Below are 72089 nucleotides of genomic sequence, written 5' to 3' on the forward strand. Positions count from 1 at the left end.
TGAAATCTTCATTTCAGATAGTAACTCGGTAATAACAGATGGTTTAGTTATTTCCATTGCATTTTGATACATCTCTCTTGACATTACAATTAACTAAATGGTCAATCACTCCAGTGTTAACTTCAAAATCATTGTTACAGTAATAACACGTGTATGCCTTCATCTCTGGTTCTGAAATTGAATACAAAATAAATTGTTTAGAACATTTCTGTAAACGATTAATGAATAACAGCTTTAGTAGGAACCGATCACTCAACTTATGCCACTGACAACAAATATATTTAAATTTTCTAGCCTAACGGATCTTTTATGTAGAACTATGTTACTATCAGTAGCCTCTTAGTGCGAAAGCTTGATAATGCAAAACAATTTGATATTTGATATTAACCTATATTCAACACTGAATCCAGCAAGAACGCAAGTACCAGGACTTAGGATTTCATTGCTGGCAGCAAATGTCTGTATATTATGATAAAAAAGAAACAAAAATGATTTTACAAAATGAAGACTTTCAGTGGCAAAACAACTCTATACATGTACAGTATCAGATTGTATGCAAGATATATATATTATATATAATAATAAATATATATCTAGACTGATTGCAAAACGATTTATCATTTTATAAACCGTAAAGTCAATACTGAATCCAGCAAGAACGCAAGTACCGATACCATCAGGACTTACGATATCATTATTTCTGTATATTTCATGATAAAAGAAATTGAAACAAAACTGAGTTTACAAAACGAAGACTTATAGTGGCAAAACAACGTCGGAGATAGATAGAAGTTCAATCTAGACTGATTACCACCGTGTTACAGCGGTGTTCGCCATTGAAAATCGCCCATTATTAAACACAAGTATAAACAATGCATACTGCAAATAATTCCATGACCTCCCAGGTCTCAAAAGCAAAACAAACAGCCAAAATAGACATTTTTACACAAAATTCCCCTCTGTCGTAAACGATATCCTATATTTTGACTCCTCGGTGGGATGGGCATCATTTAAAAATGCCCTCTGCGGTAAAGTGTATCATACGTAACTGTACCCGGGTCCCTTTGGAGGGTCATAACGTCGGTGTAGACGTACGGACAGACTTGAAACTTGCCAGGATAATCCCCAGATGATTGATCGTTTAACGTGTGAGGTAAACCCGATCAAATTATTTTGTAAACACTTCGAATTGGGCCGTTGAATATGATTTTCGCATCAATTTTAATAAAAGTCCAATTTAAACAGCTGAATACTTCTTTATTTCGCGAAGTTGGCGGCCAGGCCCCGTGTTCACAAAACATTTTCAGTCTCAGCTGAGTTTGATAATGAAACTTTATTTGTCATTTATATCTTAATGGCCTGATGAAAACTAAATTTTAAGTTAATAACTATTTTCAAGTGACTATCCAGTAATGATGGTCAGTCTCAGTTGGAATTTAACCATTAAGTTTTAGTAAAATTGATATTAAAATTTCAAACTCAAACTCAGCTGAGACCGAAAAATGTTTTGTGAACACGGGGCCAGGATTAATCATATAATATGTTTAGGCATTTACACATAATGCCTGCACCAGAATATCTTCATGGAAAGTCGAAATGAAAAAATACAGCTCAAAAAACTAACACCACTATTCACCGTTATTGATTTCCTACCTCTGTGGCAACCGCATCCCTCGGCGTGGTGGACATCAGGTAATAGGGTGTGAAAAAGGGTTAGAAAAGTGATATATTACATATGATTTTTAAAAAATGCCTATTTTCACATGTAGTTCCATTTGTTACAGATGTATGACCGTATACTACTATTAGAAAACATAAAGTAGCTCTGGGTTTTTTCTTCTTTCAGAATGTTTGTGACTCCCATCGTGATGTCAGATGAACTTGAGGCCAAACTAGTTTGACATGTGTCTATTGTATATGTTGTCACAAAGAAAGAAATCAAATATGCTTAGATTAAATAAGATTGTCTGTTTTAGAAATTGTTCAGTCATATATTACCAATCTTGTTCCTGCTAGATTGACCAGGCATGTAAATCACTTTGTAGATCTATGCTTGACATGATTCTTTTATTTTCACCTTGACGCACTAGCACTCTGTCACAAAAGACCACAACACATTTTCTTTCTTTATTTGCTTTCCTAGAAGACGTAGATTTAAAATGGTTCTGATGTGAACTGTGTCTTTGCACACGAAGGACCTCTTACAGTTTTGCACGAAATCAAGCACATTTTAGAAATCAGCGAGTCATAATCTACCTGGTATCATTTAAAACATCAAAACATGATGCTGATAGTTATAGTAGTAACAGCGGTATAACTGCTGGAAGTTATAGTAGTAACAGCAGTATTTCTGCTGGAAGTTATAGTAGTAACAGCAGTATTTCTGCTGAAAGTTATAGCAGTAACAGCTGTATTTCTGCTGGAAGTTATAGCAGTAACAGCAGTATTTCTGCTGGAAGTTATAGTAGAAACAGCAGTATTTCTGCTGGAAATTATAGCAGTAACAGCAGCATTTCCGTTGGAAGCTATAGCAGTTACAACGGTATTTCTGCTGGAAGTTATAGCAGTAACAACAGTATTTCTGCTGGAAGTTATAGCCGTAACAGCGGTATAACTGCTGGAAGTTATAGCAGTAACAACAATTTTTCTGCTGGAAGTTATAGCAGTAACTGCGGTATAACTGCTGGATGTTAAAGCAGTAACAATAGTATTTCTGCTGGATGTTATAGCAGTAACAGCGGTATAACTGCTGGATGTTATAGCAGTAACAACAGTATTTCAGCTGGAAGTTATAGCAGTAACAGCGGTATAACTGCTGGATGTTATAGCAGTAACAACAATTTTTCTGCTGGAAGTTATAGCAGTAACTGCGGTATAACTGCTGGATGTTATAGCAGTAACAACAGTATTTCCGCTAAATGTTATAGCAGTAACAGCAGTATTTCTGCTGGAAGTTATAGCAGTAACAGCACTCTTTCTGCTGGAAGTTACAGCAGTAACATCAGTATTTCTGCTGGAAGTTATAGCAGTAACATCAGTATTTCTGCTAGAAATTATAGCAGAAACAGCAGTATTTCTGCTTGAAGTCATAGTAGAAACAGCAGTACTTCTGCTGGAAATTATAGCAGTAACAATGGTATAACTGCTGGAAGTTATAGCAGTAACAGCAGCATTTCTGTTGGAAGTTATAGCAGTAACAGCAGTATTTCTACTGGAAGTTATAGCAGTAACTGTGGTATAACTGCTGGATGTTATAGCAGTTACAACTGTCTTTCTGCTGGAAGTTATAGCAGTAACTGCGGTATAAATGCTGCATGTTATAGCAGTAACAACAGTATTTCTGCTGGATGTTATAGCAGTAACATCAGTATTTCTGCTGGAAGTTATAGCAGTAACTGCGGTATAACTGCTGGAGGTTATAGCAGTAACAGCATTATTTCTGCTGGAAGTTATAGCAGTAACTGCGGTATAACTGCTGGAAGTTATAGCAGTAACAGCAGCATTTCTGTTGGAAGTTATAGCCGTAACAGCGGTAGAACTGCTGGATGTTATAGCAGTAACAGCAGTATTTCTGCTGGAAGTTATAGCAGTAATAGCGGTATAACTGCTGGAAGTTATAGTAGTAACAGCAGTATTTCTGCTGGAAATTATAGTAGTAACAATAGTATACCTGCTTGAAGTTATAGCAGTAACAGCGGTATAACTGCTGGAAGTTATAGCAGTAACAGCGGTATAACTGCTGGATGTTATAGCAGTAACAAGAGTATTTCTGCTTTAAGTTATAGCAGTAACTGCGGTTTAACTGCTGGATGTTATAGCAGTAACAGCAGTATTTCTGCTGGATGTTATAGCAGTAACAGCAGTATTTCTGCTGGATGTTATAGCAGTAACAGCAGTATTTCTGCTGAAAGTTGTAGCAGTAACAGCAGCATTTCTGCTGGAAGTTATAGCAGTAACAGCAGTAGTTAAAGCAGTAACAACAGTATTTCTGTTGGAAATTATAGCAGTAACAGCAGTAGTTATGTCAGTAACAAACAGTATTTCTGCCGGAAGTTATAGCAGTAACAGCACTATTTCTGCTGGATGCTGGAAGTTATAGCAGTAACAGCAGTATTTCTGGTGAAAGTTATAGCTGTAACAGCAGCATTGCTGCTGGAAGTTATAGCAGTAACAGCAGTATTTCTACTGGAAGTTTTAGCTGTAACAGCAGTATTTCTACTGGAAGTTATAGCAGTAACAGCAGTATTTCTACTGGAAGTTATAGCAGTAACAGCAGCATTTCTACTGGAAGTTATAGCAGTATCAGCAGTATTTCTGGTGAAAGTTATAGCAGTAACAGCAGCATTGCTGCTGGAAGTTATAGCAGTAACAGCAGTATTTCTACTGGAAGTTTTAGCTGTAACAGCAGTATTTCTGGTGAAAGTTATAGCAGTAACAGCAGTATTTAAAGCAGTAACAACAGTATTTCTGCTGGAAATTATACAAGTAACAGCAGTAGTTATGGCAGTAACAACAATAATTCTGCTGGAAATTATACAAGTAACAGTAGTAGTTATGGCAGTAACAACAGTATTTCTGCTGGAAGTTATAGCAGTAACAGCAGTATTTCTGTTGGAAGTTGTAGCAGTAACAGAAATATTTCTGATAGAAGTTATAGCAGTAACAGCAGTATTTCTGCTGGAAGTTATAGCAGTAACAACAGTATTTCTGCTGGAAGTTATAGCAGTAACAGCAGTAGTTATAGCAGTAACAACAGTATTTCTGCTTCAAGTAATAGCAGTGACAGCAGTATTTCTGCTGGATGCTGGAAGTTATAGCAGTAACAGCAGTATTTCTGGTAAAAGTTATAGCAGTGACAGCAATATTTCTGCTGGAAGTTACAGCTGTAACATCAGTATTTCTGGTGACAGTTGTAGCAGTAACGGCATCTTGCTGCTGAAAGTTATAGCAGTAACAACAGGAAGTTATGGCAGTAACAGCAGTATATCTGCTGGAAGATATAGCAGTAACAGCAGCATTGCTGCTGCAAGTTAAAGCAGTAACAGCAGTATTTCTGCTGGAAGTTTTAGCTGTAACAGCAGTATTTCTGGTGAAAGTTATAGCAGTAACAGCAGTTGTTAAAGCAGTAACAACAGTATTTCTGCTGGAAGTTATAGCAGTAACAGAACTATTTCTGCTAGATGCTGCAAGTTATAGCAGTAACAGCAGTATATCTGCTGGAAGTTGTAGCAATATCAGCAGTAGTTAAAGCAGTAATAACAATATTTCCGCCTGAAATTATAGCAGTAACAGCAGTAGTTAAAGCAGTAACAACAATATTTCTGCTGGAAGTTATAGCAATAACAGCAGTAGTTAAAGCAGTAACAACAGTATTTCTGCTGGAAATTATAGCAGTAACAGCAGTAGTTATGGCAGTAACAACAGTATTTCTGCTGGAAGTTATAGCAGTAACAGCTCTATTTCTGCTGGAAGTTATAGCATTAACAGCAGTAGTTAAAGCAGTAACAACAGTATTTCTGCTGGAAATTATAGCAGTAACAGCAGTAGTTATTGCAGTAACAACAGTATTTCTACTGGAAGTTATAGCAGTTACAGCAGTATTTCTGGTGAAAGTTATAGCAGTAACAGCAGCATTGCTGCTGGAAGTTATAGCAGAAACAGCTGTATTTCTGCTGTTAGTTATAGCAGTAACAGCAGTATATCTGCTGGAAGTTGTAGCAATATCAGCAGTAGTTAAAGCAGTAATAACAATATTTCCGCCTGAAATTATAGCAGTAACAGCAGTAGTTAAAGCAGTAACAACAATATTTCTGCTGGAAGTTATAGCAATAACAGCAGTAGTTAAAGCAGTAACAACAGTATTTCTGCTGGAAATTATAGCAGTAACAGCAGTAGTTATGGCAGTAACAACAGTATTTCTGCTGGAAGTTATAGCAGTAACGGCTCTATTTCTGCTGGAAGTTATAGCATTAACAGCAGTAGTTAAAGCAGTAACAACAGTATTTCTGCTGGAAATTATAGCAGTAACAGCAGTAGTTATTGCAGTAACAACAGTATTTCTACTGGAAGTTATAGCAGTTACAGCAGTATTTCTGGTGAAAGTTATAGCAGTAACAGCAGCATTGCTGCTGGAAGTTATAGCAGTAACAGCTGTATTTCTGCTGTTAGTTATAGCAGTAACAGCAGTATTTCTGGTGAAAGTTATAGCAGTAACAGCAGTATTTCTGCTGTAAGTTATAGAAGTAACAGCAGTATTTCTGGTGAAAGTTATAACAGTAACAGCAGCATTGCTGCTGGAAGTTATAGCAGTAACAGCAGTATTTCTGCTGGAAGTTATAGCAGTAACAGCAGTATTTCTGCTGGAAGTTATAGGTGTAACAGCAGCATTTCTACTGGAAGTTATAGCAGTAACAGCAGTATTTCTGGTGAAAGTTATAGCAGTAACAGTAGCAATGCTGCTGGAAGTTATAGCAGTGACAGCAGTATTTTGGTGAAAATTATAGCTGTAACAGCAGCATTTCTGCTGGAAGTTATAGTAGTAACAGCAGCATTTCTACTGAAGTTATAGAAGTAACAGCAGTATTTCTGGTGAAAGTTATAACTGAGTAGCATTTCTACTGAAGTTATAGAAGTAACAGCAGTATTTCTGCTGTAATTTATAGAATTAACAGCAGGCAGTTATAGCAGTAACAGCAGTATCTCTGCTGGAAGTTATACCAGTAGCAGCAGTATTTCCGGTGAAAGTTATAGCAGTAACAGCAGTATTTCTGGTGAAAGATATAGCAGTAACAGTAGTATTTCTGCTGTTACTTATAGCAGTAACAGCAGTATTTCTGGTGAAGGTTATAGCAGTAACAACAGTATTTCTGCCGAAGTTATAGAAGTAACAGCTGTATTTCTGGTGAAAGTTATAGCAGTAGCAGCAGCATTGCTGCTGGAAGTTATAGCAGTAGTAGCAGTATTTCTGGTGAAAGTTATAGCAGTAACAGCAGCATTTTTGCTGTTAGTTATAGCAGTAACAGCAGTATTTCTGGTGAAAGTTATAGCTGTAACAGCAGCATTGCTGCTGGAAGTTATAGAAGTAACAGCAGTATTTCTGGTGAAAGTTATAGCAGTAACAGCAGCATTTCTGCTGTAAGTTATAGAAGTAACAGCAGTATTTCTGGTGAGAGTTATAGCAGTAACAGCAGTATTGATGCGTGAGGTTATAGCAGTAACAGCAGCATTTCTGGTGAAAGTTATAGCAGTAACAGCAGCACTGCTGCTGGAAGTTATAGCAGTTAGAGCAGGAAGTTATAGGAGTAACAGCAGCATTGCAGCTGGAAGTTATAGCAGTAAGAGCAGGAAGTTTTAACAGTAACAGTAGTATTTCTGGTGAAATTTGTAGCAGTAACAACAGTATTACTGTTGCTGAGTAAAGTTATAGCAGTAACGACATCATATAACTGATACTGCTTTAAGGTCACATCAGTAACAACAGTATAACTGCAGTTACTGCTGGCAGTTATAGAAGTAAAAATAGTAGTTGGAAATTGTACGAGATATAGAAAATTTAATGCATGAACTGCTAAATCTGATTTCATCGTGTATCTCATAAAGACTCCAAAGATGACCTAAGGTGTCCAAATCTTAGCCCGAGCATATAGTTTCTGAAAATTATGAAGTGTTGTTTTTTGTTTATTTATTTATTTTTTTTTTATTTTGTTCATGTAGTACTAAAACTGTTTTACATTCTTGCCAGCATGTTGTCGAGCCCGCTTGCTGAAGCAAAGATGGCTGTTCGGTGTATCTGCGTTAGTTAGTGCGTGCATGCCTCCGTCCGGATTTTTTTGTCCGGACGATAACTTTGAAATGCATGGAGTAATCATGTTCATATTTGAATGTTTACCTCTATGAGACGGAATGTCATGCGTAATCCTTAGGTTTCTATCTCAAAGGTCAATGTCACGCTTTGAGGTCAAATATCATTTTAGAGCTTGTCCGGGCCATAACTTTGACAAGTATGGAGCAGTTTTTATTTGGCATAAATGTTCACCTCCATGAGACGGAGTGTCATGCGAAAGACACAAGTCTCTACCTCAAAGGTCAAGGTCACACTTTGTTAATAATAAAAGACATTTTCAGAAATGTCTACTAAAGATAAAGTTTTTTATCTGCTGTTAACTACTGTATAAGACTGCATATCATGTGTTGTTGGATACAAAAAAGTATAAGGTAAATAGGCATTAAGTAACAGTTTTTTTTCAGTTTTCTTAGAAATACTGTTCTTCATTTATGATTGTCGTCATTTGAACAGATTTTTTTTCGCTAACATAATAATTTTTCCTTGTAAGAAACAAATGAGTATGTATGTATATGAGACTGAATGGGTCTTTTTCACATGATTGTGTCTTTATTTTATTCGCCTTAATTTCAACTTAGTATCTTGTCTTTTTTTATTTGTGTGATGTCATTAATGTTTGCTGGCTACTTCTACTGTGACCTAGATATTGAAATTAGGTCGGTCGGTCGGTCGGTCGGTATGTAGACCAATCCGTTTCCGGATGATAACTCAAGAACGCTTAGGCCTAGGATCATGAAAGTTGATAGGGAGGTTGGTCATCACCAGCAGATGACCCCTATTGATTTTGAGATTAGTATGTTCAAAGATCAAGGTCACAGTGATCCGGAACAGTTAAACGGTTTCCGGATGATTACTCAAGAATGCTTGGGCCTAGGATCGTGAAAGTTGAAAGGAAAATTGGTCATCACCAGCAAATGACCCCTATCGATTTTAAGATCAGTAGGTCAAAGGTCAAGGTCACAGTGACCAGGAACAATAAAATGGTTTCCGGACGATAACTCAAGAATGCTTGGGCATAGGATCAGGAAAATTCATTAGGAGGTTGGTCATGACCAGCAGATGACTTCTATTGATTATGAGGTCATTATATCAAAGTTCAAGGTCACATTGGCCAGGAACAGTTAAACGGTTTCCGGACGATAACTCAAGAACGCTTGGACCAAGGATCATGAAAGTTGATAGAGAGGTTACTCATGACCAGCAGATGAATCCTATTGATGTTGAGATCAGTAGGTCAAAGGTCAAGGTTACAGTGACCAGGAACATTTAAACCGTTTTCAGACGATTACTTGAGCATGCTTAGGCGTAGGATCACGACACTTGATAGGGAGATTGGTCATGACCAGCAAATGACCCCTGTAAATTTTGAGGTCATTAGGGCAAAGGTCAAGGTCACACTGATCCTGAACAATTAAACCCTTTCCGGACGATACCTTGAGAACGCTTGGGCCTAGGATCACGAAACTTAATAGGAAGGTTGATCATGACAGCAAACGACCCCAGTTGATTTTGAGGTCAATAGGTCAAAGGTCAAGGTCATATTGAACCAGAACAGTAGAACTTTTTTACAGTGAGCAAATAATTTCTGTTCCTTGTGCAATTACTGAATGCATCAAGGGGGGCATTTCGTGTTCTACGAGCTCTTGTTCTATATCTAGTTTATCTATCCAACCGTGAACGTTCATTTGCAACTCGTGACCGTACAATATATTACCTTATTGGACGCACGTGCGTACAAAAATACCTGTATTTATCCGTATTTGGACGGTTCAAAAAGTCCCATGTTAAACATACGTTACACAACTGCTTCTTTGTTTGGCCCAGGTTAATAACTCACTTGAAATACCCGAGTTTGCATGTGCAGAGGTATTTCATATTTGGTTACTAACCTGTGCACGTGCATTCGTACCTTAGCTAGAGTTATGATACAGGAAAACACCATTAAATGCGAAATTAAGTTTTATTCATGTTCAGTCAACCAAAATTAAACTGTTAACATTTTACAAACTATACGACAACACTGGCCTGTGAGATTTAACCTTATCAAAAAAAAAAAAAAAAAAAAAAACATTTATTTATAAGATAAATTATTTTGATGCCGGTCAAATAAAAAGGCAATAAGTTGACGCTTCTACTTGGTTTAAAAACCTTATAATATATTATTTTTAAACACTCTTCCAAAAATGCAGGACCGTAGGAAGCATTTTCAGATTTGGGTGGGGGCACACGTTATGAAAATCAGCTAAAATTGACTCGCTGTCAAAAAATTGCTAAGATAATTACCGTAAACTGTCATATTATTGGAGGGCGTCTCCCCCTGTTCCTACGGCCCTGAAATGTCAAATGTCACAGGTCACTGTGAATCTTTATAGATAAATTCAAGCAGTGATCGTGAATTTATATTTTATAGTTTCATAAGATGCCAATCCGCTTAAATTATTTATATTCACACCATTTAATTATTGTAAATCTGTGACCCTTCTTTAAATGGGCATAAAACAGCCAAATAAAATCCGCAAATGTTGTTACTATGCTGTGAGAGGAAAAACAAAAGTTCTGCTTTACGTGACTTACGTGACATATTTCACAATGCTTGCAGTTTTTAAATGGATTTCTGAATTTGTAATGTTAAATACCTTTGACATCGCCAAAGATGTAGATGTACCCTAAGCAGAGACTGAGAAATCGATGCGCTCAGATTGTAGACATTTTGAAACCTCCTGTTTCCGTTTTGTAACCATTAACGGCAGTACTACGGTGTCCTGTTTGGGCCAGAATTAATTGTTCTGGGACATTATCTTGAAACAGTCTAGTGGCCGTTGTAGCTCTTAAGGAGTTTATAAAAAATTTAAATTAAATTTTATGGTAAAGTTATATGTATATTTATTTAGGCAGCAAAATCCGTGTTAATGTGCTCCACGTAAGCGCTCAAGGCTCTTCTCGCACACCCTATAGTCCGGACTTCGTTAATGTATAAAAAGCATGTGCACAAAAAATGACATATTTTGCCAACATGTGCTTAATTGTAGATGTGATTTTAGAAAATTAATATATGGAAATAAAGAATTAGCGCTTAGCTCAGTTACAGAGGTTTTCAGCTTTATTATGTATGTTATAGCTTTTTGCATTTATGCTTGATGACATGGAATTCTTGTACCGAAAATTGTGATGTAAACATACTACCAACTTTTCCAACTTTAATCTTTTTATTGAAGTAAGAGTTTTTAACGCATTGTTACATTGGAATAAAATCTGTTTTTACAGTAACTTTGAAATTCCTCAGAAATAGTATCATATTCCCCACCCACCTGATTCATACATTTCAAAATAGCATAGTCCTAAAAGTATGCAATAATTAGGTATATCAATTTACCTGTACGTATTCTGTGTCAGAAATATTTTGTTGGCTTCATCGTTCATGCTCATCGAAAATGTCAAGAGCCTGTGATCCGAATCGTATTCTTTGTCAGACACGATGACATGTGCGTTGTTGTCCGCAGTTGTGTAAGTCGGTTACTGACCTCGTAGTTCAGTATTCCTGAGTATGAAAAACCTGCGCACGTGAAAAACTGTAAACACCTCGAGCGCTACGCGCTCTCGGTTTTCACGTTTTTCACGTGCGCAGGTTTTTCATATTCAGGAATACCGTAATCAATACCTCCTACTCGGTCAGTAACCATTACATAAAGCCCAAAACGCGTGAAAATGTTCCGAATGTAAATCGGGTGAAGTAGGCGCTCTAGAGTAGAGTTAGATTCTGCGTCTTGAAATGAGGAAGGCAGAAATACAAGGGATGTTCAAATATGAATGCAACTACAGCTCGTTTAAATGGGTCAGCCGTGTTGTTGCACTTATAAAATAGACTGGCCCGGTTTATAGGCTGGTCAGGGCTACGATATGTATTGTATTTGGCCATCAAAATATTTCTATCAAATGTTTGGATCCGTCCATGTTTACAAACACGTTTGTTTATTTTATGGACTGTAGGCCAGTATCTTGCTTTTAACCACGATTTGCACGAAATAGGTACATGTATCGCATAGAGGGTGGTGTAAGCTCTCCATTGATATCTTTGTTTGATTTGGGTTTAACGCCGTTTTTCAGCAGTATTTCAGTCATGTAACGGCGGGCAGTTAACCTAACCAGTGTTTCTGGATTCTGTACCAGTACAAACCTGTTCTCTTAAAGTAACTGCCAACTTCCCCACATGAATCAGAGGTGGAGGACTAATGATATCAGACACAATGTCGTTTATCAAATAGTCACGGAGAACATACGCCCGCCCGAGGATCGAACTCGCGACTCCGAGATCCGTAGACCAACGCTCTAATATATACCTACTGAGCTAAGCGGACGGGCTTCCATTGATAACAATCCATGTTTAAATCTGTTCAGTCTAGCTTTGACAATAGCTCAATTAACACTATCTACTCGTGTACACTGAAGCTTAAATGGTTGGGAAAAGGTCTCCTTTCACTGACCAAATACGGTCCTATATCAAGAACCGCTGTATTCTTGGTATACAGGCGAAAGACATTTTTAATGAAATATGTCGTGTTTATGGGAACAATGAACTTTCTTTTTCATCTGTCACACGGCGGTGTAAGAAATTTAAAAGTGGTGTAGATTCAGTAAAAGATGCGCCTCATGCACGCCGTCCGAAAACTGCAACTTCGCCAAAAATAGTTGAAAAAGTAAAGGATTTGATTGCTTCCGATGCAAGATTTACAACTAGGCATATAGCTAAATGCGTTGGTATCTCAGTTAGGAGCTGCTCATACAATTCTCTGACGTAATTTAAAAATGAGATGGATAATTGCCAGATGGATACCCCATCTCCTTACAAAAGAGCTAAAACTTGCACGGGTAAGAATCGCCAAACAATTGTTGAAACAGTTCCCTAAATACAACAATCGATCTTTCGCAAATATCATCACTGGCGATGAGACGTGGGTTCACTTTTATGAGCCCAAGCGAAAGAACAATATATGGGCAACCAAAGGAAGCCAAAGACCTTTCATAGCAAAACGCACCATGAGCGTCAAAAATGTAATGTAAGTAATTTTCTTTACAAATCAAGGTTCTGCTATTCAAATTGCCATACGAAAGGGTAAATCTATAAATGCCAAGTTTTACAAAGGAAAGTCCTTCATAAATTAAAGAAATATTTCACAAATCGTCGACCAGCAACTGGTCTTCGTGGTGTGAGCTTGTTGCATGACAATGCTTCGTCACACAAAGCGGCAATTGTTCGAGAATATCTGAAACAGGAAAAGGTTGTCGAGCTTCCTCACCCTCCCTATTCGCCAGATCTTGCCCCTTGTGACTTCTTCCTATTTCCGAGGCTCAAAAAAAAAACCTTGCTGGAAGAAAATATCAAACGCGCAAAAATCTCGGTTCGGCTATTTTCCAGTGTCTGAACAGTATACCTCGAAAAGATTATGAAAACGCCTTTCATTGGCATATTCTGGTTCAGTGATTTTCAGCAAAACTAAAGCCCTTGATTCGTCAAATTTAATGATACTTTGATCACTTTTAAGCTTACCTGAGCTGGTCTGTTGTGATCAACCTGTGTCCGTTGTCTGTCGTCATGTAAATTCTGTCGTCAACATTGTGACTTTGTTAGCACACTAGAGGTCACAGTTTTGACTCAGTCTTCATAAAACTTAGTAAGAACGTTACTCTCAATGAAATATTGGACTAGTTTGTTACTGGGTCACATCATTGAAAATCTTGGATAATGATCTACCTGATTTAGATAAAACATGGTCAAAATGTTTGTATCTATGAAATCTAGGCCAAATTAGATACTGTACTGTTATCTGGGGTAAGAACTAGGTCCGGTGGGCGATGCAGGATTTCCAGGGCCTTCTTGTCTTATCTAATTTGGTTGATTTTCACTGAACCTTACATTATTGATCACATGTCTAATGATGTATTTTATAGGAATGTTCTGATTCATTGATTTTCAGGGAAGTTAAAGCCCTTTGACAACTTCTCTTGCACAAATTGGGCAGATTTTCACCAAACCTTACAGGAGCTGTCAGTACAAAGCCTACTTATCATTGGCATGTTCTGGTTTAGTGATTTTTCGGAAGAGTTATGGTCCTTAATTTGTCATATTTTACAGTGTTTACACTACTTACTGTATACCATTAAGCTGAATTTTACCAAACGAAATGAGTGATTAGTGTGAAGTGTTGATGTGCATATGAGGCGCGCCATGAGAAAACCAACATAGTGGCTTTGCGACCAGCATTGATCCAGACCAGCCTGCGCATCCGCGCAGTCTGGTCAGGATCCATGCTGTTCGCTTTCAAAGTCTATTGTAATTAGAGAAACTGTTAGCGAACAGCATGGATCCTAACCAGACTGCGCGGATGCGCAGGCTGGTCTTGATCCATGCTGGTCGCAAAGCCACTATGTTGGTTTTCTCATGGCGCGGCTCATATCATCTTCATGTCATAATTTAATGATTTTCAGCGGAGTCTTGACCCTTTTAGCAAATTCTTTGATATCTGTGCTTCTTCTCCTATATCATTTTTTTTCCCAGCAAACTTCACCGAAGTTACCACTGCTAAGCCTTTTGGAATGTTATGGTTCAGTGATCCTCTCTGCTGTTCAACTATGGCCCTTAATTTGTTACATTTTACAATTTCTGCACAATCTCTGGTCCTAAGTTATTTCAGTCAATACCTCTAGTTATCTCTCCTGAAAGTGTGTACACTGAAGCTCTGTTAACCTAAATTTGAAGATTTTGTGTACATGTATCGAATGTTTTTAAACAATTCATACAGCAAAAATATGAATGTAAGGGGGTACCTTATAATTTTATATGTTGAAATTAACATTTTCGCATTTTGCAGAATAAATTCCTTTTTAATCTTGGAGGTAAATAACCTACTATGAATAATTTCTTTTAGAAAACCGCATAAAAGCATAAAAAGAACTTGGTGCACGGCTTTTGTTTGTCGCAAATGATTTTCTGGACAAAAAAGAATACATGTAGAGTGTTGGACATAAACCTATCGTAACTTTACGTTTTGACCTCGATATATTTACATATATGCGTAACAGACCTTTCTGACCTGCAGTTAATATTTCAGTGTAAGATTGAAATATCTTTTACTAGCGAATACTAGATGCAGTATCGTGAAAATGTAAGGATTGGTGTTAATGAGTGAAAGATATTTTTATCTTACATGTAAAACAAACAAAGTTTTTTTTTATTTCATGTTTTGACTAAATTTACCGATTTTATAGTCTGTTGCCAGTGAAAAAGTATATTTAATACTTTTCATTGTGAAAATACCAGATATATTTAATACTTTTCATTGTGAAAATACCAGTATATTTAATACTTTTCATTGTGAAAATTTACTGAAAACATATAATAAAAATAAAATCATTCGAAATAATACATACTAGGACTCAGTGATGGTCCTTTTAGGATCACGGAGTTTATTCAATATTATGTGCAATAGAATTCCGCTTAAGCCAGAACAAGAGGGCGTGAGGGTTGTTTCACATTTCATTACCTTTCGTGAACAGAGTCAAATTGAGTGTGCTATAATTGAAACTATTGCATATTTTGTTCACTAGGTAAAATACATTTTGATCTTACACAAAAACAAGCAAATATCCTGTATTTTTTTCACTCTAGCGTTTCAGCATTTGACTGAGAAACACATTACTTATGATTAGGTAGTGTTTTACATTTTGGTCAAAAGTAAACTATTTCCTGATCTCGTTTTTTTTTTACAGAATGTCTCGTTAGAGATTTTTCGTCTCTGGTGGCAGACATACATTACCATGCATGCCCCTGCTCAGGTGGCTACACGTGCAAGGGCAATGGGCAGCTTTCTCAACCACTTGGAGAGCTAGGTATATACAAGGGAACATTAACACGTAGCATTTGTTCATGCATGCTAAACACGTCAACCTTCGAAAAATAATAACACCTTCTGCTAGTGCCTCGTGTGATATTACTGTTCTCAGGTTGACAATATTCCATATCACCCTAGCTGGCCTGTATTATTTATATACTATCAGCCTTAATCGTCGTGTTTTCGCAAAAGACAAACATAAAATGAAATGACGACTTTTTTACGAGCGAAAAGACGATAGAACGAAAAGACGAATTAACGAATTAATTGCTATGTTATATTTCGAGCTGAATGTTACGGAAGAGCATTAGTGCCAGGTGCGTTTTTTATTAATTCGAAATTTCGACTTTCGTAACTCGAAATTTCAACTTATGTAACTCGAAATTTCGGGTTACGTAACTCGAAATTTCGAGTTAGTAAGTCAAAATTTCGAATTAGTAAGTCAAAATTTTGAGTAAGTCGAAATTTCGAGTTACAAAAGTAACTTGCTCTTTTATCCGCAAAATTTGAACGTCTGTCCGTCTGTCAAAGGCCAAAAATGCAATGGACGACTTTTGACTCTTCAAAGTGGAATTATCTATCTACACATCCATATATTGTACCGAACATGTAGGGACTTGAACATATACAACCATACATCAATATATGATCTACCATAGCCTCTAGAGCTACTCCAGATTTCATATTGTATCCAGGATATATATCCTCGTTTACATCTATAGTATGTTCAGGTGGTAGGAGCTCGAACTAGGTCGAAAACCTTCCAGATATGGTCAAAGTAGTGAAATATTCTGAGTTTGAATACTTCCCTGTCACCTTCTATGACCTCTCTTCAAAATTTAGATCTGTCCAGTTACCCGATCTTGGTCAGACTCATAACTACACGTACTTTAGGGTATGTCTATATTTCATTGCCATATGGGTTCAAAGTAGGTCGAAAACCTCCAGACTTAAACATGGTTTAGGCACCTGGGGTCTTCCTCCACCATAAAAGCTGGGAAGTCGTCATATGACCTATAATTGTGTTGGAAGGACGTTAAACCCAACAAAATAAATAAATTAATAAACATGGTTTAAATAGTGATATTTTATATGAGCAAACGCTGTCCGGTCATCTTAATTATATGACCCTGTAGGGCTACCCAATGGATACACCAGCTAGGTACCTAAACTATTGTAGTTAGTAACTCGAAATTTCGTGTTAGTAACTCGAAATTTCGACTTAGTAACTCGAAATTTCGAGACACGTATCTCGACATTTCGAGTTAATAAATAACATACACTTGGCACTAATGCTCTTCCGTAGTACGGACCTTAGTGTATATCATCACACGAGTAATTTCTTGAGATGACCAGACAGGACAGCAATTTTCATCATTTTAAGTACCACTTTATTAAATTCTACGTGTGCATTATCGTCAGTTGTCTATATACATATTAATTATTATGTATAATTATATGCATGTACATATAATTTGTACTGATATAAATACACTTGCAATACAGAAACAATATTTTCAGATTTCAAGTATCTACTAAAATTCTATTCTAACAGGTACGTGTGTTAAGCAATGCTCTTCGAGTGCCGATTGCGGGCGTTTTGAATGCTGTGTAAGTAATTCTGTACTGAGAGGTAAAAGATCCGCTGACCGTGTCACTAGACAAGTGCAGGGCCAATGTAAGCCGATGGGTAAACGGGGCTCAGGTAATAGAACACTAAATATTAAAGGTAACAGAAAACTTATTATTCCACATCAGGCGGACGCAGGAGTGGAACGTTTTAATAAGTTAAGCGGATTAACTCTGGTATCAGCATGTTATTCATAAAGCGGAAATAACATGAATTATTGAAGAAAAGGCTTATGCACGGCTGTTGTTAAACATAATCGGTATTTTAACATCTGTGCTGTGTGATTTTTTTCGCCGATCTGTTCACAGGAAAAGTTGTAAAAATGTGTTTATTTCAATGATAGTAGTTCGGAAACAGAATGACTATTTACATAAGTAAAATACTCTTCTTTGAAGAATTAAAAACAGGTTTTGGCTAAAATTCTTGATAAACCATCATTTGTGAATAAATATCTAAGTTTGTCACCACTAGACATGTTAAAAAAATTTGGAGCAGAAACTTCAGCTTGTTCAAAAAGAGTATTTCTCAGATCATTATACAAGCTACATTCTAGTAATGCATGACTTTCTTTTTCAATTGTGTTGACTCTACAAAGTGGACATTAGCGTCTGTCAACAGGCAGACCTTCGTATCTTCCTGTCTCAATGCGTAGTGGGGCAACTCCCTACCTAAATTTACAAAATGAAGATCTATGACTCCTAGACATAATAGATGTGCAGTAATTCTCTACACAGTATTCGTGCTTAAAAGTACAGTAGTTTCTAAGTTTATTTCCGCCTCTTCCAGAGGTATCAGTATTAGAGTTTATTTTGTCTAAACACTCAACTTTGTACTCATTAAACATAAACCTTTCAACACGTTTAACAATATCATGCTTAGAGATCGGTCTAGTTAATTTGGTATAATGAGCAAGGTCACAATGAAATAGCTGTTTACGTACAAAGAAAAACCAATTTTTACAACTTGCAGGCTTGGTGCTGGCCCATAGTGCTATCCGTTTATTTACTCTTGAAGAATTAGCCGTAGATAATCGGGCCTAGTAATTAGCCACAACTTCCCATTTGCGAACCAAAACCGGAGTCCAACCCATTTCTCCTGAGACACCCAAGTTAGGAGTATATTTGCCAACTCCAAGATAAAACTTCATTGCTCTGTTTTGGACAGCCATTATACAGGAGAAAGTTTTGTGTCCCCAAATAGCTGCCCCATAAGCTATTACTGGCCAAACCAACGATTCATAGAGTTTAGTAAAAACATTGTACGATACGCCACCAATCACTTTCACTTTGGCGATAAGCAAACCTAATGCCCGCCTAGCACTCTGGGCCGCCATCTCTGCAGTAACATTAAAATCTAAAAATTCAGTTAATACCAAACCTAGATATTTATAGAAGCTAGTTTATTCTACAACATGATTACCACATGTAAATACAAAATTAGATCTAGGTACAGATTTTGTGCGAAAGTGAACAATATTGCTTTTGTTTAAATTGATATCCATACAATTTGAACTACACCATTCACTCAGTGCATTTAACAGAATTTGAAGATTTTGCTCATTATCAGCTAATAACACAATATCATCAGCATACAGTAAAACACATACAATATCATCACCAATTTTAACACCAATATCTAAAGACTTCAAATATGTAGCAAGATCATTGATGAAAATATTAAATAGTATTGGTGATAATAAACACCCCTGTCTTAATCCACACTTTACCTCAAACCAGTCAGTTTTGTGTGTATTTACTCTTATACATGAAGACACAGAATTGTAAATAGACTTAATAGCTTGCAACATTTTACCAGACACACCACTATTCTTTAATCTGTTCCAAAGTTTTAGACGATTTATAGAGTCATACGCCTTTCTAAAATCAATAAAGGCTGTGAATGTTGGTAACTTATATTTTTACGAGTTTTTCTATAATACTAGTTAATGAAGTTAAATGATCTATAGTTCCACGATTCTTTCTGAAACCATTTTGCCAGATGCGAGGTCAATTCCTCGATAAGACAGCGGGTCTCTAGGATCCAGTGTAGGAGATTTAGGGATAGGATTGATAATACATTTACTCCATAATGTAGGTACAGTGCCATTATTAAAACACAAATTGAACAAAACATGTAAAAAGTAGACAGCAGTTTCATTTAAAAGCACTTCTACTGGGATTCCATCCATACCATGTGCCTTACCGTGTTTAGCTTTCCATGTAGCTTTCCTTACTTCTACTACATAAATGTAATTATTAAAGTATGTATAAAGATTTCATTTGAAGTAGTCGCTTTTTTTTTCTTTTCTTTTTTTTATTTGTTTGTTTGTTTGTTAACTTTGTTTGTTTGTTGTTGTTTTTTGTTGGTCTTTTTTAAAGCACATATATTTACTTTGCTCGATTTGTGATTTTGGGGGTGGGTTGGGGAGAGAAAAAGTATTATACATACATAAGCAATTAGCACCATATCCGCCTTCTGGAGATTCCACTCGACCTGTGATTTCGAGGAGAATATATTTTACAATAGCACCATATCCGCTTTCTAGAGATTCTACTCGACCTGTAATTTCGGGGAGAATGTATTGAACAATACCACCATATCCGCTCTTTGCCGATTCTACTCGACCTGTAATTTTGGGGAGAATATATTGAATAATGGCGCCATGTCAGCTTTCTGGAGATTCTACTCGACCTGTAATTTCGGGGAGAATATATATTGTCATTGAACAATTTGAACAATACCACCATATCCGTTCTCTGCCGATTCTACTGGACCTGTAATTTTTGGGGAGATATATTGTACATTAGCACCATATCCGCTCTCCGGCGATTTTACTCGATCTGTAATATTGGGGAAGAATATATCCTCCCTCTTGAGACTGTAATTTTGGGGAAGAATGCATTGTACATTTAATAGCACCATATCCACTCTCCGGCGAATTTAGGGAAGAATATATTGTACATTAGATCATATCCACTTTCTGGAGATTCTGCTTGACCTGCGATTTTGTCCTGATTTGTTTGAATTATAACAGTTTTTCCTTATTTTTATCGGCAATTTTTTAAAAATTCTTTTATACAAGGTTCTAATACTGTAGATTTGCAAATATTTCAAAGGTTTCGTGATATGTCCCAGATCTAATTCGTCCACGGGCGACGTCGAATAAAAACGAAAATATCCATTTTATAGAGGGATTTACACTTGGCGCGATCAATACAAACGGAAGTAAAATTTCGCGCATGCGCACTTTACGTAAGGCGAAAAGGCATGACCGCACAGTATAATCTACGTTAAAATTATATCACATTTCAATCTATTCAATCAACATTAGTATGTATCATAATAAATTACTGCTGCAGGACAAAGGAAAATATATGTTAATATTTGCACATTCTCAACTGCCTTGCTCAAAATGAGATGCATCATAACTCATGACTTGGGAGTCATAATGAATAGGCAATACACTATTTTTCAGCAATATTGATCTTTCTGGACAAATTTAGGTTAAAGAAAAATGAGAAATTGATATTTTCAATCAATTTAAAATGCTTATGTTTGTATGGACATTTCTTAAAATGATCTGATATCGCAATTTCATGATAATACCCGGTATATAATCAAAAGTCGAACTTAAAAATTAAAAGTTTAATAAAGAGTAGTTGAAGTATGGATTTTAAAGATATAAAAACTAAAAAATTTCGACGGGGTTACAGATTTATTCCTTCTGATGTAACGCACATCTATAAAATCCCATAGTCCTCAATGCTAAATAAATCAAAGACGGACACAACCCCTCCTAGCTTTGATTTTGTATCCAATTATACCAAAATGGGGATAAATTCATTTCGTTAAAATTGTTAATCTTTTTATTTATAAGCCGGCTTCTAAGGCAAGATATGATTAATAACATATCTATCTTAAATCAATGCATTCCGCTATAAAAAAGATTGTGTGTCAAAATCTTCTTTATTATGGCAAAGCAATTCGTAATATAATGATGATTTTATGTAGGTTTACTTATTGTTGAGCGGTCTTTTTGCCACACGTAAAGAGCGCTTGCAAGATTAAAATCAAAACATCCGGTAAAACATCAGAGCAACGAATATCACTTTTAAATCCGTCTTTATTGCAGAATGTCTAGTTCGCAATGGTTCCGGGAAACCAGATGGTATTGTTTTCCATTCCTGCCCTTGTGGAAAGTCTAAGACCTGCGTCGGAACAGGGATGAATACTGTTCCGCTTGGAGAACTTGGGAAGTACGCATTTTCTAAAAAGCCCTAACCTGTAGTTAAGCATTTTATATACTAGCTTCATGTGTATGCTAAAACTATTTTTTCTTGAAACACGTATATGTTAGACGTTTGGCTAAGAGTCGCTTATAACCATCGATATCAGTGTAATGTATGTACAGGTTTTCCCTGCATATTAGTTTGCCTTTTCCATGAGATTGATATAATGAAATCTAAATAGCACCTCCCGGTGCTATCCTCTTAGCAGAAGCTACTAGTATCATTTTTGCTTCTTTGGTATGATGCGACCAAGGAGCCAACCCACGACCTTCCGCAGCCGATGCGGCCGGTGTAATGAAGTATTTCGACCCCCATAGAATAATGACCCCCCGGTCATTATTCTATAGAAAATGTGACTCCTTTCCTGTAAAATATTGACTCCCCTTATAAAAAACTGACTCCCTTTCAAAACTCTATAGAATAACGACCCCCCGGTCATTATTCTATAGAAAAACTGACCCCTCCAAGTAAAATACTGACTCCCTTCGAATCTCATAGAATAGCGACCCCGGTTATTATTCTATAGAAAAAGTGACTCCTTCCATGTAAAATACTCACTGCCGAAATTACTACATTCGAACTCTCATACAATATCGATTCCTGGACATTATTCTATTTAAAAAAAGTTACTCTTTCCGTGTAAAACACCGGCTGCTAAAAAGACTTTCGACGATAATATCTATTAAAAAGTGATCCCCACCAAACCTAACGGACAATTTTATTAGATCTACAACTCTAATACCCTCCTTTGCCAATAGTTAACATTTTGATTGTACTACTACTACTGGTGCCGCTACTTCTATTGCTATTACTACATGTACGTCTTCTTCTTCTACTACTACTACTACTACTACTACTTCTACTACTACTACTACTTCTACTACTACTACTACAACTGCTACTACTGATACTACTATACCTGCTTCCACTAATACGTCTTGTACATCTACCTCTTCTTCTCCTGCTGCTGTTGTTGCTGTCACTTATTCCTCTGCTGCTGCTGCTACTGCTACTGCAACTGCCACTACCACTACCACTACCACTACCACTGCCACTACTACTACTACTACTTTCTATTGTTGCCGCTACCGTACTTTACTGCCACTGCTAAGTATTGCAACTTCTATTAATACTAAGTTCTATGCTAACAGTTTCTTGTGCAGTTTTCTTCTGAAGAATTACTTCATACCGAAGTTTGCATGGATTATTGACACTGGTGTGTTTTGTGAACGTATTGTGAATTGTTATTTTCCTGAAAAAAAAAATGTATACACCAAGATCACCGAGTCTCAACGTAAGCGTTGACCGGTGGCATAATTACGTGCGAGCAGGGCGCTTTTTGCGGTAGCTTTCACCAGTCAAAGTAATGTTTTCCTTCGCAGTTTTTTCATTATTAAAGCTTTGTTATTGGGAATTGGCCGAGGATGACCTACAATGAACACGCTTTTATGGGGATGTTTCGAAATTTTCTTATCGTTTGTAGTTTTTTCTAACATTCAGGAAATATTCACTAAAAACACGTATTTGCCTACCTCCCCTTAATTTTCTCATTGTAAATGGATAAATTAGTGTTAAAATGTCTCGTATTTTCGTCATACAGGTACGATATACTTAATTTAACAGATCGGTCACCGTTGTATGCAGTTTCAAAAATACTTAGCCCGGCAAAACCCGGCCGTCGGCGAAGGTTTTGTCTTACGTCCGAGTCGGTGGTTCACAAAAATAAAAATGCGTAAGTACGAGCAGGTGGAATTTATGAAAAACGGTATTTTCACGACTTTTAATGATCCGACAGTGGACTAAAGTCGTTTTTATCAATATATAGACTGACATTTCATGTTTCTTCATTGTGCACAGTCATTTTAAAATATTTAGGTTTCATATTTGAAGCCTGTACTATTCAAAACTTTTATAATAGCTCGTCTAATTATTTCCTTTGGATAGAATTATATGAAATGTTTGTGTATAAGAAGTGTAATGTAGATATTTTGAAATAAATGACAATAAACCAACTATCTTCAGTCGATGATTTACAGAGAATCAAGTAACGTTCTCACCAACAGCATGTTCGAAGACTCAGTTTTATTTAATGTGATATCTGATTTCTGATGTCTAAAATAATATGACGCCCCAAGTCTCGGATTGAAAAGAATACAACGTTTGGGAGAAAAGTAAAAGAAGTACTATATACGACCAAAAATTAAATAAATACACTGAAGTCCTACATCTGAGAAGGGTGTGCAGTTTACGTATATACATAATATTATGCAGACTTATTTACAGACTTTGTAAACCATCCTGACATATTTCCTTGTGCAATTTAAATTTCATTAACTGCTATAAAATGATTTCAACTATGTTTAATAGAAGGTGTCCGAAAAAAGGGAACCTATTTTAAATGTTTATAATGTTATCAAATTTTGATTTACATACATGTATTAAATATTATTTCATTAGAAAGAACGCCACTAAGATGATAACGTCACACTCTTTGGCTAAGAATGCTATTAAATTTACCATAAATACCGTATACGTAGGTCCATTTATCAAGTACAAAAAAGTTGGAGTGTCCAGCACCAGCATGCAGTACTCTTGTTTTTAGAATTATGGTCCTTCTTGGACTTAGAGAAACCACTTAATGAATAATCAAAATGACGTTGTTTCGATTTAAACTTTTCAATCAAGAAAATTTATATCAAGCACTGACAATAGTCGAGTACGCTCTCTGCGGACATGACTGTTTCTTTTTTCTTTTAAAATATTATTCAACAAACTGTACATGGCTTAGTCATTGATCTATCGAATATTTTATATCAATTAAGAAACGAAAAAGACATTTTGAACACTGATAAATGCCTATGCTCAAAAACACCGACTAAGATTATATTTTACATCAAAACGGTCTTTAAAATCAAACAGTTACTAATATATGAACATCTAGGGGCTACTCTGAATACACAGAACAATTTTCTAGAGGGGCCCTGGTCTGTCAGATTCCAGTGGTCGGTGTCCATGCTTGTACGAATGTTCACTGTCTATGAAACATTAAAAAACCTTTAATTCTGTAATTTGGACATCCTGGTGGATGGGGCCCATGCCACCTCCCCACTCTTGGGTAGATATAATTGCAATCAAAATGTTCATGTTTTACATCTTGTGCCGAATACGCCTTCCATGTCGACCAGTATGGACGACACAGCCACGTTCAGTTTGATGGTTTTACTTAGATACATGGCAAATGACTGAAATTAAGATGTTGGCGTCATTATCAAAATGACGTATCATAGTGTGACAATGTATTAATGCCATAATGTATACATATAGTCCGTTTTATTTGACCTGGCGGGGGCGGAGTTAATCTCTAACATATGCAAATAATGGTAATCTCAAAAAACGAGCAAAATAGGTAGAGCAATATAATTGTTTCATTCCGTAATCTTCGGTAACCAACGACTAAAATTCAACGCTACATTGGTTACATGTACTACATACCCTGCACAAAAATGCAGTGGACCGTCGCGAAACCACGCCCCGCCAGGTCAAATAAAATGCACTATAAAAGCATACAATTAATTCATAATACAGCTACTGTGCCCTATTGTAATTCATAGAATAGGCTTCAATTATGAAACCTAAATATTTTAAAATGACTGTGCACAATGAAGAAACATGAAATGTTGGTCTACATATTGATAAAAATGACTTAAGTCCACTGTCGGATCATTAAAATTCGTGAAAATACCGTTTTTCATAAATTCCACCTGCTCATACTTACGCATTTTTATTTTTGTGAACCACCGACTCGGACGTAAGACAAAACCTTCGCCGACGGCCGGGTTTTGCCGGGCTAAGTATTTTTGAAACTGCATACAACGGTGGCCGATCTGTTAAAGTAAGTATATCGTACCTGTATGACGAAAATACGAGACATTTTAACACTATCCATTTACAACGAGAAAATTAAGGGGAGGTAGGCAAATACGTGTTTTTTAGTGAATATTTCCTGCATGTTAGAAAAAACTACAAATGATAAGAAAATTTCGAATCATCCCCATAAAAGCGTGTTCATTGTAGGTCATCCTCGGCTAATTCCCAATAACAAAGCTTTAATAATGAAAAACCTGCGAAGGAAAACATTTCCTTGACTGGTGAAAACTACCGCAAAAAGCGCCCTGCTCGCACGTAATTATGCCACCGGTCAACGCTTACGTTGAGACTCGGTGAAGATACAGCGTCTAGAAATAGAATCTATTTTCCCGTTGCGGAATGCTCTGATTTCTGTGTCAAGTGATGGTATCTGGGGCTAATGGTCAAACGGAAGGACGGACGGACGGACAAGGGCAAATCTATATGCCCCCCTCCCCCGAGTGGGGGCATAAAATGCAGCAATTAGGCCTCAGATACATGAGTTATCACTAAATTTGACCAAATGACCGGGGGTCGTTTTTTTATGGGAGTCAATATTCTTCGTGAGGTTGAGTTTACTTCACGTGGGGGAGTCATAGTACTATGATCTGGAGGTCATATAACTATGACCGGGGGGTCACTTTTTCTATAGAATAATGACCGGGGGGTCATTATTCTATGGGGGTCGAAATACTTCATTACACCGGCGCTATACCATTAGGCTAGATCTCTACCGTGACTGTTACATCTAAGTTTGACACACATATTAATAGCATCTGTGGTTTTTAATTGTCCAGTCCACAGTGAGACTTACCCAGAATGCATCTGAAACGGAAGTGGATGAAATAGGCTAACGGAATAACGTCATTTTTATCTTAAAAATTATATATACTGGTGAATAACAAACTCCATCTTCTCCTTCACCTATGATTTTACGAAATGAAAGTATGTGTTCTTTTTTTTTCAGGTGCAGGAAAATACGAGGTTAAAAGAGAGTTTGAAAAAAAAAAGAATACGATTTCATGAATAAACAATGTTGTTGTGTTTGTTTCACACATCTATATACACAAAGATTTGTCAACGTAGATGCTTACTTTGCATTTTAATCTATAAGGCCATACCAAACCGGATCTATGTTTAGCGTCCACGGGCTAGAACGACATTTCTTAAAATGTTAAAACCGCCAGTGACAACGTCTAAACCATAACCACAATTGTCCATTTCATTATTGTATAAATTCTAACATACGTTTTAAGTAATACTACTGACACTAATTAGGCCTACAAAACTGGGGTGGAGCTGTCCAGTGTGTAAAACTCTTCCGTAAGTACCTCTCAATGCGTTTTAATGACTTCTTCGATGGGTTTTTTTCTGCCTTTAAAAATGATCGGGACGATAAACATAGGCCCAATTTGGTATGATTTAAGCGTTATTATCCGTTTGATAAATTGATTAAAGTCAAATGTTATTTCACCTTACTGTTCTTAGCTTAGCGTTTACCGTGCTAATTTTCTGAAATAGACTGTTGCATCATTCAGTTTGGAAAGTACTACTTATTATTCGAAGAGGTGTTCACTGAATATGTACTGATCGCATTGTGAACAGTGTAGACCACGATACGCCTACACGGACGTGCAGGCTGGTCTTGATCTGCACGGGTCGCAAAAGCAAAATCACTTGCCACCAGTGGTGTTCTTACGCAAGACTTCATTTTTACGATCCAATTTCAGTTAAAAATGTCACAAAATGTACTCATAAATCGTCACTTCAGCGCAAAAAAGTGGTAAAGCATTTACCAGCATACATTATGGAAGGCCATTTGCGCCATGCTAACTGGATGGGTCTTAACATAACCTCCTGTCAAAAGAAAGTTTGGGAAAAAACATACGGAGCGAGGACGAGCCTGACGCATGGATTTAACTCGTCTATCGTAGTTTTAGTAAAAATGTTAGTTCTTTCTCTATATATCTATTGTCTGTTTCGCATATTCCGCAACAGGGGTGCTGTTGATCCTAAGATATCCAACATTCTAAAGAACTCAGATGTCATATGAATAGGAGGTTATTAACCTTTAGCCTGCTAAATTTCTAAAATGGATCGGTCCGTTATACTATTTGTGCAGTACCACTAATAATTCAAAGGTCTGTTCACAAAACTTTACTGACTAAATAGCGAACAGTGCAGACAATGATCAACCTGCACGGAAGTGGACGTGCAGGCTGAACTTGGTCTGCACTAGTCGCAAAGGCAAAATCACTTGCCGACAACAGGCTAAAGGTTAAATTAATTTTTGCATACAAGAGGTCTGCCATGGTCCCCTGGTTCGTTTTGGGATTTTGTCTAACCTCTAATGGAGGAGAATGATTAATTACATTATTGGGGTGTCTCGAACAAGTCCAAAAGAATTTAGATTGTGATTTTCATCCATTTCACCTAATAAAATTGGAATAATTATTACTTTTGACTGAAATTGAGGCTGGAACTATACATGAAACGTTCAGAATATCTTCGAAATATTTTATCGGGACCAAACTTTTGCACATTGATTTTCTAATAAAATATATCAAAACGGCAGATACAAACATTGTCTGAAAATGCTGTTACAAACAACACACACAACAACTCTTCAAGTGAAACTTAATTAAGATAATTTATCAAGGCGTTTGTGATGTTTTCATGTAAAATGCACTTATAAATGCATTTCTAATTTAGCTGACGAATGAAACTTTTTTTAATGAGATGTTTTTCGATTAATATTATTTAATCGGTAAACATTTCTACCAAAAACAAAAGTATTAGCACGTTAAATGTGTTTCTGCCAATAGAGTTACCTTGATAAAAATTGAAATCACAACAAATGATGGCGGAAATAGGATTTGGTAGAAAATGATGAATGTGTAAAAACTGGATAAAAGCAAAGTAGAGAAAGTATGGTGGCATATTTCTGCCACGAGATAGGTAGGTAGCTATCACGATAATATTTTAAACTTTCCAAGAAACTTGAGCATTTTTGCTGAAAACATTTCAGCCAAACAGAATATTTCCTGGAAATAAAAAGCATATCTTGAAAACAATAATTTATTGTGTTAATGTTTTCAGAAAAATGCACAACTTTTATGGAATGTTTAGAATATCATGGTGATAGCTACCAACTATGCCTCAGTTACAAGCACTAACACGAAAGACACATGTACGGAAATTCAAGTGTTTTTTGTTGTTGTTTTTTTTTTTTTAATGCCGAAGAAGCCGAAGGATACGGAGAAAACGTAATCGCACGGAAATTGCCGAGTGTCATTGCTGATCCATTACATCGAACATCTTCTTTGAACCACTGGATTGAAAATGATCAGTGAAATCCACTCTGGATGTGCCTTGGATGGTCCTAGATATTTGACATGTAACATTGTGTGTAGTTCTCTGCCAATTTTGTTCAAACTCCGAAATCAAAATTTGCGCCGCCCAACGGTTCGCTTATTTTTGCATAGACTTATATATATATATAAAAATATATTCATATTTAAAACCGGTATTAGCCATGTGGAATGGTGAAGAATTCGTTACCTCTGGAGTCAAAATTGGCTCCCACTTTTATATAAGTAAAATGTTCTTGTTTACTGAAAACTTGAAGCCATGGAGCTTAGAACTTTAGCCTGTAGCATAATGTAGTGATCGTCTACTTTTTAAAAAAAAATCATACCTCTGGGGTTAAAATTGTCCTCCGGTCACTTGTTTTACCTACACTTCATCACACTGGCCATAGCTTTATCAGATCAAGTGGTTCCAACGTTGTTTGAGCGGTGAATTTTACGCCGATCAGATGGAGAAATATGGCCGATACTACAAATTTCCGGTATTTTAAGTATGATTTTAAGGAATTTCTACCTGTTAAATAACTAACCAAATGAAAACGATGGGTGCACCTGGAGCGCAAATGTGTCTATGTTTTAGCACATATGTCCATTTAGCTGAGATTTGTGCCGTTTATTCAAACACTTCTGTACAGTCCGGCGGGGGAAGGAGATTTTTGACAGTTTTTGACAATATCGCATCAAATATAGTGTTAATCGGGAACAAGAAACTGTTAAAACACGTTTTTTGTAAAGGGCTACCTCTTAAAACAAAGCGTGTGTATTTTCATAGAATTAGTCAAGGTTATTTCTGAAAAATCGGCCGAAAACCTAATGCAACGCCGTTTCGAGTGGGTCATTATGCAACGCAATCAAGTGGATACCGTTCTGTGTCTTACTTGCGAAGTCTTATCCGTCTTAAAAACAGTCATTAAAGCCTAACAATGAATAAATTTAGTGAGTTTTATAGCATTATAATGATCCCGCCATTTCTAATATATTGTACATCGAACAATATCATTAAGTAAATAATAGTAATCGTTCGTAAAAACAAGAACCAGTTCACGGATATCTGTCTCCTCCACGAATGGTACTGAACAGCATACCAAAATCGGGTTGACTCTTTAAATCAGTATAGTTACAGTTGGTTACTTTTTAGTCCCTTAAAACCAATACATTGCGATTTCATTACTAATTTGTTGTGCATTTAAGCTGTTCATACAAAATAAATAAAATCTGGTCCATGATAAAAGTATTAATCAGTTGTTTGTCAGATTTTCATTCATATTCCTGTGGTAGAGTTCATTTATTTTCAGAGAAATAAATCACAGAGAACGTTAAAATTGGCCAGGGAAAAGACAAGATTTTATTTGTCCTCCATAAAACAGAAACGACGTAATAAACCTCTATGGTCCCGTTCAAAAATGAAAATACAAATGAAATACAGACACCAATGAAAGAAAATAAACCGGACCAGCAATACTAATAGAGATGTGCCACAGCTGTACTATTTAACTGTCTCTAACCAAAGAAGAAAAGTGATGTTTGTCAACGGGTACTTATTCGATTTGATAAGAGTTAGAAATATTGTAAAAATAATGTATCTTTTGCTTCAGAAAGTTGTTTCAGAACAGCCTTGTCGCTTGCAATGTCTAAAAGATCTGTATCTTCCTCTGTTAATTCTTCAAAGATTTCAGCTCATAAAACTCTTTCTTTTAATACCTTATTGTGAACAGGTTTTTTTTTCTTGATATTTTGGTGCTTGAAGTTGGAGTTAGCAGTCTTTCGTTTCTCACATTACCTAAGTGGAAAAAAGTGCGTTACATGTCACTTTAGGAGCACCGTAGTTTTTTTTCTTCTTTTTTGTGTGTGTGTTTTTATTCACATTGAGGACATGGAGAAAATGCTCTTAATCGTTTGCTTGATGACACGTCTCTATTAGTATTGCTGGTCCGTTTATTTTCTTTCATTGGTGTCTGTATTTCATTTGTATTTTCATTTTTGAACGGCGACCATAGAGGTTTATTACGTCGTTTCTGTTTTATTGAGGACAAAAAAAATCTTGTCTTTTCCCTTGCCAATTTTAACGTTCTCTGTGATTTATCTCTCTGAAAATAAATGAAGACTACACCAACAATATGAATGAAAATAAATACAAACAACTGATCAATACTTTTATCATGGACCAAATTTTATTTATTTTTTTTATGAACTGCTTAAATGCACAACAAGTCAGTAATTAAATCGCAATGTAATGGTTTTAAGGGACTAAAAAGTAACCAACTGTAACTATACTGATGTAAACAGTCAACCTGCTTTTGGTATGCAGTTCAGTACCATTCGTGAAGGAGAAATATCCGTAAAATGGTTCTTGTTTTTACGAACTATTACTATTATTTACTTAATGATATTGTTCGATGTTCATCCTAGCTTTATGTTTTTGTGTTGATGTTTTTTGACAATTTCCACAAAAATATGTTAAATGTTAAGCTAACATAAAAATGTAAAAGAACAATATATTAGAAATAGCGGGATCATTATAATGCTACAAAACTCACTAAATTTATTCATTGTTATGCTTTATTGACAGTTTTTAAGAAGGATAAGACTTCGCAAGTAAGACACAGAACGGTATCCACTTGATTGCGTTGCATAATGACCCACTCGAAACGGCGTTGCATTAGGTTTTCGGCCGATTTTTCAGAAATAACCCTGAATAATTCTATGAAAATACACACGCTTTGTTTTAAGAGGTAGCCCTTTACATAAAAAATCTTTTAACAGTTACTTGTTCCCGATTAACACTATATTTGATGCGATATTGTCAAAAACTGTCAAAAATCTCCTTCCCCCGCCGGACTGTACAGAAGTGTTTGAATAAACGGCACAAATCTCAGCTAAATGGACATATGTGCTCAAATATAGACACATTTGCGCTCCAGGTGCACCCATCGTTTTCATTTGATTCGTTTTTAAGGGGTAGAAATTCCTTTAAATCATACTTACAATATCGGAAATTTGTAGTATCAGCCATATTTCTCCATCTGATCGGCGTAAAATTCACCGCTCAAACAACGTTGGAACCACTTGATCTGATAAAGCTATGGCCAGTGTGTTCATAAGAAAAACAAAACATAAATGTCTTTTTGTCTGAAGCTGCACGACCCAAAGCTTAAACGTTTCATACGTTCGTATCATCGTCGAGTCGTCCTTTACCACGCTCATTTGGATCTAGCCCCTTGAGTCCAAATTTATCCTGCCCATGTGGGTCAATTGTTCTAAAAAGACTTATTTAGGGAAAACTTCCTGTCAAAAACATTTTGTATAAAGCACTAGGCTGAAGTCCTCTGCCAAGAAATCATGTACCAATTTAGCCAGGTGAGCGATTTATAGCCATCATGGCTCTCATATTAGTCTTATAAGTGTTCAGAACCATATTTTTTTATAATGTTTTTCTAGTCCTTGAGAGACGATAATAATGAGCTTTTTTCATAATAGTTCCCGTTCTGCGCAAAGCACAAAAACTAAAAGGAAATCTTTAAGATGTAAACACATCAATTACAATTTGTGTTACAAAAACAATTCATTTATTGTCAAAACATAGTTTATATCCTTTTTTGAACGCCGAATTCGTTTTTGTTTATAGATCACCAGTTTTTTTGGTTTGAAAAAGAGATAAATAAAACATTAATGTTCGTCATCTCTTGTCAGTTCGTGCGCAACTTTAACCATCATTCATATTTATTTACATCTTCATCGACAATTCAGATGATATTGCTGTGCATATAAATAGTACTTACAAGGAGACAGTGAATACTCGAGTCTTAAACAAATAAAATGTGGATTTTAGCATTCGTTGGTTGTTGTATATTGTTTTGTTTAATTGAGGTAAGTCTGACTTTTCTGTAGGGCCATACCCCTTTACTACTCGGAAGATTCTGTGCATATTCTATTTAAGCAAATTAATTGAAACAAGAAATATCTTTTTAAAAAAAGATGGTCGGCGTGATGTAACTGAAGCACAAGTTATATATGGGCAGAAACCTGTATTTTAAATTTTTTGGCAATGTTGAAAGGGGCCTCTGTGAAGTTTTGTATACATGAGGACAGTAGTTCTGAAGAAGACTGTGTTTAGAAATTGTAGAGGGACACACGACAGACACCAAACAATCACAAAAGCTCACTTTGAGGCTTTGGTGCTTAAAAAATGGTAACAGTAAGCAAACAATATCGAATTACGTTCTATACTTTATTTCTGGAATTGTTGGAAGCAACATGAACCCTTACCCTACTTCAGCTTATTATCAAATTTGTCTATCATTCAGAATATGTACAGTACTGTTTTCACCGGAAAGATTACTTTAAAATTTAGTCTAAAATTTAACAGTATCGGATATGTCGTTGCAGGTTAGTAAGGATTTGCACTGGTTAGAAATTGTTGAAAGGAAACTTAACAAAACAGAAATAACTTAACAAGAAAACTTAACAAAACAGAAATATGTCCGGATGAGCAGATGAATATTTGGTTACGCATACCTGTTCAAGTGATACACATACAACTCGATGGCACTGTACTTATAGAGGTTATAGATGACGAACGCGTTGTCATTTCACTCAGTGTCACACATGACTCAGAGTGAAGCATTTTCAGCCTTTCCTCCAATCAGCACCACTCTTACTAAATCTCTCATTATGGCTGAAAATACCGAGAACACCTTACCAAGCAATCCGATTGGTACATTATTCAGGTAGCTTAAGGTTAAACGAGGTCATAAAATCGTGCTTAATACGGCACGCCGAAAAATATGTTTGGAACACGTGTGTACTATTCTAATGGAACCTGGTGCAGAGAGAACGCTCATTTGAAGTATCTACGACAACGAAAAAGCAATTTTGTTTCTATCCACTATAGATTATTGTACAATTGTACTCCTTTGACAATAAGTTAGAAGTCTATTAAACGTTTTGCGGCGACGCCGTCTAAATTCGTTTTCGTTACCTATGCCACGTGACTTCAGTTTGCAAATCAAACTACTTGATAACGCATTATGGATAATTTATCAAAATGGAAGATTTATGCAACACTCTGCCTGATTGGACGAGAGTGTCAATTTCTTTCACTTTGTTGATTGTGCTACACTGAGTGAAATGTAGACAAAGCGTTTATCCTAAACGACGCTGTTCACAGTTTTAGAGCTAACTTTGGCTCAGTATATTTAGCAAGAATACTGATATATCTCAAAATGATAAGTAAGTTTAATAAATATGATAAAACCTGTTCAAATACCAACATATATTAAATTAAAGAAAGAGCTGAATACGGTCTGCGTATCACATGAATAAGGGTGTGATAAGAGTCTTTTATGTAGTGAAGTGCTTTTTAAAGATTTTCCTTGTTACAATTGTCGTCTGTATATGAAAAGGTTTCTTGCTTTTGTGACTTATTCAGATTGCATATTAAAATGAGTACTTGTTTGCTTTGATATATTTGTTATAAATTATTTAACTGATTTATTATATATGAATATTTTTCTTTAGTATGGTATGCAAATATTGAACTCAGTTTAAATCTGTTTTATTATATATATGCTATATAATGACTGAATCTCATTACACTGAAATGAAGGTACGCTGCATACAGTTTATCTATGTGATATGACTACGGTCAGACTTTGCTTAGGAAACAGAAATATTGAAATAATTACAATTGTATGTTTTGCTTGACCTTCACTTTTTAAGGGGCCTCCGTGGCCGAGTGGTTAAGGTCGCTGACTTCAAATCACTTTCCCCTCATCGATGTGGGTTCGAGCCTCACTCGGGGCGTTGAATTCTTCATGTGAGGAAGCCATCCAGCTGGCTTACGGAAGGTCGGTGGTTCTACCCAGGTGCCCGCTCGTGATGAAATAATGCACGGAGGGGCACCTGGGGTCTGCCTCCACCATTAAAGCTGGAAAGTCGCCATATGACCTATCATGTGTCAGTGCGACGTTAAATCCAACAAAATAAATAAATAAATTCACTTTTTTATAGGTGTGACGTCATTGTCCAAAGATTCATGAATAGCGAATATGCATTTGTTAAAGCGGGATCAGTTGGCCTATTTTAGAAATAAATAAAAATAATAAATAAAAAAATCCTTTAATTGATTTTTTCTCATGTATTCTAATCAAACTTGATTTGTAGCATCTTTATTAGGCCCGCAACCAACTTTGTTCAGCTGGGACATTTAACCCCTTTTAGGGGCTGCTAGAACTAAAACAGAAATGCCTTTATACAGCGTCTCATGAACAGCTTGGTGGATCTTTGTCATACTTGGTCTGGAGCATCATTATAAGGTCCTCTTCCAAATTTATTTATATAGGAACTTGGGCCCTATTAGGGACCACTATAGCTAAAAGTAGATATGCCTTTCTTCGCATTAACCACTAAAATGTAATGGATTTTTATCAAACTCGATGTGTAACAATATCGTAAGGTCTCCTGCTATTTTGTTACAAATGGGGCTAGGGACCAATTTAGCTAAAAATATAAACACGTTTAATGACCTCTTCTCATGAACCGCTTCATGAATCTTCATCAAACTACTGCTAAGGATAAACGAAACAAAATTGCAACCCTACGAAACCTTTGCGAAAAATTAAAAGAAAACCATTTAAATTGTTAAAGTGCGGTGTTTAGTTTTGCAAAATGTTAGATGAAAGATGAATGTTAGATGAAAAATTCATAAACTTCTTTCCTTATTACAATTCGCCGACTATCATTTTTAAAGATATTTCTTGCTAGAACATTGGTCCGAGTAGTGAGGCTAAAAAGCGAAAAGGAGACATTGACGGCTTGCCTAAAATGTACTTTCTTTGATTAAAAGGTGGTTAATCAGATTTTGGTCAAGTTATGAATTAGTTTGAAACTTTACTAATTGAACACATACCCTTATTTATGTTCAATGAGTGCTTAATATATGTTTACTAAGCTTTTCACTGGACGTATTTTTAAAATTTGATTTTCTAATACTGGTTCCCAAACCAAGATAGAGTTACTTTAGCATTAGAATAAATTTGATAAACATGCTTTGCCTAAGAAAGGATATAAATATAAAATGATATTGTATTATATTTAAATTATAATGTCTTCCGTGCAATTTGAAATATTTTATTGGTGCCAGGCTGTATATTTAGTTCTGTAAATTACAAAATGGTACTAGTGGAAATATCATCATAAAAGTTCACGTATAAATGAAGATAGTAGTTCATGCATATGTAGACAAAGTTAGAAAAATGCAATATTTTCATTTCGGCTGCGATATGTACACTTTAAATGAAGAGATTACCTCTAACATGATGAAGTTTATCTACAGATGTTTGTACTTCTTTGACTAATCCCGCATTGTCACCATACAAATAAAGTCTTCATGTAATTGTACGTCCCCTTCAAGTATATTTACTGCTACCATACAATTTGTCTAGTACGGAACTATTGGAGTCTGCATGGCGGCTATTTCCCCTACCACCCTTCCTCTCTCTCTCTCTCTCTCTCTCTCTCTCTCTCTCTCTCTCTCTCTCCCCCCCCCTCGCTCTCTCTCTCTCTCTCTCTCTTTCTCTCTCTCCCCCCTCGCTCTTCCTCTCTCTCTCTCTCTCTCTCTCTCTCTCTCTCTCTCTCTCATTTAATCATTAATCTTTTGTTCATTTATCATAGGCACAGGAAGTTGTACCGGTTCCTGGTCATGGAGTATTAAAAGGTTACTGCAACACAAATTCAGACTGCGGTAAAAAAGAATGCTGCGTAAGCTTCGTTACACCACGAGGAAAACGTGCTGTAGCAGAACCATCCGCTTATATCAAGCAATTTGCAAAAGGAAGATGCGAAAAACATGGAATATCGGGTTCAGGTAAATCCTCTTTGTAGTAAATAAAAATATATAATTAGATATTGTCCGTAAGTATTGACCTGGCATTCATGAATATTACCTATATTTCCGTAATTTATTTTCGGTGTTCGAACATAAATAGCGATATAACTAAATAATACATTATGATTCTTAATTGATATATTGATAAACTTTGATTATGTGGCAGTTGACCTCAATAAAATCGACACTGTTTATTTTTCAAAACAGGTAACTAATAATTACTTTGCAATATACTAATAAACTTTGATAATGTGGCAGTTGAGTCCAGTAAGTCAAGGGGTGTTCAAAGGTAATCCGCCAATGATCTATTGTAAAGCAAATATTGGATTTACCTGTATTGGAAAATAAATAGTGTCGATTGTATTGAGGTCAACTGCCACATTATCAAAGTTTATTAGTAGTCGCAAGTTAATTTTATGACGGATTATCTTTGAACACACCTGGACTTACTGAACTAAACTGCCACATTATTAATGTTGATTAGTACTGTCGTATACGCAGGTATTAGCAATAAGGAGTGACCTGTCGCTTTTATTTTTAGATTTGGATTTTCCAGACTGTTCCATTTATTAAATAATGGTTTGAAAGATATCTGACTTATTTAAAACTATAAATAAATTTCAAATACTGAGCAGATTGAAATTGCATTGATATCTCAGTTGGTAGAATTTATGAATCTTGCTAGTGATTTAACTTTTGCGATTAGGAGGCTGTGGGTTCGAATCCTATCCCATACAGGCCGATTTGTTTTATGATTGAATTTTTTTTATTTATATTTTTCATGTTTTTTTTTATTTCATTTTATTTTATCATTTCAATTTCATTTTTAATTTCATTCATACAATTTCAATACATTCAATACATTTCAAACACACGCGCCCAATAGAGAATCCTCACACTCGCTGGCGGCGTCGGTTTCCTCCGAATAAGTGTCATCAGCTAGTTGAATGACCAAGTTGTGAAAGAGCTATGTCAACCATGTTGAATAATTCACAATCATTTGAAATTTGATATTGATATTTGAAAAATCTATATTATTGCGAAAATAGCAAAATGATACAAGTAATGCAATTCAAATACATCTTTATCATTATTATCATTTTAAATGTATGTTACCAAAACGTAAAATAAAAAAAAAATATATATATATATATAATAAAAAAAAATATTGATCTCCGTTGGAATTCGAACTCATAAAAGTTAGATTCTAGAGCCGTCACGTTACCACTGCACCACGGCGTCTAATTGTCGAAGAGGCAGTCATTTAAATATTTATTATAAAAATAAGTTATAAAAAGGTAGGTTATCCCTTTACTGAAGTGGTTTATTCCAGTAACCTTTCAAATCTATTAATAAAAGCGACAGGTCACACTTAAATGCTAGTAACTGTGCGGACAAAGCTTTAAGCTGCCAATATTAGGGTTGTGGGTTCGCCGAGGATAAAATTGGTGTTCGTCCTAGCAAAACGGCTTCTTATGTCTGTAAGAGGACACCTTTGAAGAAAAACGAGAAAATGTATCTGACTTATACGACGATAATTGTACAGAATATATTTATGAATGAATAAATAAATGAAGAGATTTTTTTTTCGAAAGATAAACATTAAATTATTATCGTGTGCCTTTCTAAATATACTGTATCAACTAGTGGGAATACTACTACAGAACCCGAAATTTTCGTGCATTCAAATTTCAAACGGGTGGCTGTACATGTTTTTGTACATTGGTATACATCACTACATGATATACAAGTTCTAAAAATGACAGACGATTTTTTGACGAGGAAACGAACAAATAGGACGAAATCCTAGACCTCTTAGTACCATCCTTGACTATTTACGTTGAGGCATCGGAATTCCGTTGCTGGATGTGTCATTTTGTAATGTAGGTACGATATATTTTACCTGTTTATAAATATTACGTTTCAACAGTTTAATAGAAGTTTGTTGTGATTTTAATCTTGTGTCTATAATATCTGTTAGCAATACACTCGCCTTAATGTTTTAAAAACAGCCTGTAAAACGGGAAAAGGCCGCAAGAGGTAAAGTGAGCTATGTAGGCTCACAAAAAAAATAGTTACTAAGCTCAACTGGGGACATAATGCTCATTAAGGATCGATGTATGACTGCTCCGTGTTTATATTGATTACCTTGCTAAATCATTGTGTATCTAACTTGAACAAAACACTCAAACGAATATCACCAGGCAGAGTGTTATTTATAAACAAATAACAAATTGTTTACTTTACTCGTGAGAAATTAAAAATATTTAGGGCCTAATATAAATAGTATTTGATTAGGTCTAGAAAACAGTCGTTTGTTACCGCTGATCTTTTGCTATTCTGTGTTCCTTCAATAAAGTTCGGTTATGTTCTTATAAATTTACGTTACAGAGATCTATTAATAATTCTAATATGCTTGTCTCTGTTAAAACAAGTTTACGCTAGAATGACATCACGTTAACGTGCGGTGACGTCAAAGTTTTTGTTGCGACCAAAAAAAGCGCTACTACATCTTATCTATTGTTTTAGATAAAGGACATATTAGAATCGAAATAATATATAGCAAACCGTGTTTTAACACTATTTATACACTCGGGCGGTAATAAGTCGTACAAATAAGTTCTACGCATGATTGATAGGACGGCAACAGTACGATGGTGAAGAACGAAGATGCGATGGCAGAGCGCGACAGTACGATGGACTGTCACCATCATACTGTCGCGCTCCGCCATCGGACTGTCGTGTTATCGTCATCGTACTGTCGCGCTTCGTCATCGTACAATCGTACCTTCGCCTTCATAGGGAGCAGCCTCTATCTTAACGGAACACCGTAGTTTTTACATGGCGCGGCTCAGTTAATTTTTATTTTTTTATTTGTCAGGTACTGCAGTGCGGTCCGAAGCTATCATTGCCGTTCTGTTTATAAGTTGAAATTAATAATTCTTTCTTATATTGTTTAAAAAAAGCTTTAATTGCATTGCAATTCTAAATTATCGATACCTTCAACAGAAGAAGGTCAAAAATTGATTCACCTTGAAAAGGAACATTCTTAAATCAGGCACAGTTTATGACTTTGTTCTCTATTTTCACGTGCAGGTAATTAACTGATATGGCCAGTTTTTCAACTCTAGCACTAATAAAGGCTTAAACCAGTATTAGTTAAGCCATCGCTCAACCTTGTTTTCTAACGGATTTTTACTAATGCTCGGCGGGTATATTTGCGATGTATTAGCTAAGCCGTGGTCACACACTATGAACATGCAGATACAGTCATCGGACCGTTTCGCTGTATTTTTACATATATAAAACGTGTTACTTTGGTGATTTACTACTTTCACAAAAGAAATTCTCATAGAAATCATAGAAAAACACAAAGACACATTAAAACACAAAAGCACTAGCGCCCGTCTAATGAATGAAAAAAAAATGCTGGGAAAAGGTGAATTTAATTCAAGATAAGACTACAAGCATTCCCATTTTTGCTCATTATCTTATTGTTTTCATTATTCCTAAATGTTCCACCTTTCATGTACAAAACACGTGCAATATGCACTTGTAATTAGGAATGCATTTGTAAATTTAAATGAATAGTATAGGTACTCAAACTGCACTTGCAAATGCATGAATTTCAAAATCCACACGTCATTGAAAGGAGACGTATATATACATGCGTATCCATAGATATATATGTTCAACTACATATTTTTGCGTTACATGTAATTATAATTAATTACATGCACTTACATATTTATGCTTGCACATATATTTTGAAACGTGTACAAACGTAACGAATTTAGTAAAGCTAAAATTAAAGAGTCGAATCTGTTACATTTTAAGCTCGACTTTTCGAATAAAAGATAGAGCTTTTGCAGTCGCCCCAGCGTCAGCGTCGACATCGGCGCCGCCGTTGGTTGAATTTTTTTTTATAAAGTAAAACATCTCTAATACTAGCTTTACTGAGACGAAATCTATTCAAAAGTCCAAATCGTCGTACATAACGAAAGGGTTTCTTCAGTCCCGTATCATTCCCTGCCTCCTAACATTTCTGCTTTAACTTCATGCTGGAAATTTAAATCCATGTCTAAATATTCCGCCTCCATCTTTTCTTAAACCACCTATGCCCCAGGTTTAAAATTACAATAGAAAGATAAGCCATTGCTGACACCGCTCAAAGTAGAAAAATCAAATCAGTGTATCTAGTGAAATTTCAATCACATTTTGTTTCTACAGTGTATGATAGTTATTCATCTATGTTTTAGAAACTATGCTTAAAAGAGATTGACCGAATAAGATTGCAGATGAAGTTGTCAAACCACATTTATTCAGGAATGGCCTAAATTGTCCACATGAAAACTTGTTGTTTAACTGTATATTACCTGTATTTCAAGAATGATTTTCATGAAGTTTTTTGTGAGTGAAAAAAGTAGGTCACTAGCTCGTGGTGGGTCTTTAAATGCTCTGCTCTTCCGTTGCATATCCCGTTTTTTTGTTTATTTACTTCACTTTACTTCACTTTACTTTTCAGAATGTCTTGTCAGAAATATTTTAGATAAGTCGGCAGAAATATATTACCACTCCTGTCCCTGCTGTGTTAACCATGCGTGTAGTGGAACCGGACATTTTTCCCACCCCTTGGAGAGCTAGGTACGTGTCTTTAAAAAGGTACATTGTAAAAGAGGCTAAAGAAGTTTAAATATTTGTGACTTCTAGTATATAAATACATATATACAAATTGGTCTCTTTATCAAACAAACAAAATGTGTTATACAACGAACATGAAAATTCTGGCGCACAACTACAAGCCACTATACGAATATTTCCAAGCTTATATTAAGGATATATTAGAATGTTATAGGTCGGTATGGAATCTTAAGATCATGAGACATTATGTAACTCGAACCATGATGCAAAATAACCACAGGTTTGAAGACTGACTATGGAACTCCTTCCGTTTACTTTAAAAACTCCGGGATAGAACTATTTATGCAAACATATCAAGTAATCTTGTCTTTGAAATGTTATATATCTGAGTTCGTATTCCAATTAAATTTCAAGTCGATACATATTTCCATATTCATTATATCGTAATCATTTAGCACTTAGTATGTAACACATAAATAAGTCTTGGCAGAATTTTTGTGTGAACACTTTAACACGTAACTAAGGACTGCATGCATTGTGCATGTACACGGACCGCCTGCATTTTGTGATCACTTAACATGTAAATATGGAATGCCTGCATTCTGTGATCACTTAACATGTAAATATGGACTGCCTGCATTTTGTGTCTGCTTTAACACTTAAATATGAAAACAAAGGAATGCCTGCATTGTGTAGGTACAAGGACTGTCTGCATTTTGTGTCTGCTTCAACATGTGAATAAGGACTGTCCTTTATTTTGTGTCTACTTTAACATGGAATTAAGGACTTCCCGCATTTTGTGTCTACTTTAACATGTAAAAAAGGACCGCCTGCATTTTGAGTTTGCTTTTAGACTTTTAAATTTAACTAAGGAATGCCTGCATTGCGTAGGTACAAGGACTGTCTGAATTCTGTTTTGTTTTGTTTGTTATGGGTTTAACGCCGTTTTTCAACAGTATTTTAGTCATGTAACGGCGGGCAGTTAACCTAACCAGTGTTCCTGGATTCTGTACCAGTACAAACCTCTTCTACGCAAGTAACTGCCAACTCCCCCACATAAGTTATCAGAGGTGGAGGACGTATGATTTCAGACACAATGTCTTTTATCAAATCGTCACGGAGAACATACGCCCCGCCCGGGATCTAACTCTTGACCCCGCGATTCGTAGACCAACGCTTTCCCTACGGAGCTAAGTGGGTGGGCCTGTCTGCATTTTGTATCTACTTTAACATGTAAATAAGGATTGTCCTGCATTTATTTCTACTTTAATATAAAGGTAAGGACTGTCCTGCATTCTGTGTCTACTTCAACATGTAAATAAGAACTGTCCTACATTTTGTGTCTACTTTAACATATAAGTAAGGACTGTCAGGTGCATTCTGTGTCTACTTAACATGTAAATAAGGACTGTCTATTTTAACATGTAATTTAGGACTGTCCTGCATTCTGTGTCTACTTTAACATGAAAATAAGGACTGTCCTGCAATTTGTGTCTACTTAAACATGTAAGTAAGGACTGTCTTGCATTCTGTGTCTATTTTAACATGTAAATAAGAACTGTCCTACATTTTGTGTCTACTTTAACATATAAGTAAGGACTGTCAGGTGCATTCTGTGTCTACTTAACATGTAAATAAGGACTGTCTATTTTAACATGTAAGTAAGGACTGTCCTGTATTCTGTGTCTACTTTAACATGAAAATAAGGACTGTCCTGCAATTTGTGTCTACTTAAACATGTAAGTAAGGACTGTCCTGCATTTTGTGTCTATTTTAACATATAAACAAGGACTGTCCTGCATTTCGTGTCTAGTTTAACATATAAGTAAGGACTGTCCTGCATTTTGTATCTACTTTAACATGTAAATAAGGATTGATCTACATTTTGTGTCTACTTTTAATATATAAATAAGGACTGCCTGCATTTTGCGTCTACTTTAACATGTAAGTAAGGATTGTTCTGCATTTTGTGTCTACTTTAATATATATATATATAAGGACTGCCTGCATTTTATGTCTAATTTAACATGTAAATAAGAATTGGTCTGCATTTTGTGTCTATCTTAATATATAAATATGGACTGCCTGTATTTTGTGTCTACTAGAACATGTAAATGAGGACTGTCCTGCATTTTTTTCCTACTCTAACATGTAAGTAAGGACTGTCTGCATTTTTTGTCCACTTTAACATATAAATATGAATTACCTGCAAATAGAGACCACAGCATGGTCTTCATATACAGGGTTGACTGTGCCGCTATCAAAATTTATCTATTAATTCTGAAGTTAAACATTCTACCATTGCTTTGGCACTATTACCCTAGATAAATACTAGTACATGACGCGAAAAGTTACCCGCACTCTTTTTCGTTTATTTTCCCTTCTCTTACTCTTACACTTTCCCGGGAAAAAATGACACTGTAGCATTGTAGTGGAAACCATCTAAAAGTTCATAAGTTCCCATTTGAAACTTTGAAGATACAACGATTAGCTGCTCAAAAAAAAGAAGAAAATTATACAGTTGATAAAACATGCAAGTTTTCTTTTCCATTTTAAATTTAAGACACAGCAAAATTTTTAATCCGTATATGATCTCAAGAAAGTACATAAATTTAGCCTGAAATCATAGACAAACGTTTTCAAAATAAACACACGGACATATGTTATTTGACCATATGATATAAAATGTGTTGATATACAAATTGAACTGTGAAAAGTTTTATCAAAGTCTACATCGCATACTTTCCTATAAGCGATAACGCAGTCAGAATTTATTTTACAGTAGATTTCCATAATGAAAACTTGCTGTAGACTCACAATTATCAAATAACCAAGCATGGGAATCTGTCTTTTTGCATGCTGAAAATTTAAAAAAAAATGGTTTCATCATATTTTACATGGTTGAGCAAAATGTAGCTGACGCATGTAGCACTGCATTAATTCTATCTGCAGCAAGAAAGAGATAGCTCTTGGTGTATTTTTAACACCAGTATCTCATGTTTCAAATTCATTGTCATTTTGATTTCGTTTTTCATCGGGATTTTCTTGTAGCTTGAGCTTATTTAAGCTACCACATAACCCACATTGTGGGCGACTCCTACAGATGATTGCTAGTAATATTTTGACAAGAATATAGCATAGATACAAAAGACACACCGATTCAAGGGGTTTTACTGGATCTTTCAGATGTGAATCACACATACGTAAGACTCCTAACTCTTATCCAGCTGTCGGAGAAACGGAATGTAGTTAGTGTAAGCACTGAACCAATGCGTGCGCTCCGATGATTGCTAGTATTATAATTTAAGTTTGTGAATCTACTCATGTCAACGAAAGTGCAAAAGACCTATGTTCAGACTTCCTATTATTTTAATCAGATTAATACAAACGTCTGTATTTCAATGCTGACTGTCACGGAAGTATTTCGTTTCATAAATTTCTTTTACGTCAGGTACCTGCGAAAAAGAATGCTCCTCCTGCAATGACTGTGGACCTTCTGAATGTTGTGTAAGCAATTCTAGAATTATAGGTAAAAGATCCGCCAAACGTGTCAAGAGACAAGCACAGGGTTACTGTAAACCAATGGGAAAACGTGGCTCAGGTAATAATGTACATTTTGTTTGTTTGTTTTGGGTTTAACGCCGTTTTTCAACAGTATTTCAGTCATGTAACGGCGGGCAGTTAACCTAACCAGTGTTCCTGGATTCTGTACCAGTACAAACCTGTTCTCCGCAAGTAACTGCCAACTTCCCCACATGAATCAGAGATGGAGGACTAATAATTTCAGACACAATGTCGTGTATCAAATAGTCACGGAGAACATACGCCCCGCCCGAGGATCGAACTCACGATCCCGCGATCCGTAGACCAACGCTCTTACCTACTGAGCTAAGCGGGCGGGTATTAGTTCGTGTCCTTCATGTAGTGTGAGTTGGTAGACTCTTCCACGCGTTCATACTACATATTAACTTCTGTATTCACTAAGACAGATCAGTGTAACAGATTATGTGAGTTGGATGATTAAACCAATGTTGTTACGTGGAATAACTGAAACTTGATTACATTAAACAGAACATAAATTGGTAATGACGGTATAATATGGATTTTTCTCCTATTTCTCGAACCATTACTTGAAGATATCGAGAAATATTCACCAGTTTTGTAGCGGAATAATAGGTTGCTTATACAGGCAGGCCCAGATGCAAATTAGAAAAAGTAAAAGCCACTCTGATAAATACCGTTCTTTTCAAAGGTTTCGTCTTCTCGAAAGTAACGAATTATTCTCTTGAGCACATTGTTTCTATTACATGTAATCAGGATTATATAATACATCAAACCAGAGTCCGCTTCCTCGAAAATAAGGACTGACGTCTTTAGGAGAAACAGTATCTCTTAAAGCCGGGGGTTGCAGGCAGCAACGCTTACCATGCATCCCTCAGGATATTGTTTCATATGTACCAACTTGTTTGGTTGGATTCCAAAATGATAACTATGTTATCTTTTTATATTGCAGAATGTCTTGTTAGTAACGGTTCGGGTAGGCCTCATGAGACAGTTTTGCATTCATGTCCATGCAAAAAGTCCTTGACATGCGTTTGGACAGGAAAGTCTGAAGTTCCGCTTGGAAAACTTGGAAGGTGCGGTTTTTTTTTCTTATCATTTCTTTACTTTTCATAATTCTCTTGTTTAAGATAAGCATGTAACATATTATCAACGTGGCATTCTTAAAATGATTTAGGAAAATAAAGTACTTGATTTATGATCAAAATATTTTGTTTTCCTGATCAGCCAATAGGTGGCGTTTTGAAATAAAACCGAAACAGTTGGTGCGTTATGTTCTACGAGGTATAAAAACCATAAAGATTCTACATTCTCACGTGATGACGGTGACAACTGTAAGCCACATTTAAATTATGACAATATATTCTGAAAAAGACAAGAAAAAACATCTTTCGAAAACAATCCACTCAATAGATCAATCATCAGCACTTTCTCATACCGTACGTTTCTGAAACAACTAACCAGGACAGACGTCTTCTTTTTTCAGGTGCGGACATAATCAAGGATATTAGAAACTACTTTGCCCATCTAGAAGATATCTTAAAAAGCATACAGCTCATGCTACTACCACTGAACGCTAAATAATATGGATCTTGCAAGTAGAAATTTTCGGAAAACACTGTATTTAACAATATACAAATTGCATATATTATTCACAAGAATTCACACGACTTAATGAATGAAGGTAATTTATCAAACTATTCATGTTGTTTGTCATTGCTAATGCATTTATAACAAAATAAGCTGACAATTAAAATTCTGCTTTTGTTGTGTGTTTTTCCTTACTGATAGATGAGAAGTTTTGATCAAGTTGTTGAAATGTGCGTAACTGAAGTCAACTCGAGCAAGGATAACAAGAGCAAAACATTCTGTTTATATATAAGCAAGAAAAAACAAATAAAAACTAAAATAAAATTATTAATGAGCTTACAACTAAACTTGCATCAATTAGCAACAAGAGACGCAGAAATTCCGTCATTCCATGGTATTAAAGCGAAACCATTAAAAAGAAAAGTAAGTGCGTCTAACTGACTTCTTTCCGATTAGTACGTCAACGTTTTTTTTCTAGACTTGACCATAAACGCCTTTGTCTCGGTAAAATGACCTCGTTTTTATCATAATTTGAGTTATTGAGTGCACCAGTTTTTTTTACTGTATTATGACCGACTTGACTTGCCACTGACCATAACCCAAGAGTCCCATTTTCCATGGTCCTTAATTTAACCAAAACCTTAACCCCAGCCTTGGTCCTTCTGTAGGCTATTCGAAGGTGAACCATCGTCCAAACTAATTTATTAGGCGGACACTTTCCAACTTTATAGTAACAGTGACTAAACCTAGACCCATCTTGTCTTGTATGTAGTCATAATTATACCTTATATTAATGATTTTGTTTGTTTGGTGTTTAGTGCCTTTTTTTCCAACAGTTTTTCAGTTGAGTAAATGAAACAGTTTGGTTTGGGAGTACCTAGACTAAACAGACCAGTTTGGTTTTGGAGTACTTAGACTATGGAGCTGTTTAGGTTTGGAGTACTGAGACTAAATGGAGCACTTCGATTTGGGAGTACTGAGAAAAAATGGAGCAGTTCGGTTTGGGAGTACTGATACTAAATGGAGCACTAAGATTAAACGGAACAGTTTGGTTTTGAAGTACTGAGAAGTAGTTATATATATGGGGTTTTTGGCACACTTTTGACCCAAATTAATTTTAACCCTTGACCTAAACCGACCAATGCTGACCAATTTCAACAAATTTAAAACAAATTTTCATAGTACTTTATGAAAACCTATAGTAAAATATGATTAAACACTTCCACCAAATATTTGCCAAAATCCTGCCAAGTGGCAGCAATGTGGCAGTCGCTGCCAACTTGACAAACTTTTGGCAGAACGTTGGCAAACACAAATTCAACCAATCAAAAGTCTGCCATTTTTCTGCCAAGTGGCAGCAATGTGACAATGTCTGCCAACTTGGCAAACTTTTGGCAAACTTTGGCAGATTATTTTTATTGATAAAATGTAACTTATTTGATCTTATTTTGAATTAATAACTACATTATTAGTCTTTAAATAATTTTAAATACATTTGATATAGATGAGTTTACAAAATAAAATATATTGTTTGAAAGAAAGAAGATTTACTGATAATATAAATCCTCATTATGTTACAACAAAAAACGGGAGAAAAATGATAAGGGCTACTTGTTCATCTTGTGGAAAAATGAAATCAAAGTTTGTTAAAAGTACAGGGGGTAATTTAGATATTCACAAAGCAATGTTACCTTTATTACCTAAGAAAGGTTTAACACTTCCAGGATATAATTATTGTGGGCCAGGAAATCCCCTAGATAATGGACCCCCTGTCAATGAACTGGATGCAGTATGTATGGACCATGATTTTTTGCTATGACAGTGATGTAAAAAAGGGTACATGTGATAAACAAATGCTTTCCAGTTTAAATAAAACTAAATCAAAAACATTTGGAGAAAAGATTGCAAAACATTTAGTTGTGAAACCTATAATTAAAACGAAATACACACTTGGGCTGGGACAAAAATCAAAAAACGGGAAAAGGGGGTAGAGTATACCCCCGAAATAAATTGGAGCGATGAATTAGCAGAAGAATTACACAAACCAATTAAAAGAAAATTTAGGAAACGAAGAGTGATAGTTAATGATATTGATGATACTTGGTCAGCTGATTTAGTTGACATGCAAGCTTTTTCAAAATATAATAAAGGAGTAAAGTACTTGTTAACCGTTATTGATATATTTAGTAAATATGCTTGGGTTATTCCATTAAAGAATAAAACTGGAGAATCTGTTACTGAAGCATTTGAAAAAATAATTTCTGAAGGACGATTACCAGTAAATTTATGGGTAGATGAAGGAAAAGAATTTTATATAAAAGTTTGAATCATTTTTGAATAAAAATAAGATTAATATGTATCTTTACATTTTTGAAGGAAAAGGGGCTTTTGGAAAAGGGAAAAGATTTAACAATTTTTAAATAAGTTTATGGGGAAATTTTTTACAGCAAATAAAAACTTTATTTTTTTAAAAAATTTGCGGTTAGGGGTTGAAAAAATAAAAACAAAACAAAACATTTATTTTAAAAATGACCAACCGAAGCTAGAAAAAATTTAAAAAAAAAAGGGGACTGTTTACTTTTTTTTTTATAGGGTTTGGAATTTTAAAGTTTCCCAAAGAGCAAAGAAAAATTTTAAAAATTGGGTTGTTTCGAGTTTTTTAAGCAAATTTAAAAAGGGGACATTTTAAAAAAAGGATTTTTCCCCAAACTGGGACAGAGGAAATATTTATAATTTAAAAAATTTTAAAATTTTAAAAACCCCAAAAACATACACTTTAAAGATTTAAATAAAGAAATAATTCAAGGTTCATTTTAGGGAAACAAAAAACTTTTACCTATACAAAAGAATTTTTTAAAAATAAAAAAAGTTATTGGGACGGACATAAGAAAAAAAAAGCTTTGGGGAAAATGGAAGGTTTTTAGTAAAAAATTTTTAAATTGTTGGGTCCCATTTAGCGATCTTGAAAAAAATTTTAAATTTTAGAAATAAAAATTTTAAATTTATAAAAAGGGTAATAAAAAACCCTTATTTTAATAAAAAATGGGAAATAGAAAACAATGATTTTTTAAATTATTAACTTAACTAAATTTGCTGTGCTTACAAAAAAAGTTATAAATTTTGGGGGGAGATTTAAAGTAATTTTTGGGTTTTATATTACAGCGGGTGTTTTTGGGGGTTTTTCCCAGTGAAATTGTATTTGTTCCAGCTTTTCCCTATTTTTGTGAGTTGCGGGGTTGGCTGTTCCATCAGAAATTTTCCCAAATTTACTAACAGCCCAAAAAACTTAAACGACAAGAAATTTTTTTTAAAAACACATCATCAAAAAATAAAACAACTTAAAACCCAAAAGCCTTTTGGGAAAAAAGAAAAAAAAGGGAAAAAAGGGAAAAAATTTTAAATTCAGGATATTTTTAAAATTCTATTAAAAAATTGCAAAAAGGGAAAAAAATTTTTAAAACACCTCTTAAAATCCCTTATAAAGGTTTTAAAATTTAAACGGTTTAAAAAAAGTTAAAAAAGAAAAAAGAGCTGTTTTTTAAAAATTTTACGTGTTTTTTTTAAAAGTTTTTTTTTCTATAAGTATTTATTTATAGATGGGAATTAAAAAAGGTAGTTTGAATGATTATCCATTTATCTACATTTGGGGAAAAATTATAAAATCCAGTAAAAATTCATAAAAGAAATTTTCTTAAAAGAAAAAGGGTTTTTAAATACCCGGTTAAATCAAATATTTACGAGGGTTTTAAAAATATGTCTTTGAAAAAATTAAAAAATTTGTTTTGTTCCTTTTATCTTGAAAAAGGGAAATTTATTTAAATTTGGGGATTTTGGGGGTTGTCTTTTAAACTGAAAAAAGAAAATGCTGAAAGATTATGTGATTGCCCCCCCCGGGCCCCCCCAAAAATTTTCGAAACAACCCAAAAAAAAAGTTATTGAAACCCGATTTGCCAAAAAATTTAAACATAAAAAAGGGCCCTTATGCAGCATCCAAAGCCCAAATATTAATCGGGGTTTTAATAACAATGTGCTCCCAAAAGGAAAAAAACCAAATTTTTAAAAAGGGGAAATTATCAAAATCAGCGGAAAAGATTTAAATTTAAATTTTTTAATTCTTTTTTAAACTTTTTTATTTTTTATTTTTAATTTTTTTTTTTTTTTTTTTAGGGGATTTTTTTTTTCAAAAATATTTTTACATAGATGGAAATCGGGAGATTCCCAAAACATTTTATAAAAAATTTAAAATTTAAAAATTTAAATTTAAAGGAAAAGGATTCAAAAAATTCAATTATTTTTAAACTATTAAAACTCTTATGAAATATTTTAATTTCGAATTTAAAAACTTTAAAAGGTAAAAAAAATAAGTTGTTTTAAAAATAACTTTTGAAAAATGGTTTAAAACTGATACAATATATAAATCAGCTTTTTTCCCCCAATTTAAAAGGTTTTTGGAAATTATTAAAAAAAAACCGAAAAAAAAAAAACTTTACATCAAGCTTTTGATAAAATAAAAATTTAAAAATTGGTAATTGGTTTTCCCTAAAGGGGAAAAGTGGTGGAGAATAGGTCATTTGATGCCATTATTTTAAATTTGTTTAAAGTATAATCCTTTGGCGGCTTAAAGTTTATTTAGAATTCCCAAAACCATTACAAACCCAATGAAAGGATTAATAAATATAAAAAATGTGTTTTAAATTTTTTTTAGATGGTGCCCTTTTAGCTTAAAAAATTTTCCTTTTAAAAAAAATCCTCAAAATTTTTTAAAAATTTATAAAAAATTTTTTAAAAACGATCTTGATTTTTATGGAATTTTTTTTTCCCTTTGTTACATTAAATCAAATCCCTTTAAAATAGAATTTTTTAAATTTGAAATATCTTTTAATATTTTTGGGGTTAGGGAAAGAAAATAGTTTTTTTCCCAATTAAACATTCAAAATTTTTTTTCGAAGAACACTGTGACATGTTGCTAATTACTAATGATAAAATAAAGGGCGACTGAAAACCCACCAGGCCCCAGCCCAAAATTATGTTTGGAAAAAAGGACTTTAAAGTTTTAATGTTTAACAAAAAAAACATAAAAAAAAAAAAATATTTCTGTAAAAGTTGTTTCCCAACTTTTTTAAAAATGAAAAAATTTATTAAATGCATATTAAAAATTTTTTTGCAAATTAAATTTGGAAACCAAAGGCGAAAAAATCCCAAAAAGGGGGAAATTTTAAAGTAAATTTTAAAAAAATTATCAAAAAGGGGTTTAGCGTCCCTTTTGAAATTTTTATGTTTGATTTTGAAAAAAATAACAAAAAAAGTTTTTTAATGTTTTTCCTTAAACCTGAATCTTCATTTACTAAAGCTTATAAAAATCATTAGTTTGTGGTTACGGCTATAAAGTTGTTTGTTGCTTTGACGAAAAAATATACAAAACCCCCAGATTTTTAGAGGCCCTAATGCGGGTTTATAATTTTATGAAAAAATGCTTGAGGAAGAGGAATAGTAAAAAAATTTTTTAAAGAACTTTTTTAACAAAGAAAAAAATTTTGTCAAAAAAAGTTCAAACCAAAATTTAAAAAAAAAAGTTTTTTTCTTATTTTTGGAAAAAAGAATATATAGAAGATTCATAAATTTTAAGGATACTGTAATAAACGGGGGAAAATTCAGGGAAGTGCCACTCAGAATGTAATTTTAAATTTTTAAAACCTAAACATTAAAATTTCCCTGTTTTTTTTCAAAATTTTAAAGGGGTTATGAGGGGTCTTTTTTATTTTGCAACAAATGGGGAAAAATTTCAAAAAAGAAAAAAATTTGTTTTTCCTTTAACTTTTTGGGAAAAAGATATATGGAAATTTATGATTTCTGACTTGGGTCTTTATTAAATTCATTCCAGTTTAGGTTCTTCTTTTGGAAAAATTTTTGTAAAAAATATTCCGGGAATTTTAAAATATTTATCCAAGAATTTGTTTTAAAATAGAATTATTAAAAAAAAAAAGGTGTTTACCCTAGGATTACAGGGTTTCTTTTAAAAAAAAATTAAAAGAAACGGGAATTTCCCTTCTATAGAAGGTTTTTTATTAAATTTTTAAATGAAACAAATTTTTCTGATTTTTAAATTGGGAAAATGTTTAAAATTTTTTGGAATAAATTTAAAATTAAAAAAAAGGGGGAAAATTAAACATGATCTTTTTTTTTTAAAAACGGGGTCGTATTATTTTTTGTGATGTTTTTAAAAATTTTTAGAAAATTTGTTTTTTTTTACTACAAATTTGGGATCCTTGCATTATTTTTTTCCCCTGTTTTAGCTTGGGATCCCCAAATTTTTTTAAAAATTTGTTTGGGAATTTAAAGTTGATTTAAAAACTGATATTGATAGTATTTTTTATTGAAAAGGGACTGAGAGGAGGAAAAAGTTATTTTTAAAAAGTTTCAGAAAAGCAAAAAATTAAAATTTTTTGTTGGATTATAATTAAAAAGAAGAAAGCAAAAAAAATTATTTTCCTTGACCCCAAAAACCCTTTTTCCCGGGTTGGGTTTTTGTGTCAACCCTTTGCCCTCGGGAAAATTTTAAATTGTACCCGAAAAAAACAATTCAAGAAATTAATTGAAAAAGGAAAAAATTTTCTTTATATTTTGAATGTGATTTTGAATATCCAAAAAAAATTATTTGGGTGTACTTTGATGATTACCCTTTTTAGCTTCTGAAAAATTTATTTTTCCGACCCTTTGGCTTTTGATTATAGTAAAAATTTTAAAAGGGGAATTTAAAAATAGGAAAAAATTTGGTAAAAAATTATTTCCCAAACTTTAATAAAAAACCCAAAAATTTATTTTGTTCTTTTTTAAAATCTTGAACTATATACACTTTTTGGGGTTTAAAGTAACAAAAATCCCAAAAAATTTTAAATTTTTGCGAAAGCCCTTGGTTTAAAAAAAGTATATTGATTTTATTACTCAAAAAAAATCTAAAAAAAAAAATTTTTCATTTGAAAAGGATTTTTTTAAAGTTAATGAACAAACTCGTATTGGTAAGCGATGGAAATTTTAAGTAGAGGGTTAATTTTTTTTAAAAAACATGATGAAAAAATTTTTTTTAAAAATTCCCATACCCAAAACCTTTTTCTTTTGTTAGTTAAACGATTTTTAAAGGGTTTAAAACCTTTTTGGTTTTTCATAAAATTAAAAAAAAAGTTTTTTAAATTAAACAGCCCTTGTTTTGTTGGAATGTGAAATTAAAAATTTTTATCAAATTTTTAAATTGTTTTGTTTTTCCCATTAAAATTTACTTAAGGAAATTTTCGAGGGAAATTTGTAAATTATTTTTAGGGACATGTTTAAATTATGTTTTAAAATTTAAAAACCCAAAAGATGAATATGGGTTTTTAAAAAGGGAAAAAGATTTATTTGTTAAATTGTGTTTACGAAAACAACTCAAAATTTTATTTCGATTTTTAATAAAAAAGAAATTTGGGAAAATTTTTAAAAAAGATGAAGTCCCGGCATTCCCTTTGTTGAATTTGTGGGGTTTAAGAAGTAAAATGTTTTCTTTTTTATTAAAAAATTGGGAAGTTAACAAAAAAAAAAATTGTAAGGAATTAAAAAATTTTGTTTTAAGGGGAAAACAATATTTTTAAAAAAAATTTATAAAGTTATTTTGGGTTTTAATTTCCCAAACCCAAAAGAAATACCCCTTTAAAGGTTATTCGTTCTGTTTAAAACCAAAATCTTTCTTTTATGTTATTAAAAAAACTTTTTTAAAAAAATGTTATGACGATAAAGATATATTCTTGATAAGGGTTTTTTGATACTTTAGTTTATTTTTTTTTTTTAAATTTAAAAGTTTTTTTTTAAAGTTTTTTTTAAAAGTTTTTATTAAAGTTTTTATTAAAAAAATTTTTAAAACCCAAAAATTTTGTTAACTGAATTTTCTTTAACTTTTAAAATTTTTAAATTTGAAAAAAAATCATTTTTTTTAAAAATTCATTTGCTAATTTTTGGGAAATTTGTTTCATTTTTTTGTTTTTTTTTACCATTAAAACTTTGAAAAATTTTACGTTTTCTTTATTTTTTAGTTGAAATTTAGTTTTTCCCCCCCCCCCTTTTTTTTAATTTTAAATTGCTTCAAAAAAGAATAATTAAAATGAAATTTTAAATTAATTTTTTACATTATTACCTTTTTAAACAAAACCGGACTAGCATTTCAGTTTTCCTTTGAAAAAACCCAAACCATCAGTATTTTGGGTTTTTAAAAATTTTTTAAAAACAATGGAGGTTTTTTTATTAATTCCCTTTCTATTTGTTTTTCATTTTTTTTAAACTTTTTCATTTATTTTTTTGGAATTTTTCCATATTTAATTTTCCATTTAAATTTCATTTTAATAAAATGCCCTTTTTATTTAAAATTAATTTAAATAGTTTTTCATTTACTTTTGGGTTATTAATTTTTAGTTTTTTATAAAATTAAAATAAAATCGGTATTTTAAATTTGAAACTTTTTAAGAAATAATAAACAATTTTATCCTCAAGGTTTTTTGGGGGTTTTGCCCTTGTTTTTAAAACTTTGTTGTATTTTACATTTGGTAAAATTTTTAAAAAATTTTTTTTTGGGGGGGGAAGTCCAAATGGTTTCGAAATACATGTTTTTACAAACAAACCAATGTTTTCCGGGCCCAAACAGGTAAACCCAAAAATTTTAAAAATTTCCCACACTCGTCCTTTTTTTTTTTTTTAAATAAATTATTTCTTTTTAAAAACCCCCTAAATTTTTTTTTTTTTTTTTTTGTTTTACCCTTTTTTTAAATTTTCCAAGTTAGATATGGTTTGTTTAAAAAATTTTTTTTTTTTTTTTCCTATAGGAATTCGTCTGTAGGGGTTCCGTGAAAATTCTTTCTGTAGTCCTTTCCCACAAACAAAGATGTAATCAAAGGTATTCCTAGACAGAGCCAACAAAAACCAAAAAAACCCACCGTCTTTTTTTTTTTTTTTTGTGTTTTTTTAAATTCACTCCAGATCCTACTAATTGTTTTTTTGATTAGGTGTAAGATTTGGCGTTTATCATATTTCTCTTATCATTAGCTACTGAAAACATACCATTTCCAAGTATTTTACTAACACCATTACGGGCTAGCCCAGACAAAGCGCCTTTTCCCTTGAGGGGCTAATTTTTTTGGAGCTTTTTTTTGCCCCTTGGGGAAAAATTTTTGTTTTTCTAAAAAACCCAGCTAAAGCTCCAAAAAAATCCCCTTTTTTGACTTGACGGGGACATTTTTTTTTTGAAATTTGGTAATTTCTATCCCTTTTTTATTTGCAAAAAGTTTTTTTAATTTGATTAATTTTTTTGTTTTTTTAAAAAAAAAGGGGAAATTTTCCCTGTAATTGTTCATTTTTTAAATCTTTTTTTTATATGGATTTTTGTTTTTGGGTGGGGCTCGGGCAAAAATTTTTTTTTTGCCCTTCTTTTTGGTTTAAAATTTATTTTCAATATAATTTGGGGACTTTTTATAATTTTATTTTTTTTTTATTTAAAAAAATAAAAAGTTCTTTTCCCAATTTGTTTTTTTTTCAACTTTTTTCCTATAAAGTTTTAATTTGCGAAAACGGACATGTGCTCCCGGGCCCGAACTTTTAAATTTAGCTGTTAATGAAATATGCTTAGGACCCTTCGGTATTTTCTTTCCTTTTTATATTCCAAGTTAAAATGAACAAACCCAAAAACAATTTTTGAAAAATTTTGGGATCTTTTTAAAAAGGGACTTCCAGTAGTCTTTTTATTTTTTTTAATAATAATAATTAATTACATCATCATTTTTTCTTGATATACTTGTGTATTTGTTTCTGGTTTAAAAACCCCCTTTCCAAACCCTTCAAGCGACAAGGAACTCAAAATTCCCAAAACCTTTATATCTGCTGCCATCAACTTTAAATGTTTTCTAATAATTGTGGATTTTTGTCTTTGGGCATTACTTTTGTCAGGTGTTGTAAATAAACAAATATTTGTTGGGGTTTTTTGTTTTTTCCAGTGTTATTCAAAAAGGGTTTATGTGGGTCTTTTGTGTATCGTTGATTGTGTTATCATTTCCCAAAGGTATGACCTTTCTTGCTTTTTTTTTTTTTTCATTTGAAATTAAAAATAAAACCCCAAATTCTTTAAAAAACCAAACTTTGGACCCATTTTTTTTAAATTTTTGTTAAAATTTTCCCTCCCAGGATCACCCGCATTAGCTCAAAAAATTTAATTCTTATCATCTGTCAGTGCGCGTTATTTAAAATTTGATTTGGGAGGAAAATTTTATTAGTTTCAAAACCCTGAAAAAATGAAATTTTATTTTTAAAATGGAATTTTAGCATTTATTTCCCTTTCCCACCTTGGATTTTAATTTTCCCTAGAAGAAAAACCCCAAATTTTGTTTCGGGCGGCTGCGTATCTTTTTATTTCAAAATTTTAATAACTCATTTTTTCCGTTGATTTTCCCATAATTTTTTCAGAAAATTTAAAACCAAACTTTTTTCTTTTTTTACTACCTTTTTTAAAAATTATTACAATCTTTTTACTTTTTTTCCCTTTTTTTTAAACCCACTTAATTGTTTCAATAATGAAAGCTGCATTTTTTAATTAGAGCAATTTGATCTCCTTCGCAAAATTTTTTTACCTTTCAGCAAGCTTATTTATTTTTAAAAATTATTTCAAATTCCCCCTTTTAAAACCCAATAAAAATTTTTTATGAGCTTCTTTTTTTTAATTTTTAAAGTGATTTTCCGTTTTTTTTTTGTGGCTTTAACATTATTTAAAAAGACGATTTTAATGCTGTATCTAATTGAATAGGAGTTATTTTCTTTCTTTCGCAAAAATTCTTTTGTTCAAAACATGTAAAATATTATTTTTTATTTTTTTTTTATTTTATTTTTTTTTAAAGAAAAAAATTTTAGTTTTTTTTTTATTTTTTATTAAATTTTTTAAAAACTTTATTTTTTAAAAATTTAACTTTTAAATACGTTTTTTGTTGAGTGAAGTTCCGGGATCCTGAAAATTATTCTATTTTTCTCTTTTGAATATCCTCCCCTCCTCCTTTATTTTTTTTAATTTTTTCTTTTCTTGAAATTTCCCTTTGAAATTTAAAAATTACCAACTGCCGGGAGAGTTTTTTTTTAAGTTTTTTTAAAATTTTGCTCCCCAGCAAATTTTTTAAAATTTGGGTTCCTACCTTTTTTTTTCCCATTTTCAAGTGCTGCTTTTCTGCTTTTTCCCAAAAGTTTTTTTTTCCAGGTGAAATTTAAAGATGCGGCTGAACTTAAAAGAAATTTCTTTTAAAAGTGTCAAAGATCCCTGTTCCGTGTATGATTTCTTCTCCTGTGTGAGCATCAACATAAATAATTTTCCTTTATTTTTGTCAAAAAACTTTTTTGTACTTTATTTTAAAACTAAAATTTTTTAATTTTAAAATTTCTTTTTTAAAATTTTGTGTAAAACTTGTTTCCCCTTTTAAATTTTAATTAAATTTTTCCCCAAATACTTCTTTTAATTTATTTTCTAATTAAATTTTATAATATATTTTTTAATTTCAAAATTACCCAAAACTTTTTTGGGGTTTTCTTTTGTAAATGGATAAGCCTTTTTTAAATCTCCCAGTATTTTAATTTTTGTTAATTTCATGAAATTACCATAAAAAAAGTGAATTTCAATAGTTCACAAGGGGGAATTTTTAAATTTTTGTATCCCCGATTTTGTTATATTTGGTGTTTTAGTTCCCCTTTCTTTTTTTGTCAAATTTTTTTTTTCTCAAACCCAAGAAATGTTTGAAAATTTGATTTTTCCAAATCCAATTTAAAAATTTACCCTGAAATTTGGGAATCAAAATCTTAAAATTATTTAAATTCAAAATTCCCCAAACTTTTTGGGAAAGAAATTTTGATTTAAAAATTCCCAAAAAATCATCTTTTACTTTTTAATTTTTCCCCAAAATTAAAATTTTTTAAATATCTGTTTTAACGGGAAAGGAAACCATTTTTTAAATAAAATTATCTTTCCATCCTTCCCTTTAGGGAATAACGAATTCTTTTATTTTTCTTTTTTCATAATTTTTTTTTCCCAAGGTAGGTCTTTTGTTTTAAATTTTACTACCCAAAAACCAAAAACACATAATTTTTATTTTTATCTAAATTAAAGAACGCCTAATTGATTGAAAAAATTTCACTGGGAGTATTTTTTTTATTTTTAAAACTGTTTCGGGAAATTAATATTTTTTTTTGTTCCATTTTATATAATTAAAATTTTTTAAAAATTTCAAAAAAAATTTTTTTTTTAAAAAACTTTTAATGTTGTTCTGGAAATTTGTGAATTCATTTTTAATAGTTCTAAATTTATTCAAATTCCCTTCTTTTTTTGTTTTTCTTTTTTATTTCCAGCTTTAATTAAACCCAAACAAATTTTTCCAAAATCTTTAAACCCCAATTCTTCTGGTTTTCAGGGGAAAAAAACGTCGACCTTGTCCCCAAATTATTTTTTTTAAATTTCATAGACCCTTTTTATTGATGGGTTTAACCCCTGACTTTTTGTTAATTCTTTAAAAAATTTTTATTAAATTGTTTTGAATGCTTTTTCTTTTGTTAATTTTTTTTTAATTTAAAATCAATTAAATTTTCATCAAATTTAGTTTTTAATTCTTTTTTCCCAAGTTATTCTACCCCTTAGCAAAAATTTATTTTGACCAAAATTTTTATTTAATTTAAAAATTTAAATTTTCCCCTATTGTTTTTTTGGGTTTTAAAACTTTATTTGGGTTATGATATCTTATTCCTTTTCCTGTTATGTGGGCTAATTTTAAAAGTATTTTACCCCCCGGTTTTTTTGTATTTTTTTAATTTCCTCTTGACCCGTTTTTTAATTTCCCTTTTGGTCTTTTTTTTTTTTGGGGAAAATTTTTGATTTTGATTTGCTAGCTATTAGCCCATTTAATTTCTAATATTTTAAATTTAAACATTTTTATTGTGCTTTTGATAGTCTTTACCCTATTTTTTCGGGAAATCAGATTTAAACTGTGTAAAAAAGTCAAACTTTTTCAGGGGTTTTGTAATATTTTTATTTTTTTTAAAAACTTTTCTTTTCCAAAACCAGCATCTAAATCTACTTTTGGGTTTTTTCCTTTGTTTTCGGTCTTGCCCCAAAAAAATTTCAGGAAATTTTCTGATTCTTCAGTTTTTTCCCTTCTTTTCTTTTCCCTTTAATCTTTTTAATTCTTTTAATTTCATTTTGGGGAAAAACCCATCCAGCTTTTTTCTTTTCTCCCAAATCTTTTGTGTTGGTTTTTATAGGGGCCGGTTTTTGGGGGGGTTTTTTGTTTTGGGTTTTCTTTTGGTTCTTGGAATAGCTGTGGTACCCCCCGGGGTATGTTTTTTTATGTTTTTCTTTTCACCTATTTTAATGTTTAATTTTTGTTTTTTTCCAGGTAATGTTTTTAAACTGACTTTTTAAATTTTGTTCTTTTTGGCTTTTCTTTTTTTTAAAGGAATTGGTTAAAAAATTTCCCAGTGTACTTACCCCGTTTTGTTAGCTTTTCTTTTTTTTTTTCCTCCCTTTATTTTTTCTTTTAAGTTTTTCTCATCTTTGCCCAACTAATTTTTTTCTTATTATCTTTTTTTTTAAAGTTTTGATTGCATTTATATTTTTAATAAAAGATAATGTAAAAAAAGTAAAATAATGAAATTTATTTATAATAAAATTTAAAATTTTGATACAAAAAAAAAATTTTTTCAATAACTTTAAAAAATTTTATCCTTTTTATGCCAGATTCATGTTTTAGAAGGTTTAAAATGGGATCGGGCTGGATCTGGAAAAAAAAATAATTAATGATATATTCGAAAAAACCCCTTATATTTTTATTTTAAATTTTACTTTATGGGTAAAAACCTTGGGAAAAATCTAAATAAACAGGATTTAATTAACAACCCTTAAAACCCAAAATTTCAAAAAAAAAAAAATTTAAAATGTTTAAAAAGAAATTCTTGAATATTCAGTGATTTCCCCAAAAAAAAATTTAACCTTGTGAGAATCTTTGGGAAACAGGAAAAAAACAAAAAGTTGGAATTTTTGTTTATTTTGTATGGTGATAAAAAAGGGCCCAAAAAGAAATTAAAAAAAATACTTTATTCAAGGACGTCACAAAAAAAGTTGTGTTATTTATTTAAGTCAGTTTAATATAAAAAACCCCAAAAATATTTTGAATTAACTGTTTACCCTTATAAATTTTTTTTGGGAAAGTCCCGGTTTAAAAAGGAAAATAAATTGTATTTGTACTGAACAAAAAATAGATCGTGATAAATTTTGCCTTTTGTAATAAACAAAAAAATGTTTTTTTTTATATTGACAAACCAAAGGAAATTTTTTTAAAAAAAAAACTTTACTGGTAATTTAATTTTTTATATTAAAGGGAGTTTTTTTAAAGATGTAAAACAAATTAAATGAAACCGACAGTAATTTTGTAAAGTTTTAAAATTTTTATTGATTTTTAATTGTTTATGTACTTAAAAAAAAATTCAAAAAGCTTAAAAAAAGGGAAAGGAAAACGTATCTTCACCGGGAAAAAAGGAAATTGATTAAAACCAAAAGAAAAGAGCATTAGATAGGGGGGGAAATTTTAAATAATCAACCTAGGAAAACCAAAATTAACCCCCAACCCGGGAGTTTTTAAAACGGGTTTTTGGGGAAAAAAAATTCAAAGTGTAATAGATGACTTTTAAAAAATTTAAGATGTCCCAAAAAATAAAAAAACATAGAAGAGAAGTAAAAATATTGAAGAATTAAAAAAAGATTTTTTAAAAAAAATTTATTATTAATTAATCAATTTCAAGGTAAAATTTAAAAAGAATTTAAAGCTATGCTGATTCTATTAAAATTTTAAGAGGGGGGGAAATCTGATTTGACAGTGACAAAATTAAAAAAAGTATTTCAAATCAATTTTAAAAAATTTTTACATCGAGTTCAAGAAATTTAAAAAATAGTATGATTAACATGAAGAACTAAAAAAACAAGATTTTTTGAAGCGAGAAAAAGTTACAAAATATTTATAAGTGAAATCAGAAAGAAATAAATTAAAATTAAAACTGAAATGGCAAAAGGGGAAACAAGATTTACTCGATACATTTTCAAATTTAAATTTTCAGAATATAAAAACCAATTAAAAAGGGACTTCAAAAGAGGTGAAAGAAAAATTTTGGGGGTTTCAGGAAATTTGATAACCTTAAAAAAGATTTAATTCTTTAAAAAAGAGACTTTTTAAAAAAAAAATTTTGAAAATTGGGGTTTGTTTTTTGTTGGGCAACCCTTCCCTTTTTTAAAAGTTCAGAATTTTAAATAATATTACAAAAAAATTTTTCAAGAAGATATTTAAAGATTTAATTTTAAAATTAAAAAAATTTTAAAAAAATGTTTTGGACTCTGTAGTTGAAATTTCAGTTAACAAGAAGGGAAAACAATTAACATTTAAATTTAAAGATCAAAAATTTAAAAAATTAAAAAATGATTTGGACTCTGTAGTTGAAAATTTTTTTTTAAACAAGGAGGAAAACAAAAACAATGCTAATTTCCCAAGTAATTACTGTTATACTAAAGCAATAAACCCCTTTTTTTTCGAGAAATTAAACCCCTAATGCGGGGAATTTTTCAAAAGTAAAAAAAAGTTTTCTTAAAAAAAAAAGAAACACAATTAGCTAGAACAAAGGGTTGTTGATAGTTTATTTTGCCCTTTTTAAGTTGCCCCAACAAAAAAAAGTTTTTTGTTTTTGCTGAATTTTTCTTAAACTTAAAAAAAAAAAAAAATTAGAAGAAAAAACTAGAAAAATAAATACATGAAGTGTTTCTCTTTGAATACTATTTTTAAAAGTTTTTTTTGTTTTCGTAAAAATAAAAATAAATTTTTTCCCTCTTTGGGGCCTTGGTTTATTCAACATTTTGGTCTGGGCGGTTTTGAGCTATTTAAAAATATTTCCCTTTAAGGGCCTGGAAATTTTCGTTGTTTTTGAGATTTTTTAAACATAAAACCAAAAATTTTAAAATTGGGGGTACTAGATGTTGGGCTTTGAAGGGTTTTTTGTTTTTAGTGAAAAAACTGGAAATTTTTTATATTAGATAAATTTAAAATTTTTTTTAACCGGGGGCCAGGCCCAAAAGGGGAAACCCGATAAAACCCATTAAAAGCCCAATATCCCCAAATTTTTTATTTAGGTGGTGGGATGATAGGTTTGGGATGGTTTTGGTTTATTTTTTTTGGTAATTTTGGGAGTAATATAATAAAATTTTGCAGCTGAGGGAGCTGTGGACTTTGGGCCCCTGATCCGTTTAAAATCAGGGATAAGAAAAAAATTAAAAAAATTTTTATTATAAAAAGGGGCAATGTTTGAAATTCTTTCCCTTTTTTCGTTTCAACTTTTTCAGAAGTAACATTTTCACTTTTGAGGGATTGGTTTCATTAGATTTTACAAAATTTGGATGAATTTTACCGGAAAGGACCCTGCCCTTTTAAGCAAAATTTTGAATTTAAAAGCTTAAAATTTTAAATTTTAATTTTCTTTGTGTTTCCTGTAATATACTTAAAATTCAAAATAAGATTTAAAAAAAGTTCTTTTTTTTTAATAAAAATTTTAAACTGGGCCAAAGGTTTTCCAATAAGGGTTTTCCCAAGGGTTTGGGAGGGCTTTTTCAAATGCCTTTCCCTTGGCCCCCGAAAATTTGGGGGAGACTTTTTATTTGGGTTTTTTTTGTGTTTGCCAAAAAGGGTTTTGCCAAAAGTTTTTTCAAATTGGGAGCGTCTGCCCATTGCGGCCCCTTGGAGGGGTTTTGGCAAAAAATTTTGGGGGAAGTGTTTAATTTTTTATTTTACTATTGGTTTTTATAAAATACTTTTGAAAATTTGTTTTTAAATTTGTTGAAATTGGTCAGAAATTTGGGCGGTTTAGGTAAAAAGGGAAAAATTTTTTTGGGTAAAAAGTGTGCCCAAAAAACCCCCTATATTTTTAACACTTTTTGAGACTAAACAGGAACCCTTTGGGTTTTAAAAGTACTAAGTCTTTAAATTTTGCAATTGGTTTTTTGGGGGACTGGCTGAATTTGGGGCCTTCGGTTTTGGGGTTTCTGAGACTAAATGGAGCCATTGGTTTGGGAATTTCTGAGACTAAAAAGAGAAGATTGGTTTGAGGTTTCTTTGAATAAATTTGGGGCATTTCGGTATGGGGGGTACTGAAATTACAAAAGAAATTTGGTTTGGGTTATGAGAATAAAAAGGAGAAGTTTTAAATTTTGGGGGACTGACCGACTAATGGAGAAGGTTTTTTTTTGGGGTGTATGAGACTTAATTTGGGGCAATTCGGTTTGGGGGGTACTGTGACTAAATGGGGGGGACTTTGGTTTGGGGAGTACTTTGGGCTTTTAAAAGTGCAAAATTTTGGGTTTTTTTTGGGACCGAGACTAAAATTTTGGGGGGCATTCAGGCTAAATGGAATTTGGGTTTTTTTTTAAAGGGGATAAAAAATTAATTTGGGGAATCCGCTTTTGGGGTTTTGAGGGCTGGAGAAAAATTCGTTTTTGGGGTACTGGCCCAAATGGGCAATTTGGGTTTTTGGGGTTTCTAAGACCCAAAAAAAAAGCAGTTCGGTTTGGGGAGTTTTGAACTTTAATTTGGGCTGTTTGGTGTGGGGGGTTTTGAGACTAAAGGAGCAGGTTTTTGGGTTTTAAAAATTTGAAATTTAAAAGTAGCCGTTTGGGTTTTGGGGCACTGGGGCTAAACAGGGGCAGTTTTGGGTTTTGGGGTTCTGAGACGAAATTTTAGCATTTTTTGGGTTTTAGGTAATGAAAGTAAATGGTGCTTTTTGGTTTGGGGTACTGTGAATTTTTAAGGCAGTTGGGTTTGGGGGTACTTTAGACGAAATGGGCAGTTTGGTTTGGGGGTACTCCCACGAAATGGAGAAATTTGGGGGTTTTTGGGGTCCGGCGAATTTTGGGCAATTTGGGGTTTTGGGTTTTTTCTGAGACGAATTTGGGAAAAGTTTGGTTTTGGGGTAAAGAGAGAAAAGGGAGCGTTTGGTTTGGGAGTATTTAGCGAAAGGAAAACAGTTCCGGGGGTTTTGGGAAATACTGGCGAAATGGAGCAGTTTGGGTTTTGGGGGTACGGGACTAAAAAAAGGAGTTCGGTTTTGGAAATAGAGGGGGCTAGATGGAGCTTTTTGGGGTTTGGGGGTTTGAGACTAAATGGGGGGGGGTTTGGTTTAGGGTTTGAGATTAAAAAGGAGCAAATTTGGTTTGCGAGTACGGGAAAATAAATGGGAGCAGTTTGGTATGGGAAATACTGAAAAATTTAAAGGGGGCAGTTTAAAATGGGGGGCTAAGACTAAATTTAAGCAGTTTGGTTTGTGGTTTCTGAGGGCTAAATTTGGGGCTTTTCGGTTGCGGGGGACTGAGACTAAATGGAAACAGTTCGGTTTGGGGTTGTACTGAGGGCTAAATGGAGCATTCGGGTTTTTTTGTACAGAAAAAAAACCGAGGAGTTGATTTGGGGGTTTTGAGGGCTGGCACTTCGGTTTTTGGGGTATGGAAAAATATTGTAAACAGAGAAATTTTGGGTTTTTGGGTACTGGGTCTAAAAAAAAGGGAAACATTCGGGTTTTGGGGGTTTTTAAGACTAATTTGGGGCAGTTTGGTTTGTGGGTACTGACACTAAATGAAGCAGTTCGATTTGAGAAAACTGAGACTAAATGGAGCACTTCCGATTGGGAATACCGAGACTAAACAGAGCAGTTTGGTTTTTTAAAAGGGGCCTTCGGGTTTTAGAGAAGACTTTAATAAAAGGGGCAGTTCCCGGGTTTTTGAACTGAGGGCTAAACGGAGCAGTTCGGTTTGGGGTACTGTGACTAACAGGGGTTGGGTTTTGGAGTACTGTGACTAAACGGAAAAGTTTGGTTTGGGAGTACTGGACTAAAAGGAGCAAATTGATTTTGGTGCCGGGGCTTATTTTGGGGGGGCAAATTTTGGGTTTTGGGGGGAATTTTTACTAAATGGGAATTTCTTCGGTTGGGAGTACTGCATAAAATTTTTGGGCCGCGGTTTCGGATTATGAGGGCTAAAAGGAGCAGGTTTTATTTGTGGGTGCTGAGACCTAAACGGTGCACTTCTATTTGGGTTACTGAGACTAAAACACAACAGTTCGGTTTGGGAAACCTTGACAATAAAAATAGCAATTTGGTTTTGGGGTACTGCGATTTAAAAGGGGGCAGTTCGGTTTGGGAAACCCAGACTAAAAGGGGAATTTTTGGTTTTAGAGTTTTGACCCCTAAATAGAGTAGGGTTTGTTTTTGGGGGGTACTGGACTACAAGGGCGTTTCGTTTTTGGGGGTACTGAAATAAACGGAGGGAAGTTTGGTTTGAGGGTTCTGAGGGCTAAAAAGGAAAAAGTTTGGTTTGGGGGGGGGGACTGAGAAAAACGGAGCAAATTTGGTTTGGGGATTAGAGACTAAATGGAGGACTTCGATTTTGGGGAAATATCGGGGCTAAATGAAGGGCTTTTGTGTTGCCCAAAACTGAGGGCTAAACGGGCCCGTTTGGTTTTGGGGTATGAGACTAAACGGGCAGAAATTTTTTTTTGGGTATTGGACTTAACAGGCATTGGGAATACAGTGCTTAAAAGGGGCAGTTCGGTATGGGAGGAAATAAGGGCTAAATGGAGGACTTCGGCTTGGGGAAAATACTGAGGGGCTAAAGTGGGAGTTTAAATTTGGGGGGGGCTGGGACTTAAATTGGGGGAAATTTTGTTTGGGTTTTCTGACATTATTTGGGAAACATTTTTTTATTTGGGGTTTTCGGCGCACCAAACAGTTAGGTTATATGGCGCCAAACAGGACTTTCAAATTTTTGGGTTCCCCTTTTCATTTACATCGAAATTTAAAAATTTTAGGTAGGAATCAAAATTTACATTTCCTGCTGGAATCACGGTTACTGCAAAAAAAAAATGTTAAGAAAAAATTTGTCGCCTCTTCGATCATGCAAGGGTAAGGCGTGGTTCCCAATTCTTTTTTATACACAGATCGTCCCCCGAACCCAAAGGGGGATTTTTGGAGCAGTTTTGTTTGGGGTTTCTGAAAAAAAAGGAGCAGGTTTTTTTTTTGGGGTACTGAAACTAAGGGGAGCAATTTTGGATTTGGGAGTCCCGAGATTAAATGGTGGACTTCAGTTTGGGGTACCCAGGGCTAATGGGGTAATTTGTTTTCAAATACTGGGGCTAAATGGCGCAGTTCAGTTTTGGATTTTCTGAGGGCTAAAAAAGGCGTTTAATTTGGGAAGTACCGAGGCTAAATGGAGCATTCAAATTTGGCAAATTCTGAACTAAATGGGGACTTTTCGGTTTTGGAAATTTCGGACTAAAATTGAGTAGTTGGGGTTTTGGGGCAGTTTTGGGTTTTTTTTACTGAATTAAATTGCGCAGTTTTTTTTGGGGAGTAAATGAGACTAAAAAGGGGCGTTTGGGTTTTGGGGGTACTGGATTAAATGGGGGTTTGTTTTGGGAAATGAAACTAAATGGAGCAGTTTGGTTGGGGGAACTGACCCGGAATTGAGGGAATTTGGTCTGGGAGTTCTGATACTAACGGAAGGGAGGGTTTGGTTTTTTGGGGGTACTGAGATTTTAAAAAAGCGTTCGGTTTTGGGGGAATTTCCTGAACTAAAAACAGCAATTTTGGTTTTTTGGGGGGTAATGAGACTAAACGAGCAGTTCGGTTTTGGGGGTACCTAGTTAAGGGCTAAATGGAGCAAAATTTGGTTTTGGAGTTCTGCCTTAAAAATTTTTTAGATTGTTTTTTAAGCAATAGGGTAAAGGTGCGTTTGGTTCGGAGGGTATTGAACGAAAAAACAGTTGGGGTTTTTTGGGTACGTGACTACATTGTGCGTTTCGTTTTGGGGGGGGACTGAGGGCTAAAAGGGGGGCGTTTGGTCTGGTGGGTTCTGGCTAAAAAAAACCAAAACTGGTTTTGAGGTTCTTATACTAAAAAGGAGCGTCTGTTTTTGGGGGGTTTCTGGTTTTAAAAAGAGCTGTTTCTTTTGGGGGTTCTGAGGACCCAAATCGGGGACCCCCTTCGGGGTTTTGGGGTACTGGGTTTTAAAAGGAGTTGGTTTGGTTTTGGAAAATTCCGAGACTGAATGGGTAGTTTAGTTTTTTAGGGACTGTGACTAAACAAGCAAATTTGGGTTTTGGGGGGGGTTTTTTGAATAATTTGGAGCAAATTAAAGGGTTTTAGAGTACTAAGATACACGGGCCGGTTTTTTGGGACTGAATTTGGGTTGTTTAGTTTTTTGGTACTAGCTAAACAAAGCAGTTTGTTTTTTAGTTAGGACTGAAGGAAATTGTTTGGTTTTGGGGGGCGAGGGTAAACGGCAGTTTGGGTTTTGGGGGCCCGGACCCCAAAAGGACTAGTTTGGTTTGGGATTACGGAGACTAATTGAGCAGTTTGCTTTTGGGGTACTGACACGAAATGGAGCAGTTTGGGTTGGTTTACTCACATTACATGGAGTGTTTGTTTGGGTTTTTTCTGAGACTTAATGAGGGTTTGGTCTGAAGTTTGACAAAAAATTGGGGGCAGTTTTTCTGGAAAGTTCTGAATTTTTGCAGTTGGGGTTCGGAGGGGAATTTACACGAAATGAAGACGTTTGGTTTTGGGGTTTTTTTACATGAAAAGGGCAGTTTGGTTTGGAGTTCTGAATCGAAATAGCGTTCGTTTGTGAGTTTTTGATTCTAAATGGAGCAGTTTGGTCTGGGGGTATGGGCGTTTGGTTTTGGAAAAAGGGGGTAAAGGGGCCCAGTTTGGTTTGGGGTTCTGACTCGAAATTTTAGCAAATTCAGTTAGGAGTACTGAGGGGCTAAATTGAGCGTTTTGGGTTTTGGGGGTTAAATGAGGGCTAAATTGGGGTGTTTGGTTGGGTACTGGGCCCCGAAAAAGGGGGCGTTTTGGTTGGGGTACGAGATAAAAAGCCCGTTTGGTTTGGGGAAATACTGACCGAAATGGAGCGTTTGGTTTTGTTTTAATGACTTTTTTTTGTTGTTGGGTTTTTAAAGTGCACCAACACAATCATAGGTTTTTCCCGCTTTAAAAAGTTACGGAGGACTAAAGGATCAGTTTGGTATGGGGAGTAATGAGGTTAACTGGAAAACAGTTTTTTTGTTGGGGGTATTAAGCTGAGATGAAAGGGAGCAGTTTTCAGGGGGGGAGTACTGAAACAACTGAAAAAAAAATTTGGGGTTGGGCCCTCCCCCCATGATTTTTTTGTTGTGTTTGGGGCCCCAAAAACAATTATTTGGTCTTATGGGGAATTTCCAGCTTTGTTTGGGGAAGGAAGAACCAAGGTGCCCCTGGCTTTTTTTCATTTCGAGCGGGAAATGGGTTTGAACCCAAACCTTCCCTAAGCCATTTTTTTTGTTTTGTTTTTTTTGGGGTTTTTCGCCCTTTTTTTAAAAGAATTTTAGTTTTTGTAACGGCCCGGGGAGTTAACCTTTTCCAGGGGTTCCCGGATTTTTGTACCAGTACAAACCTGTTCTCCGAAAATAACTGCCAACTTCCCCACTGAATTGAGGGGGGGACCAAAAGTTTTTTGGGCACAATGTCGTTTTTCAAATAGTAAAGGTGGGAAAATTATGCCCCCCCGAGGATCGAAAATCACACCCCCGATCCGTAGACCCACGCTCTACCTTTTGAGCTAAGGGGGGGCCCCTTAAACCATTTGGGGGTGGCTTCCTCATCCCCGAAAGTAAAATACCGGTATCTTCCTTTCACGTGTTTAAAACAAAGACTAAAAAGGAAAATTTTTGGGGCGGGAGTAAAGGGTAATTTTTTATAACCCCTTTTCCCCAAAAGGTCATTTGATTGGTTTGGTTTAAAGGTGCACGGTGGGCCGCAAAAAAGCAATACTGACCTGCAAAAAATGATGACTCTTGCGAAAATCACTTTTTCTTAAATGGGAATTTAAAAATGGGCCGTCCCAAAAGAATGCATTGAGAAGGGCATTTTTATAAAATTTATAAGGGCTTATGTTTCGGCCAATGTGTTTTTTACGGAACCCAAACCCCGATAATTTTTAAATTTTTTAAAATCCGGCTGCGTCCCGGGAAAAATATTTATTTTTACAGGTCCGTAAAAACATTTACTGGGCCTTTAAAAATAAGTCAAAAAATGTTTAATAAAAGCGTTTTTGTGTGGAAGTACTTAAAATTAAAAAACAAATGAAAACTTTGTATTATATTTTTTTAAATAATTTCATTTTTTGCTTTTTTAACCCTTTAAAAAAATTTGGGCTATCCCCCTTTTACATTTGGTTTTTTGAAAATTTTCTGTATAGTTTCCCAAAGATTTTTTCTGCCCAAATTAGCTTCTGTATTTCAGGGCAAAATTTAAGAACATGCTCATTTTAAAATTCACATTTCTCGGGGAAAATTTTTAAAAAGGGGGTAAGGGTAAACCCCGGATCGCCCCAATGGTAAAAATTTGGGTTCGCCCTTAGTGTTTACGGGGGTCATGAAGTTTGGGGTTTTAGACCGAGGTTTTATGAAGTTTGGGGCAAAACATGTGGCCCCTTTTGAGTATTAACAAGCCCTTTTTCCCTTTGGTTTGAGCGGGTGACCTGGTTATTAAATCCAGAACACCCAGATTTAATTTTGGTTTTGTAACCAGCCAGAGAAAGGTTCTGACCAAGTTTCACTTAGATTGGGTCATAAATTTTTTCCCCTTTCAGTGGGAAAAAAAGCTTTTTTTTGATTTGAGGGGTAACCTTGTTTGTTTTTAAACCCACATCACCCAGTTTTTAAAATTTGCCCAAAGGGAAACAAAAAAATCAAGTTTTAAGATTCTGAAAAAGTTTCATTAAGATTATTTTTTTATTTTATTTTTTTTGGGGTTTAACGTGCCCGCCAAAAATTTTTGGTCTTTTTGGGACTTTCCGATTTTGTTTTTGGGGAAGACCAAAAGGGGCCCTCCCCTTGCCCTTTTTAAAAACCCCCTCTGGGTTGAACCCCGGGCCTTCCCTAAGCCCGCTGGATGGCTTCCTCTTCATTTAAGTTTTTATTTATTTTTTTTATTTTGGTTTTAAAAAAGGGACCAACACATTTTTAAGGGTTTTATTTGGCCCCCAAAAAAGGTCTATAAAATTTTTCTTTAAAATCTCATTTACATCGAAATTCTTCAGGGAAAATTTTTATCGTTTAAAAGTGGCCCCCGATTGTTTAACAAGCTTTTTCTTTGTTTTAAACGGAGGGGACCCGTTTTTTTTCCCTTTGGGGGCCCCGTTTTTAACTTGGCCCAGGGGGTTCCTCAAGATAAACATTTTGAACAAGTTTCATTCAAGTTTTGTTCATAAAGGGTCTCTAGGTGCATGAAGTTTTTTTTTTTAATTTGGGCCGAGTGCCTAGTTTTTGACCAAGCATGTCCCAAAATTCGAAAAATGCTAGGGTAACAAGAAACTTCTGACCTTTCTCACGGTTTCACTCCGTTTGGGTTTAAAAGGTTTTTTTTTGGTTTGGCCTACTGACCTAGTTTTTGGCCCCCACATAACTTTAGGCCCTCATCAAGGCAAACAATTTTTGACCCAAATTTCTGGGGTTTCAAACTCAAAATGTGGGGAAAGGGTTTAAAAAGATTTTCCCTTGATCGGCCTACGGACCTAGTGTTTGACCCCCAAAAAAACAAATTTTTTTTTAAAAACCGGGTTTCCCCTGTGGCCTCTAAAAAGTTAAAAGGCAAATGTTTAAGGAAAGCTCACCCCCGCACGGCGCGGCAATGATCGTCACAATTTGGGGGCAGCACTTTTACGGGTCAAAACAAGCGCCCTTTTTTTCACGGGTAAAAAAGGCCTTTCCAAGCAGTGCAAAGACACCCGAACGGTTTTTAATTAAAAAGGACAGAAGAAAATTTTTGCCTGATAAAGTTTTTTTTTGGGGAGGGGGTTTGGGGGGGTGGTGGGTGCCCCGTTGGGGGGTGAAACGCAAAAAAATAAAAGAATTTGGGTCTTTTTGGTTGGGGGGTGGGTGGGGGGGAAAGCAGAATGTGGGCTAAAAAAACTAATGAAAATTTTTTTGAGGTGGGGGGGGGGGGGGGGGGTCTTAAAATTTATCTTTAAATCAGGTGGGTTTTTTAAATAAAAAACAGAAGTTGGGAATTTTTTGAGTAATTTTTTAGTTTCCACTTGGGTTTTAACAAAAATTTTTTTTTCAATGATTTATGGTGATTTAGAATTTTTATATCACACTTTTTCAGAAATTAAAATTTAAGGTTTTTTCAAATTTCAAAGGCCCCAAAAATGATGTACAAACAACAAAAAATTCGAAGGGTTTTTTTGAAAAAATTATATGGATATGAGGACAAATTTGCCCTTTTAGCTTTAAAATTTTTGCCCCTTTCCCACTACATGGTTTATGAGCCTTGCATTTCGTGTCATCGCCACCAACCCCCCCTAAATAAAAAGTTTGTAGTCAATACCTTGTCCC

The 72089-nt window shown here is 34.0% G+C and overlaps 2 long non-coding RNA genes across 2 annotated transcripts; both read left to right on the forward strand.

The window, feature by feature from the left end:
* The first annotated feature begins 14807 nt into the window (after positions 1–14807).
* Positions 14808–27411, forward strand: LOC128558982 (uncharacterized). Its single transcript, XR_008372000.1, has 4 exons — positions 14808–15727; positions 17285–17434; positions 21492–21615; positions 26522–27411. It is a non-coding gene; the product is annotated as an uncharacterized LOC128558982 (long non-coding RNA).
* Positions 27412–41308: 13897 nt separating this feature from the next.
* On the forward strand, positions 41309–46775 carry LOC128558983 (uncharacterized). The gene is made up of 4 exons (XR_008372001.1): positions 41309–41451; positions 44900–45049; positions 45962–46085; positions 46496–46775. It is a non-coding gene; the product is annotated as an uncharacterized LOC128558983 (long non-coding RNA).
* Positions 46776–72089: the final 25314 nt, after the last annotated feature.

This window comes from Mercenaria mercenaria, chromosome 8 (assembly GCF_021730395.1).
Source record: "Mercenaria mercenaria strain notata chromosome 8, MADL_Memer_1, whole genome shotgun sequence".
Lineage (NCBI taxonomy): Eukaryota > Metazoa > Mollusca > Bivalvia > Venerida > Veneridae > Mercenaria > Mercenaria mercenaria.